Genomic DNA, 72,089 nt, shown 5'->3' on the forward strand with positions numbered 1-72,089 from the left:
CTTCAGGAAGCAATATTACCTAGACATAGAAATAGGAGGATTGATTGCCTTTAAGCTTCTATGCGAATGTAATGCATGATTAATTGCTAGGGACACAAGATATTGTGAACTAGTAATTAGGATTAGGCTTTCTTCATCGAGACATCGGGTTTAAGGTAAATTAGAAAGTGACATTAACATTAATGAAGAAGACGAATTCATATATGCATGAGAGTAAACTAGGTGAAATCTAAAGCCCAACAACAATATCATCAACTTCATTCATTCATTCTTGTGTTTAGCCTCAATTGATCAAATTGCACTCATGTTTATTTTTATTGCATTTACATTCAAGAACCCCAAAATTTGTTCTTTAGAGTCTTAATTAGTTGAGTAATCACATAATTGTTTAGTGTCGTGGTCTCTTAGGAAACGATACTTGATCTTACCATTTATTATTACTTAATACGATTCGGTACATTTGCCGAGGTGTTAACAAGTTTTTGACTCTATTTTCAGGGATTAAAAATTTGTTTGTCACTTGTGCATTGCATTCGCTTAGTTTGCAATTATGAAAACATGATTAGTCTTCGCTTAGTTGGTTAACTTGTGTTGGATTAGGGGTTAGAGTAGTGTTTATTGTTGCTAATCTATGATTGCAAGCATTGTAATTGAGCTAGTGACCAACTGTTTTTAATAACTGTTTATAATAACTGTTTAATCTGCATTTCTTGTTGAATTAATTTTATTTAGCTCAAATCTTTGCAACCCCCCCCCCCCCCCTCATTTTGTGTTTGAACCTTTGACAGAGTAAGTTGATCCTTGAAAGACGACCTAGGAGTCACTTCCTAGTATTATATTGCAGTTAATTACATATTAATTTGATTCGGGTACGACCTCAATCAGTATCTCACATCTCTTTAGCTCCTTGATAAGCATGAACCTTTCTATATTCTTCTTTAGAGGGGGCGCACATTAGAGAGTTGCGAGCTTTGGAATTTAATAGGTAGCGCTGCTTTTGTTCGTCGCTCCATTTTCCTTTTGAAAGTGACTCTCCTTCTTCATTGGTGGGTATAAAGTTGTCATTCTCCACGACTTTCCACATGTTGATATAACATGATTGAAAGAATGATATCATTCTTTACTTCGAGTAGTCGAACTTCTCACCCTTGAATAGGGGAGGGCAGTTGACAGTGTATCCTTCGTTTGGCATTCTTTAGGATCATTTCCTCGAGTCTTGCCAAGAACTAACCCCGCGAGGTTATCTCTGGTACCAACTGAAGTACTTTAAAAGCACTAGAAGGGGTTGGGGGAGGGGGGTTGAATAATGTTAATGAAAAAACTTTTTCGCAACCTTACTTATATAGCATTTTTGTCGAGTACAAGATTTTTCAAGTAGGTTTTAAATGCTCAACGTTGTAAATGGTTTTAATAAATGAATTATTTTCTCATGCTATATAGGATATCATTGCAGTATTTGTAAGAGCTTTCTTTTTAATAAACAATCGTTTAGAATGGAAAGCTCTTGTATTTAAACCTAAAATGAAACTACAAGTTTAATGAGAAAAGTGTTGAGACAAAGGTAAACAACAAATGCACATATACTTTTATATTGGTTTACTCTAACTGAGCTACATACAGTCTTCTCTATCCATAGAGGGTTCCACTATAATCTTCAATAAGATTATAACTGAGTATTCTCACCACTCTTAGTATCCCTAGGCATTCTTGGTATTCCCTGATACACTGCCTAATTGAGTTTCACCCACTCTTGTTTGTGTTATATTCTTCACCACTTCTAGTATCCCCAATCAAAGAATAAGCTCTAGTTACCCAAGACTAGTTGGGTATTCCCACCACTCCTGGTACTAGACAATCCCGGTATCCTATGATACATTGCCTAGATTTCCTTAACTCGTTAGAGTTTCACAACAAGTTTTTAAATTCTCTTTAGAATTGAAATCAATCGATTGCTTACAAGTCGTTTAGACTATTACTTCCACAGAGAAGATATGTGTTCAATACAATAAAGTTTACACACTCGTTGGGTGTTTCTCTTTTTTCTCTTCTTACAATACTAAGCAAATATTACAATGAGGCTTGAGAGTATTGCTTGACTTTTTTTTTTCTTTTCTCAGATATTCTCTTTTTACTTGAGCTTCTTTGTGCTTCTCTTCTAAACACTTTTCGTAGGATTGATATTCTCATTGTGAGATATCCTCTTGATTCTTCCTTTGAATGATATTATGTTTAAATTCTTTTTCAAAATGTATCTGTTAGATTGAGCTCTTGGCCTTGAATCTTGTGTCTTATCTGTCTTGCATGTGAAGCACTCATTGGTTAGAGTCATCTTGTCAGAGCAAGCTTGCTTTTTCAGTACTTTGCTTAAAGTAGGTTGTACTATCTTTCAAACATGTTTTCTTATGAAGACAACATTCCGTGAATTTCTTCTTTGTCTCTAACGTCCACTTCTGATATATTTCAAATAAAGCATGTGAGAGCGTGTAGTAGGTTATCTACATAAAATAGAGTAGATTGTACATGAACATATATGTCTTATCTCTTATCACTTTTGTTGTTTTTGAACGTTAAACATTTAATGACATTTAATGCTTGTTTAGAACAACAAAATGTTTTTTACATTTTCTACCGTTTAGGTAACATTTATCATTTAAGCTTTTCCTTAAGATACCATATGTTGAGTAAGAACTCCATTGTTGGACAAAGTAAAGATTTTAGCTCATGGTACTGTCTAGTGTATTATAAACGGTTTTTGGGATATTGTCTTTTTAGAGTTAGAGAGTTTAACATGTTTCTTCTTTTATAGATTTTTGGATCTATGTTTAAGGCTTTTAGAGTGTTTGGTCAAAGACATTGTCTCGACACCTTTTTGCTTCTTGAGAGTTCAATTGATTATCATTGGGTACAATATAGCTTACGGATTTAGCATAAATCTCTTAGACGCTTTGACTTGCAAGTCATTTAGCGTTGCGTTTGGAAGCTTTAACCGAGTTGTTTGTCTAAGTGTTTTTCTAAAGCTTTCCTATGTTGATGTATGATTGGAGATATTATTCTTGTCACTTAAGTTAATGCCTATCCTATTCTTCAGGTTAAGCATTTTCAGATTCTTGTCTCGTTTAATGTTATTTGATTAAACTTCAAAACATGAGAGCATTTAGACATAAGTCTTATAAACGATTTTGTCTTAACAAAAGAGGTTATCACTTCCACATTTTTCTTCTTCCTTTTGTTGCGTGAACTACTGCTCACGTACTATGAACCTATAAACGCCACCACCATTGCTTCGATGTCGTCACTGCTCCCCTACTCGCTATTGTCGTCACGCTACCTTCTTTCCTTGCTATCGTTGTCGTGCTGCGTTCGTCTCTACTACTGTGGTGAAGATGCTTGTGGTGTGTTTTCTGTGTTTCTTTTTTTACATTTTGGCTGAGGTTTTTTTGTACGATTTGGTAAAATTAATATGTTGTTAATGTTTGTGTTTAAGTACTTTAACATTGTAATGAGATTGTGTAGCACTCTGAAACTTGGATATTGTTGCATGCTTCTCCATTGTTACTCATCTTTCATGTTCCTAGATTCCTATTTTTATCTTGTACTTTAAAAAAAGAACATACATTATCAGGCTTCGGTCATGGCAAAACCTGAAATAGAAAGAGGTATTTGGCTCTAGTTCAGGCCATAACAAAAGTTAAATATCAATTAAAAACAAAATTAAAAAAATCACTTTCAACTTCGACTATTAAGAAAACTGAAGTAGAAAAATCCTATATGGTCTCGATTTTGGTTGCTATTATGGACAAATATCCTTGACATTAATTACTCATTTTAAATAGAAAGGATATGTGGCATCAATTATTTCATAATCGAACTAAAAACGCTTTTGGTCTCGATTATTAGAAGAATCGATGTCATAAACCCTATTTGATTTAAAATAATTATTTAGTTTTAAGGGTTTATGATATTGGTTCTTGTAACAACAAGGACTTAAGATTCATAAAATTGAATAAATAACTTTTTTAAATCAAATGAAGTCTATGACTTTAGTTATTAGAATAACCGAGACTGAAAACCTACTTTTTTTTAGGTTGAATCATTTGGTAGGTCCCATTTTTGGGTAGGAATCTCAAATTGATCCTCTTCTTTTTTGGCATCTTAATTGGATTCTTATTTTGTGAAAATTGCAACAATTAGACTCTTGCCGTTAAATTGGGTCCAACAACGTTAATGTATGGTTGACGTGACATGTTGATCTTCATTTTTAAATGACGTGGAGTTTCTTATTTGATTATGTGATTATGATGTGTCTTTTGATTTTTTTTAATAAAAGAAATTGGTAAAAATGAATTAAACATTAAACTACACACTTTGTTCGAATTAGGGATTGGGAAAAAGGAAGTTTGATTTTAGGGTTCATACAAATTGGGAATTAATTTCAGAAATTGTTGTCATTGATGCTTCTTCCTTCGACTCAGCTTCTGATGTTGGTTCAAATAAGATAATCTTTTCTTTTCTTCTTCAGAGGAAGATGATGCAAGATTATATATGAAATCATAATACAAGGTTAAAGGAATTAACATATACAACAAAATCGTAATAGCTGGAACTGCCTCTAAAATTATTTTCTTAAAGAAGATATAAGGAAAAACACTTTTTGCCCTGGCCACCATATGCACTGTCATAGTGTTACATTTCTCTATATCAGAAGGATATTTAATGGAGATATTTTTTATTTTATTTTGGGGTACCGAAATGGTTTCAGCTTGTAGAAAACTCTTTCAAAGTTTATTACTATACCTCACTTGTCTCCTCTTCTACCTTGCGACTGTTGCACAAACCCAATGAAACTCGCTGGCAATCACTATGTGACCCTCTGGATGTAACAATGTTGTTTACCATCGAGGAGTCCTAGAGGATGAAGAAATCGAAGATGCTGCAGAAGACTAGATTGGTCGAAATTACTAATTGTAAAGCCAACGTCCATTCTCGTCTTCTATTCACGATGCAAAAAACAAAATCGTAGATCAGTAGAAACCCTAAAATCTCAAATCATGCCATCATCGTGATTTAATTTGCGAAACCCTCGCGCATTCAAAACCCTAAAATTAAATCCACCAAATTTTCTGATTGATTCCCAAATTTCTGTTGTGATTGAACCCTAAAACCAAATTTCTAAATTCTCTGATTGATTCCGAATCAACTTTAAAACCAAATTTCTAATTTCTCTTTATTTCCAAATGTGTGTAATTAACATTTTCCAATTCTTTTAATTTTAAAAAAATAAAATTCCACATCAGACTTTCCTATTAATAAATAAATAAGCATCTCATTTAAAAATGAAGATCAGCGTGTCATGTCAATTATACATTAAAGTCATTAGGCCCAATTTAGCAAAGATTTAATTGTTGTAATTTTCACAAAATAAAGATCCAATTGAAACACAGAAAAAGAAGATGATCAATTTGAGATTTCCACCAATAAGACCTGTTGAATGATTGAACTTATTTATTTATTTATTTTTGGTTTACTACTTCGATTTTTTCTTCAAACCAAAACCAAATGTGGATTTTTTTTTTCGGTTCATAAACATTAACCTTTTTACACTTTTTACATTGTTTTAATCTGAACCAATTGTAATATCGATTATCGAAAACAACTGATGGATCCCTTCTTTACATTAGTGCTACAAGTTAATTTTGTTAGATTAGATTAAACTTGTATTCTTACCATACTATTTTACATGCTTAAATCATTATCATTTAAAGTTATATTGTAAAAGTCACACATTATTTTATATTTTAATTATATATTTAAATAGTTTGAAGTGTAAATAATATAAGTAAACTAAAAATCAAACAAAAGATATTACCCCATCAAAAAGTTCATTTAAAGAAAACATATTCAATATTTCTACAAAGAATTTATATTTAAATTAAAAATCTAACAAAAAAATTATAACTTAACTAAAGAGTTCATTCAAATAAAGTACATTAGGTATGTTTACCAATAACTTATTAGATAGAATAAAAAGCGACATTAGCACACTTAAAAACGTTGATCAACATTTTTATTTAAAATTTATTCGGGGTGACAATACTGATATGAATTAATTTAAACCATTTAAAATATTTTAACTAGGTCCTAATTTTTTTGAATTGAATATAGGAACTGTTATTTTTTTTAATTGAGTATACGTAATTAAATTTTCTTATAAAAAATTAGAAGGAAAAAAAAATTAAAAGAAGTTTGAGTTTAGAGACCTAATTTAAAATTTTAAAGTAATTTTTAGAATTACACATTAATTTAAGCCCTTATTTTATTTGCACAAGAGTTTATTTATTGACGTGTATAAACAAAATGCAAAGTGTAGTAATTACAGAAGGCGCCAAGTGAACTCATTATCTTGTGTTTGTGCAGTACCCTATGCCCCCATTCACCATCACACCACCACCCATCCATCCTTCTATCCATAACCATTTCCTTTCTCATTCAAACTCTCACTCACACTCACCACCACCTGCTCAATCCACTCATGAACTCCTTCAACCTTTACACTATAAGATACCCACCATAGTATAGGTTACCACTTTTCCCCAACTTTATCTGCAATTGCTTCTTCTTCTTAATGGCTGAACTTGCTTTCACGCACCCTCATCACGTTTTTCGTCCCAACACCCCCTTCATTATCCCACCCAGGAGGTATCTACTCGTCTATCTTTTCACATTTCCTCTATTTCCCAATTCCTTTATTCGTTATTTCCCCTTTATTCTCTATTGGGTATTCTGCCACCCACAAAGGTTGTTTGCACGAATGGATGAATCAGTGTGTACCCACTTGGCTTATGCTGTTATGTTATGTTGGCCGACGTGGTTAGAGGTTTTGGAATTCTCTTTTTGGGGAGGAAAGTTCTTCCTTTTCAATTTCAACCCCTTTGTTTGAATGGGTGGGAACGGAAATGGAGTTTAGATTAAAAAAAGTTTTGATTTTCACTAGTCTTTTTTTTTTTGGTAGGGAGTGGGGAATCAAACTAAAGTTTGGACTAGTGATGGGGGAAATTTGTTGGGTGGAATGTTCATGGCTTGTGCTTTTCTTTCACCCTTCTCACATTTTTTGTAGTAAGAAGCGCACGTGAGGTGATTTTGCACCTACTCAAACAAAGATGTCTTGGATATATTTTAGATGAGTGATGACCGAATGGCTAGCTTTGCTAGTTCCTTCACCTTGTGAACAAAGACTAGCCTGGCTGAAGCGTTTAGATGCTACACAATTATAGTTGGTTTCTCATCATTTGCTCAAGTACTTGAGTTATGTGTTAAAACAGAGCAGTGTTCTTGCTTAATGAGAAATTTTTTATTTTATTACTGTACTGTGCACTCATTTTTCCCGGCAAACATTAGCAAATGGTAATGGGTTGTCATACTGACTGGTACTTATTATGTCTTGCATCTAAAATTGTATTGGTAGGATGATTAAAGATCTCAATCAAGTCATTATTGTTTATGCCTTTATATTTGAAAGATAAGATAATGATGTACATAAAGAATGATGAATGATACAGCTAGAGTGGTTGGTGATAAATTATGTCTAGGCATTGATGGATACGCTTTCTTTAGTGCTAATTGCTTGCGCTTATGTATTCAAATGTTGGAACAGGCACATATGCCATCATGTACCACTCCACAGTGTATTTCGCTTCATCTACAGTATGAAGAACCATAAATCAGTCAGAACTTTAGCTGCATTGTCGACTGGTAAAGGTAATTAGAACATATTTTTGTAAGCTCTTGATAATTTGTGTATAACTTAACTTTTTAGTTTATGGTTATCCCCTTTCTCTTGGCTACTAATTTCTTCCTTTGATTTGCTTTTGAATTTTCGGATACTCATGACAACCGCATTGTTGAAGTCCAAATCATATAGTTGTTTGTAACATATTAGTAAAATATGATATTATGATTCTACCTTGGTTTTGTTGCAAGGTCGCACAATGCTAGTGTTGAGCTATAAACATGAAATATTGGCTGTACATATATATTAGAAGAATTTTGTTGTTCAAGATTTTGTGAATTTGTGTCTATTGCAGACCACACATTATTGTATTACACTTCCATGAGTAGGATACAGTAATAAAGTCCCCATGATATTTTATGTACGTTACATATGTTTATGTGCTGAAATTAATTAGGCATATGATACTTGTTACCTTTGCTATATTGGTGGAGCATATAAATCATAGGCATAAAGCTCGTTATAAATATTTTCAACTTTGGATCCTGATGTATTTGGTGAACATGTAGCAAGTTGTTCTCTGGAACTGACAAAGCAATTGTAATTTTGCTGGCAAGGACTTTTTTTTTTCCAAATAAAGTAACTATTTATCTTTATGGGCATGGTCCTTTCATGAAATAACAAGATTAAAAGCAATGTGGAGAGTGACTTCATCAGTGCAAATCAACTTCTTCTCCTTGATTTCTCTTAACTCTAATAGTTGATGTATTTGTCAGAGCCACATTATTTCACATGTTGATAGGTTTCCGATTAAGAAACCTAGTCAAGAACCCTCTAAACCACCTCTCAAAACAGAAAGATAACAAGAATGGGAACAAAACTGTGTATTATTCACAAAAGAATACTCTGGACACTTACAGAAACAAGGGCATAACCCCTTTCACAGGACTAAACCTGTTAACAAATCAACTACCCAAAAAACTACTCTTCTAACTATCCAAACAATCTATTTATACAATTCCTCTACCTTCTATCCTAATCCCATTTCCCATTGTTGAATATAGTGAAGAAGATTAGGAGAAATCTCCCTCATCACGTTTTGCATACACATAGGGTAGTTTATTTATAATGTAAGATAAGGGTTAAACCCTAAATACAGAATGGGCTAAGCCCAATTAACAGAAACACACAACTTAACATCTAACACCCATTATACCCTTATATCCTAACATTACACCCCTCTTCAGAACAACCTTGTCCTCAAGGTTGGAATGGGAAGGCTTGGTCTCATGGCTCTTCTTCCTCATCGGATTACCCACTGGCTTTGCCCTTCAATTCGAGTCAGGGGGCTTGGGCGGTGGCACATTTTCCTCTTCTTCTTCGGCCAAGATCAGCATTCGCAATCCCCGCTCTGGACATCGATGACCTGGGCTGAAAGGCCCTCCGCACCGGAAGCATCTTCCCTCTTCTCTCCTTTTCACGTACTTCGAATATGGTAGGTTGTGGGTATTCCTTTCGCTCCAGTCGTCAGTGGTTCTTGCGGCGCCGCCTCCGTGGGTTGCCTCTTTCTTCACGGAACCGACACTTTCCACGGCCCCTCCTTGACTTTGTGTATCGTTTTGGAACTCTACTCGCGCCACCACTCCTGCCGTTCGTCCCCACGAACTCTGGTTCTTGGGCGCCGATCTCCCTCCCGTCTTCGTATGCGCACCTAATTTCTCCACATCACGCGCGACTCGCATGGTTGTCATCAAGTCTTGGGGATCATGCGTCCTGACATGGTCGCCCAGCTCCTCCTGGAGTCCCGCCATGAAGTAGCCTAGAATCTGTTCCTCTGGGATTTTGGTGGTCTGCCCCACCAACACTTCGAACTCTCTTACGTATTCCTCCACCGTCCCGATCTGCATAATGGCCGATAGCCTCTCATACACTGTTCCCCGCGTTCCTCCCCCGAACCTAATCCTCAAAGCACTCTTCAACCCTTCCCAAGAATGGTTCTTGGTTTTCTCTCTCCAAAATCGAAACCAACTCCCAGCATACCCCTCCATACTAATGAAAGCCAGTTGTAATTTTTCGTCTTTGTCCACTCTCTGCACCTCGAAGAACTTTTTCGCCCTACTGATCCAGTTCCACGGTTCGCCACCTTCGAACACGGGTAACTCCACCCATTTTCTCCAATTAATCTGTCTGTCCTGTCGCCCTTCTCCTTGTCTTTCTCTATCTCCGTTGGGTCCGCCACCGTTGTCATTCACTGAAGATTCACTGCCCCCTTGGCGATGGCCGTTCGGGTCGCGATTGCGATCCCCTAGCATCTTCAGGATCGCCTGAATATCCTGACGCATTGCTTCGTAATTCTGCCTCAATGCCCCGATTTCATGCCGCAAGAACACCGTATCAACCTTCGTCTCGGCTATCGCAATCTCTACTGCCTCCATCTGCCCTTTTACTGCTACTACTCTTCCCTCCATCCCGCGCGCTCGTCACTCCTCTGATCGGGATGAATCCGGCAGGTCGGACCAATTGATAGGTTTCCGATTAAGAAACCTAGTCAAGAACCCTCTAAACCACCTCTCAGAACAGAAAGATAACAAGAATGGGAACAAAACTGTGTATTATTCACAAAAGAATACTCTGGACACTTACAGAAACAAGGGCATAACCCCTTTCACAGGACTAAACCTGTTAACAAATCAACTACCCAAAAAACTACTCTTCTAACTATCCAAACAATCTATTTATACAATTCCTCTACCTTCTATCCTAATCCCATTTCCCATTATACCCTTATGTCCTAACACATGTTGTGGTTCTGGAGTAGGTAGAAGTCTGTACTGATGACAGCTTTTCAGGATTCTTGGTGGATAGAAGATAAACATCTTGTTATTGAACCTTTCTTGGGAGAATTTGGTAACCTAGAGGAGCAAGAAATATAATGAATTTATTGTAGTGGCTAAAAATGACTGAAAATATAATGAATTTATTGTAGTGGCTAAAAAGGACTGAAAATGATAGAGGAGCAAGATGATCAGCAGAATCTGAATTTATTTCAATCTACCAAGGATAGAAGGACTGCGTGATCTATTGTGGCTAAAAATGATTTTTAATGCAATTAAGAGAAACTGAGAGAAAGGGCCGAGAGTTGAGAGAAAGGATATTAATCTCTCTTAATACAGAATGTACAAAGAAACCTGATATATATTTGTGCAATGTGACTAACTGCTGAGCCAGCAAGTAAATGATACATAACAGAATATAATTCTTATAATGAAATTGCAGTGAAATGAAATGAACATATGTGCATATCTTAATATTCCCCACTCAAACTCTGGGTGGGCGAGTGAGGGAGAACCTATTAACTAGCCTGAGTTTATCTCACAAGGCCAAAAATCTGAGAAGAAAGCAGCTTGATGAAATGTCTGCATTTTAGTGAGGAGTTGGAATGTGCTGCAGCATGAGACTTTTTCCAAGAATTTCTCCAAGAAAGAAAATCTCAAATTCCGTAATTTTTTTTGGCATGTGGAATAGGATTGAGACAGAAATTGTGCTAGATTGTCACATAGCAAAACAAGAGTGGTAGAAAGCCACCTTAACTCTGATGGAAGAGACTGAATTCAAAGTATTTTAGCTGCTTTATTGGTCAGACTTTTCTACTAGATCTGGCAACAAGTGTTTGTTTCTTGGACCACTGGGTCCTAATAATCGTCTGAGAACACTGAGAGAAAAGGGCTGGCTGTTAGGCGGGGCTGAGAAGATGCAATTGAAAGGTCAAGGAGTCTCTTGTGCAACAAGTCAGCTATCAGTTTTTCTTATACTTTGTGCAGTATGATAGGACACAACATATGGAAATTGATAATTTCATTAAAGATAAGTTGGAGGAAGGTATGGTGTGTATGTCCTATGTTATATTACAACAACAATTGGCTGATGTTCTTACAAGGGGGGTTGATCAGTTCAATTTTTCATAGCCAAGTTGGGAATGGAAGATATCTATTCATGAGTTTGAGGTAGAATATTAAGTAATAATTTACACATTTGCATTACATATAATTACTATAAAAGTATTTGATGTAACAAAATTAAGATCTTAGAATTTGAATTTGAAGGTTGACTCAACTCACAAGATAGGTCCTTCATGCTGCAATGATAGCATACCCATGGGTGACCACAATTAAGGTGGCTTTCAAACACTCCTTCTCAGTCCCTTCCATGCTATGCAATTAAGACAGGTCTGGTGGATTGCGATTAAGACAACTTCCCAACATAAGACAATCGACCTTCAATCCATTAAATAAAGGGATTTATTTCTTGCAAAATAGGCAATTACTTCTTAGATATTTGGACTGAACTGAATCCCATAAAATCAAGTTATAAGGTGATGACTATCCAAGCTATATAAACTCTATTCAAGTCATATTTTTAGTCAACGTGGAAAAAACCACCACCTTGAGGTTGCAAGTAAGGCAACCCCCACAGTGCTGCAACTAAGGTGGGCTAAGGGTTTCCATAATTAAGTCAGCTTTACAATTTTCTTTTTCGTTGATTATGTTTGCTTTTTATCTCCCTGAATCATATTCTAAATTTTCAATGTTGGGCGTTTGAATCAAGTCATTTCCTCACAGTTAGGACTTAAGAGTTAGAACATGTGCTTCATCCTTAAGTTTGTTAGAATTATATTTCTTGTGTCCTTGCCTTTTCTGATTAAGAAAAGTAAAGAATTAGCTTGATGGATTATTATGTTGATAAATACTACTTCCTCCTATCCACTTCTTATGACACATTAGAGATGTTGGAAGTCCCACATTGATTAGAGATAAGGCCAATTCATAGTTTATAAGTGGGTGCAAACCTCACTCCACAAAACTGGCTTGTAGGGTGAGGTTTGCACCCACTTATAAATTATGAATTGGCCTTATCTCTAGTCGATGTGGGACTTCCAACACCCCCCTCACACCGAGGTATATACATCTCGAGCGTGAGATTAGACATTTTTAATGGGTGGTCCGATAGCGGCCCGATAGCGGGTGGAACAATATGCCTAGTGTTAGATGTTAAGTTGTGTGTTTCTGTTAATTGGGCTTAGCCCATTCTGTATTTAGGGTTTAACCCTTATCTTACATTATAAATAAACTACCCTATGTGTATGCTAAACACATAAGGGAGATTTCTCCTAATCTTCTTCACTATATTTAACATGGTATCAGAGCCATGGTTAGAGCCTATCCTAGCGAGTTCTGAGTGGGCATTCTATTCTTCTATTCCACCCACTATCGGGCCGTTATCGGACCACCCAATTTCTACTATCACGTACGAGATGTCTATACCTCGGCGTGAAGGGGGTGTGTTGGAAGTCCCACATCGACTAGAGATAAGGTCAATTCTTAGTTTATAAGTGGATGCAAACCTCACCCTACAAGCCGGTTTTGTGGGGTTGAGTTAGGCTTAAAACCCACTACTAACTTGGTATCTAGAGCACAGGAATAGTTCCAGTCAACTCCACGGTCTCCGCCACCCATCACTGCCGCTGTTGTCGCAGTCGCCACCACCGCCGTCGTCGTCGCCGGAGTTCCAGAATCGACTGGTGACCACACCATCGGAAGCGTCTCGGCCGGGCGACCACCGTCGTACAAAGATCGCGGCGAACGGACCTCTCACGCGCCTTCACGCACCGCCGCAAGAGTCGCCGCTGCCGCCGCGCGTGCCGGCGCGTCGCCGGAGCTTTCCGCCGCCGATCAGCACCGCCGTGATCGCCTCCTCGCCCTCTTTCTGGATCTGTGGTCGTTGCGTCAATCGGAGCATTTTGAATTTTTAAGGTTTCTCCCTCTCCATGGCTGCCCAACTTGATGATCGGAGTCGGTCTCGCCAACCAGGTAACGGACGTCCAAAATGTGACCACTGTGGCAAGCTAGGCCACAAAATTGATAGATGTTATGCACTTCATGGATGTCCTCTTTGACCTATAGCAATGGCTAATTCTGATCCACCTCCCCGATCACCGTCTGTAGACCATCCTACTTCATCAAATACCATAAATAACCCTTTACTCTTTCAGGAATTTCTCAGATGGTATGAGGACCGTCAGCACTCTAGTTCCACTACATCTGCTTCTGTTACACGCACAGGTACTCCTTTTGTCGGTCTGACTCACTCTCTCGGATCTTGGGTCCTTGACTCAGGTGCCACCGATCATATCACTGGTAACAAGTCCTTGTTTTCTTCCTTGTCATGTCCGGTTAATTTACCCTCGGTAACGATGGCTGATGGGTCTTAGGTCTCATCTCATGGTATTGGTACTGTTCATATTTTTCCGTCCATATCCATTGATAATGTACTTTATGTCCCTGGGTCTCCTTTTAACTTATTGTCCGTAAGTCGTCTAACTCGTTCCCTTAATTGTATTATTTCATTTACCAAAGATTCTGTTTGGTTGCAGGACCGGAGTTCGAAACACATGATTGACACAGGATGTGAGTCTCATGGCCTATATCATCTCAGCCCTTCTCCACATGCTGGCGTAATCATGGAGTCACCATCCCTTCTTCATGCTCAGTTAGGTCATCCCAGTCTTGCCAAACTACAGCAACTTGTTCCGAGTCTGTCGAAATTATCAAGTTTGTCGTGTGCGTCTTGTCAGTTAGGTAAACATACTCGTAGTTCCTTTCCTCGTAGTGTTTCACAACGAGCGTCATCCCCCTTTTCATTGGTTCATTCTGATATTTGGGGACCTAGTCGTGTTAAGTCAACTTTAGGATTTCAGTATTTTGTTACCTTTATTGATGACTATTCCAGATGTACTTGGTTGTTTCTCATGAAGAATCGTTCTGAGTTGTTTTCTATTTTTCAAACTTTTTTCAATGAAATAAAAACTCAGTTTGGGGTTTCTATTCGCACTTTACGTAGTGATAATGGCCGTGAATACCTTTCTCAACAGTTTAAACATTTTATGGCTTCTCATGGCATTCTTCACCAAACCTCATGTGCTTATACCCCTCAACAAAATGGGGTGGCTGAGCGCAAGAATAGACACCTTATTGAAACAACTCGTACCCTTCTCATTCATGGTCAAGTACCCTCACGTTTTTGGGGTGATGCTGTTCTCACGGCATGTTATCTTATCAACCGCATGCCATCTTCCGTCCTAGCAAACAAAATCCCTCATTCTATCTTATTTCCTCAAGACCCTCTACATCCATTACCTCTTAGAGTTTTTGGGTCTACATGTTTTGTTCATGATTTTAGTCCTGGTCTTGATAAGTTATCTCCTAGGTCTCACAAATGTGTCTTCTTAGGATTTCCACGGTCACAAAAGGGCTATAAGTGTTTTTCCCCTTCCCTCAATCGTCATTTTATCTCTGCTGATGTCACTTTTGATGAATCTTCTTTTTACTTTACACATTTATCTTCTAGTTCTGTACCTCTCCCTGTTACTGTTGATATTCCTCTTATCTGTGATCCTCCTGGTGATGCTCCACCCATTTTGTCTCCTTCTTTAGACTCTCATTCACCACAGGATCGTCCTTCACCACCACCCCTTCAGGTTTATAGTCGCCGCAATTGTCTCCCTCATGACTCACTTCCAGTGCCGCCTCTTGTGTCTCCTCCGGCTCCAGCAACTGAGTCTGACTTGCCTATTGCCCTCCGTAAAGGTATACGCTCTACCCGTAACCCTTCCCCCCATTATACTGTTCTTAGTTACCACAGATTATCTCCATCTTTTTACACTTGTCTCTCATCCATTTCTTCTGTGTCAATTCCTAAATCTGTGGGTGATGCCTTAAGTCATCCTGGTTGGCGTCAAGCTATGCTGGATGAATTAAGTGCTTTACAGAAAAGTGGAACTTGGGAGCTTGTCCAATTACCATCTGGAAAGTCTGTTGTTGGTTGCAGGTGGGTGTATGCTATCAAGGTTGGCCCTGATGGCACAATTGATCGTCTGAAAGCTTGACTGGTTGCCAAAGGCTACACACCGATTTTTGGTTTGGATTATGGTGATACTTTTTCTCCAGTGGCAAAAATGACCTCTGTTCGCCTATTCATTGCCATGGCCGCTCTTCGACAATGGCCTCTTTACCAACTTGATGTCAAAAATGTTTTCCTAAATGGTGATTTGCATGAAGAAATTTATATGGAGCAACCGCCTGGCTTTGTTGCTCAGGGGGAGTCATCTGGATTGGTATGACGTCTTCGCAAATCCTTATATGGCCTAAAACAATCTCCTCGAGCTTGGTTTGGTAAATTCAGCTGTGTTGTTCAACAATTTGGTATGTCTCGCAGTGAAGCGGATCATTCAGTGTTCTATCGCCACTCAAGTGCTGGATGTATTTACTTAATAATGTATGTTGATGATATTGTTCTAACAGGAAGTGACTATCTCGGCATCTCTCAGATGAAACAACACCTTTGTCATCATTTTCAAACCAAAGATCTTGGCAAACTCCGGTACTTTTTGGGTATTGAAGTAGCACAATCCAATGATGGTATTGTCATATCTCAGAGGAAGTATGCGTTAGACATCTTGGAGGAAACAGGATTAATGAACTGTAAATCTGTTGAGACACCTATGGACCCTAACATCAAACTCTTACCAAATCTGGGGGAGCCTTTCTCAGATCCTGAACGGTACAGAAGATTAGTTGGTAAATTAAACTATCTTACTGTTACGCGTCTTGACATTTCCTTCGCAGTTAGTGTGGTGAGTCAATTTCTGAACTCCCCATGTGAAGACCATTGGGATGCAGTTGTTCGCATACTGAAGTATATTAAAAGATCACCTGGAAAAGGTTTGCTATATGGCCCTAACAACGATACAAAAATCGTTTGCTATTCAGATGCTGATTGGGCTGGTTCCCCTTCTGATAGGAGGTCTACTTCTGGATATTGTGTCTCTATTGGTGGCAACCTGATATCTTGGAAAAGTAAGAAGCAAAGTGTTGTGGCAAGGTCCAGCGCAGAAGCAGAATATAGAGCTATGGCATCTGCTACTTGCAAGCTTGTGTGGCTTAAACAATTACTTAATGAATTGAAATTTGGAGATGCCACTCACATGACACTTATATGTGATAATCAAGCTGCTCTTCATATTAGCTCTAACCCTGTCTTCCATGAGAGAACCAAGCACATTGAAGTTGATTGTCATTTTATTAGAGAAAAAATCATATCCGGAGATATCAAGACTGAGTTTGTTAACTCAAGCAACCAGTTGGCAGACATATTCACCAAGTCCTTACGAGGGCCTAGAATTGACTATCTTTGTAACAAGCTTGGAACATATGATTTATATGCTCCAGCTTGAGGGGGAGTGTTAGATGTTAAGTTGTGTGTTTCTGTTAATTGGGCTTAGCCCATTCTGTATTTAGGGTTTAACCCTTATCTTACATTATAAATAAACTACCCTATGTGTATGCTAAACACATAAGGGAGATTTCTCCTAATCTTCTTCACTATATTTAACACCTAGCAAACAACAAATATCGCTAGGATAGACTCTAACCATGGCTCTGATACCATGTTAAAATTAGGAGAGAAACTGAATATTTTTATTATTACTGCACTCCTTTCCTAATACACATATTACCCTATTTAAGGGATAGTAGATCAACATAAAAAAGGAAAAACAGAAAGCTCCTGAAAAGCCCACTCTAAAAATACATTATATTGCAACACTCCGCCTCAAGCTGGAGCATATAGATCATATGTTTTGGAGAATTAAGAGAAAGAAACTCTCTTTTTTCATATTATTATCTTCACACTAAACACATACTTATACAATAATGAAAAACAGTAATCAACAATAAACAGTAAACAGTAGGCTCCTACAGAGCCTATATCTAAAAACATATTACATTTCAACACTCCCCCTCAAGCTGGAGCATATAAGTCATATGCCCCAAGCTTGGAACATATGAATTGAATTCTAGGCCCCCTTAGAGATTTGGTCAACATGTCTCCGAGTTGTTCATTAGAATTGACAAATTCAGTAACCAGTTCCTTTGACAACAACTTCTCTCTAATAAAATGACAGTCAATTTCTATGTGTTTCGTCCTCTCATGAAACACAGGATTGGAGGAAATGTGTAGAGCTGCTTGATTGTCACAGTACAGTTTCATTTGCTCATTTTCACAAAACTTCAATTCTTGAAGAAGTTGTTTAATCCACACAAGTTCACATGTAGTCAGAGCCATAGATCGGTATTCAGCTTCAGCACTAGATCGAGCAACAACGTTTTGTTTCTTACTTTTCCAAGATACAAGGTTCCCACCAAGTAAAACACAATATCCTGTAGTAGATCTTCGATCAATTGGACTACCAGCCCAATCTGCATCGCAATATCCTTCGATCCGAGTGTTTCCCTTGTTCTCATACAATAGTCCCTGTCCTGGACTTCCTTTTATGTATCTGAGAATGCGAAGTACTGCATTCCAATGATCAACATGTGGATTTTGCATAAATTGACTCACAACTCCAACTGGATAAGAAAGATCAGGTCTTGTTATGGTAAGATAAATGAGTTTTCCAACTAGTCTTCTATATCTCTCTGGGTCTGAGAAAGGTTCACCCTGATCTGTCATTAACTTTTGATTTGGGTCCATGGGATTGTCAATGGGCTTGCAATTTGTCAGACCTGTTTCCTCTAAAATGTCAAGAGCATATTTCCTTTGTGAAATGATGACACCTTCTTTTGACTGTGCCACTTCAATACCAAGAAAATATTTTAGACGACCCAGATCTTTAGTTTGAAAGTGATTGAACAGATGATTCTTTAACTGATTAATTCTAGTGATGTCATTCCCTGTAATAACAATATCATGAAAATACACCATGAGATAAACACATTTGTCAGGAGAATAGTGACCATAAAACACTGAATGATCCGCCTCACAACGTTTCAGTCCAAATTTTTGCACCACCTGACTAAATTTACCAAACCAAGCTCGAGGTGATTGCTTTAAGCCATAAAGGGAACGACGCAACTTACAAACTAATCCAGACTCCCCCTGAGCAACAAATCCAGGAGGTTGCTCCATGTATATCTCCTCTTCCAGATCACCATGAAGGAAGGCATTTTTAATGTCTAACTGATAAAGAGGCCAATGACGAATGGCAGCCATAGCAAGAAAAATACGAACGGTACTGGTTTTAGCCACAGGAGAAAAAGTATCACAATAGTCTTGGCCATAAACTTGAGTATAGCCCTTAGCTACCAGTCGAGCTTTAAGGCGATCAATTTTACCAGTAGGACCAACTTTAACAGTATAAATCCATCTACAACCAACAGGCTTCTTATCAGGAGGAAGAGGGACAAGATCCCAAGTGCCATTGTGTTCAAGTGCCTTCATCTCATCAACCATGACTTGTCGCCATCCAGAATGAACAAGTGCCTCATGAATATTATTAGGAACCTTAGTCGATGATAATGAGGAAACAAAGGAGAAATATGTAGGAGACAAGTTATGATAACTCACAAAATTATAAATAGGATATGGATTGCGAGTAGAACGAATACCTTTACGAAGGGCAATGGGCCAGTTATCATCTGAATCAGTAGAAGGTGAGGATGATGAAGGATCCATGGTCTGAGGATCTGATGCAGAAGGATCTGAGTCTCGAGGATCGTTAGTGTTAGGAGTTCGAGATTGGGTTCGACGTTGATATGTGATAAGAGGTGGAGGAACAATGTTATTTGGATTTTGATTTTGAGGTACAGAATCAGGAATAATTAGAGGATCACATGTTGGTAAAGGAAACATTTGTTGAACAGAGGAACGATCCTCCATGGAGGAAGAAAAAAAAGGTGTATCCTCAAAGAATGTGACATCAGCTGACATATAATATCTCTTTGTGGAGGGAGAATAACATCTATACCCTTTCTGAAGACGAGAGTATCCTAAGAAAACACACTTGATAGCTTTTGCTGAGAGCTTATCAAGACCTGGAGAAACATTATGAACAAAACACATACACCCAAATACACGTGGGGAAACATGGTATAAAGTGTCGTTGGGAAAAATGACAGAGTGAGGAATTTTATTATTAAGAGAGGAAGAAGGCATCCTATTGAATTCTTGGCCCCCTTAGAGATTTGGTCAGAATGTCTCCGAGTTGTTCATTAGAGTTGACCCAGAAGTATTGCAGAGGTGCTGCATACAACCATAACAACCCCTCTTGATGTTTGCTACATTATTTTAAATTTAAAGAAAAAACAAAGATACTTGGAACTGTGTTCGTGCTTCTCTTCATCCTTTTATATAATCTAAAGATAGTTTCTCATTCTGCATTTTTACCATCAAATAACCCCTCTCAGTAATATACATTTTGGATGGGTACAAAATCTACCTTTAGGTAAATATGTTCAAAATCATGCTGTGTTTCTTAATATATTTCACTCCATTTTAGAAGGAATAACAGACCTAGGCTGTCTGATTTTGCAGGAAAGTCAGCTACTAATGTTGATGAGTTATGCAAGATCATTTGGACTGTGGAAGCAGATTTAGAAGATGGTCACCTCCTGTATCTAACTGGTGATCTTGCTGTATTAGGCTGCTGGAAACCAAACATGGCTGTACTATTGTCTCGTACAGAGCATGCTAACATATGGAAAGCTGAATTTCCGGTAATTTTGATGGACTGTTTAATCTAAACTTATATGTTTCTTTTGTTGTAAAGAAAAAATAAGAACAAGTTTAAATCAGATGTTTCTACATTAACATTGAGTTTTTTTTTTTCATCTTGCTCTAGACCTGAGCCCAGTTACGCATTTCTCATGCACAAATAAAAATATAAAGCAAATTCAGTGTATTGCGAATATTAGAAAGACACTACTTCAATAGGGATGAATTATATCTCTAAACCTTTCCTTTGTCTCTGGAAATCCTTAACCCAACTACCCTTGAAAAACTAATCCTGTCTGTTGAAGATTCTGCAGTTCCTGTTAATACAACCAGTTTATATTCTCATAGTAAATGATAGGAGAACCATTGCAACTAAATTTTTCATCCTCCCCATAAAAAAATTCTTCCATTAAAATTTTGTTAGATTATCATATGAAGCTTTGATAGCTTGTAGTGTCATAAAAAATGGCTTGACACCTTTCACTATTGTTATTCCCACTATAAATAATGCTAGGAACATTTACAATAATTATTACTAATAATTACAAAATACCCTATAATTTGAAAATAGGGAGAAGAAATCAATCTATGATTTTCCTAGCTTATTCTTAGGAAGTCGTATCAAAATATTTAAGGAGACAAATTAATTCCTGAATGACACAAATCAATCTATGAATTACCTAGCTTATTCTTAGGAAATCGTATCATAATATTTAAGGAGACAAATTAATTCTTGATTGATATCCCTCCTCAAATTGATGGGGTTGGTCAAGCAACATCAATTTGCTATCAAGAAACTAATGTCGTGGGTGAGGAACAACCTTGGTAAGAATATCCCCAACTTGAAGTTGAGTAGTGACATGAGGGAGTGAAATAACATGATCATCATAAGCTTCTTGAATAGAATGCCAGTCTAATTTAATATGCTTGATGCGCTCATGGAAAATTGGATTTGTAGCAATCTGAATGACACTTGTATTATCAGCATAGAGAGAGGCATTGGATTGTGTTGAGGAAACCACGTTCAGCCAAAAGACCACGAAACCAAATTATTTCAGAACAAGCAATAGACATGAAAAAATACTCTTAGTAAAGGATTTAGATATGCGTTGTTGCTTCTTACTTTTCCATGAGATCAATGAAGAACCGAGAAACATGCACCAACCAGTGATTCATCAGTGAGTGTCAGGACAACCAGCCCAATTGGCATCACTATAATCAATTAATTTAGGTGTGCCAATGGGAAAAAATAAATCTCGCTGAGAGGTACCTTTCAAATACCGAATTATGCGATGAACTGCTGCCAAGTGGAGATGGCGAGGAGAGTGCATGAATTGATTCACTGGCTGAATAGCAAATGAGATGTCAGGTCTTGTAATGGTCAAGTAATTAAAACTACCCACTAGCGGTTGGTATAATAAAGGTTAAGGAAAACGGTCACCCTCATCACAGTGATATTTAACAATAACTTCAAGAGGAGTATCCACCGGAGTAGTTGATTGCTGATTGAAGGCCAACCATAGAAATGAGATCCGTGGTATACTTATGTTGATGGAGAAATGTACCATTGAAGGAGGATTGAACTTCAAGGCCAAGGAAATAGTGTAAGTGTCCAAGATCTTTCATATGAAATGAAGCTTGTAATTGTGGTTTAAGTTCTTGGATAAATGCTTGATTAGAGCCAGTAATAACCATATCATCAACATAAGAAGTAGAAGAACAATGCTTGTAGGTGTGCGGTGAATGAAAAAAGAGGAATCATATTTACTCTGTGTAAGGAGAACCCAAGGAGAGGAACAAAACCTGTCATACCATGCTTGGGGAGCCTGCTTTAGACCATATAAAGAATGGTTGAGCTTGCACAAGCCTGTTGATGAATAGAAGAGGCCTTGAGGGGGAAGCATGTAAATATCTTTAGTCAACTCACCATGAAGAAACACATTCTTCACATTTATTTGATGAAGGGACCAACCCTTAGAGGTGGCTATAGAAAGGACAATTTTAACAGTTGTCATTTTGGCAATGTGTGCAAATGTCTCATCATAATCAATCCCATATTCCTATTTGTTTCCTAAGGCAAAAGTAGTCTTGCATTGTAACAGTCGAGAGAACCATCAAAGTTTAGTTTCACAGAATACACCCATTTGCAACCTATGGGTTTGTATCAGGAGGGCAAGGAACAATATCCCATGTGAAGTTCTCTTGTAGAGCCTGAAGTTCATCATTCATTGCCTTTAAACAATGTATAATATCTTTAATAGCTTGTGAGTAACAAGTAGGAATAGATGTGCCATAAAGAGAAGCTGTTAGAGAAGTATGAGAAGAAGCATACCTATCTGCTGAATACGTATTAGGAGCTTGAGATATTTGACCAGATCATCGTGGTTCAACTGGTACAAACACAGGTGGTGGATCAGAGTCAGAAGGGGAAGTGGAAACTTGTTGATGACGTTGTCCTATATGTAATGTCAGGTTGGAAACGTTCTACAGAAAAAATGGGAAGAATAGCAACATCATTTAAAGTAGGAGAAAGACAAGGAAACATAAATTGACTATCAAAAAATGTCACATTCTTGGAAACACAATAGTGGATAAAGCTTTCGCCCAAAATCAATAACTGTAGAAGGAAGGTAATTAATTAAAAACACAATAGTGGATAAAGCTTTCGCCCAAAATTTGGATGGAACAGAAACTTGAAGAAGCATTGTGCGGGTTACTTGGTGGGTTACATCAAGCAAGTGACGATTTTTGCGTTCAACAATGCTATTTTGCTGAGGAGTATTGGGACAAGAATGTTGAGATACAATACCATTTTGTTGAAGGTATTCTTGAAACTCACGAGACATGTATTCACCGCTAGACTCATAATGGAAATTTTGAATTTTGGTTTGGAATTGAGTCTTAACATAATGAATTTCTTCAACATGGGCAACACTTAAAACTTATAGCGAAGAAAATATATCCAAATAAAACAACTATAATCATCAATAAATGTGACAAAATATTTATAACAAGCTTGAGAAGCAACATGACTCATACCCCAAACATCACTATGAATTATTTCAAAGCAAGCCAAAGCACGATGAACACTAGTTGGAAAAGGAAGCACTTTACTTTTAGCCAATTTGCAAACATAACAAGAAAGAGGTGTATCAGGAAGAACATTTTTATTTCCCAACAAACCAATTTTAAATAAGTAAAGACAAAACAATAGAATTTGAATGACCCAAATTTTTATGCTAAACCTTAGAGATTCAGATCATTATTACACGCAAAAGACACATGATTAGAAATAAATTGGAGCAGAAATAATTGTCCCACTTTAGGCCCCTTTGCGATCATCTTCCCTAATACCTGCTCCTGCACAAGACAACTAGACCGAGAAAATTTAACAGCATAGTTATTGTCCACTAATTGACCAACTAATAATAAATTGGAAGCAAGTCCAGGTGAGACAAGCACATTTTGAAAATTAGGGTTTAGGTCACCAATATCAATGATAACAACCATTTGTATTTTCTTAGTATCATTATAAGAATGTACATTATGCAAATTTTCAAAAGCACCCGTCATGTGAATGGATGCACCAAAATCAAGAAACCATGGGTAAGAAACACTAGAGGACTTACCTTGAATACCTAAGGTTGAGAGAGCAGAAAGTACCATTTATTGAATCATTTTAGGTTGGAGAGCACCACTATGAGATGGACATTAGGTAGGAGGACAAGTGGGTGCATTGGTTGTGGCATGGAATGCTTGTATAGGATGTTGTGTTGATTGTGGAGGACGTGTGGGACAGTCAACTATGATATGATCCTGTTTCTTGTAATAATTGCAAAACTTATGACCATTACAAGCGATATGACCAAATTGTTTGCAAGAAAAGCATTGGACTTGTTGCATAGCACGACCTTTACTTTTATTATGGGCAGCATATGCAACCGGATAAGGTTCAGAAAGAGAAACATCATGAGTCATGGATCCTTGGGTAAGTCAATGTTGTTCTTCCTTAAGAAGTTGACCAATACATGTATCCAAAAATGGAACAATACTCCTATTCAGCAAAACACTTTAGACAGCCTCAAACTCAGAATGAAGTTTTACGAGGAGCTGATCGCGCTTACTAGTGTTGTAGACTTCTCAACCAGTCGAGAGTGAAGTTTGGGGAACAACAACTTATAAAATGGGAGAATGTTATTCCATAAATTCAAAAAACCGGAATAATACTCTTGAATAGACAAATTGCCTTGGTTGTAATTGGCTATTTCATGTTCCTACTGAAAACGCTTGGTTTGTATTGTCTTGGTTGTAAATGGACTTCAAATAATCTCATATTTGTTTTGTAGTTGTTAAAGAGCGCAAATTATTGATCATTTGGGGATCAATAGTGCTAAGGATCCAAGAAATCATTTGAGCATCTTTTACCTCCCATGTAGCGAAGGCAACTTCCTCCTTGGTTGGCAGTGTTATCCCATCCAAGTGACCCCATAATCCTTTCCCTTTGACATACATCATGAATTGAAATTCCCAAGCTAAATAATTCTTGCTAGTGAAGCAAACATAAGAATTGTCTTTCTTTGGGGTAGTCATGGTGATCGTCAAAAGAACGAGCAACACTGCAGTTGGAGTTCAAAGCAAGAAGCCCGAAACCATGAATAGAATTGCAAGAAACAATAGGGCACGAAAACACAAACAAAATGACAAACGGGAACCATGAACAAGGACCACAAACTGGGATCGCGAACAAGAACATGGGCGAGGCCATGGAAGCCACGAAACCAGGAACAATAACTACGAAACTAGGAAAGCCTCAAGTAAGAAAGAGAGAAAAGGTGGATTGTGCATAGGTTGATACCATGTTGATGCCTTTCACTATTGTTATTCCCACTATAAATAATGCTAGGCATATTTACGATAATTATTACTTGTAATTACAAAATATCCTATAATCTGAAATTAAGAAAAGAAATCAATCTATGATTTGTCTAACTTATTCCTAGGAAATCAAATCAAAATATTTAAGGAGACAAATTAATTCCTGATTGACACAAATCAATCTGTGAACTGCCTAGCTTATTCTTAGGTAATCATATCAAAATATTTAAGGAGTCAAATTAATTCTTGATTAACATGTAGTACTATATGAAGATCAAAATGCACATTTTTATTAATTGACTCGGTTCTAATTTGTGATTGCAGATTGCTTTTGGCTTGAACTTTAAATATAACTATTTCATAAAGGGTAAAGTGAAGTCCTCAAATGACATTATTTGGAGGCCTGGACCAGCCTTTTCTCTGTCAGTACCTCTAAAAGTCATTGAAGACAATAAAATAGTGGTCAGGGATTCATGGATCAGGTCGTATTCCCAAATGTCTTCTACTCATTCACGGAGCCCCTTCACAGAGGAAACATATCTTCTTGAGCAACCCTCTATTTCTTTCCTGAGCAAAGGTATAACTTAGTGTTTTTACACTATTATTGAAATATTTGTTTTCCTAATATGTTTCTGAACACTCAAATGCTTCCAGTGGTTTGACAGATGATGGAAGGATTGAGAGTCTCCTTGAAAATGACATCCTAAATTTTGAGACACTTGGTTTGGAAGATCAATTACTTTACGTCAATGATGATGACTTGGTGATTGCAAATGACAAGGATTTCCAGTCTACTAATATTCTTTCTGAGAATTACCAGCCTGTTGAGGAACCCTGGCTACACCCTTCCATTCCCTCTAAGGATAAAATAGAATCAAACAAATCTGAAACTGGTGAAACTGTAGAAGAGAAGGTGAAGCTGGTAGATAGAGAAAAGTTGTTACTTGAAGAAAGTAGTAATATAATGTCAAAAGAATCAATTTCAACCATTATTCTTATTAACTCATCAATATGTACGATGCAAAGAATTGCAGTACTGGAGGATGAAAAATTGGTTGAATTATTGTTGCAACCAGTCAAGAGTAACGTGCAATGTGATAATGTATATGTCGGGGTGGTCACAAAGCTTGTTCCTCATATGGGTGGGGCTTTTGTTAATATTGGGAATTCTAGATTTGCTTTTATGGATATTAAACAAAATAAGAAGCCATTTATATTCCCTCCATTTCGTCAAAGGACAAAGAAACAAGAGATTGATCTTGAGGAAAAAAATGATCATATGTCTCATGAAGGAGAGGATGGTTATTTAAAATCTGTGCACAATGACTGTGATGAGCATGACGGAGAGGATGAGTTTTATATTTCTGAAGTTCTTAAGGAAAATGGGAATGGGAGCATGGTTGACGATGAAGTAGAAGCTGACTTTGAGGATGATATAGAGGGAAGTGATGTTCAAGTAGAAGGAGAAGCAAATAACAGTCCTCTTGCTGTTGGTATGAATGGGTCTGTCAACCCTCTTATGTTGCAAACAAAAGATACAAAGAGAGCTACCCACAAAGCTTCTGGAGAAAACAAATGGAGCCAAGTTCGCAAGGGAACCAAAATAATTGTCCAAGTTGTCAAAGAGGACCTTGGTACAAAGGGTCCCACTCTGACTGCTTATCCTAAACTAAGAAGTAGATTCTGGGTATGTGCTATGATTGCATCTTACATGAAGTTTGATTGTATATCATTGCTATTTTATGTAAATGATCTATACTGTGTTTCTTCTGAATTCGACTCTGAATTGCAGGTTTTGCTTGCATGCTGCGATAAAGTTGGAGTCTCCAAAAAGATTTCTGGTGTTGAGCGCACGAGGTTGAAGGTTATAGCAAAGACATTGCAGCCTGAGGGTTTTGGCCTCACTGTAAGAACTGTTGCCGCTTGTCAATCTTTTGAGGAACTTCAGAAAGACTTGGAAGGGTTGCTTTCAACCTGGAAAAATATAACGGAACATGCAAAGTCTGCTGCTCTTGCTGCCGATGAAGGGGTGGATGGAGCTGTTCCTGTAATTTTGCACAGGGCAATGGGTCAAACTCTCTCAGTGGTCCAGGATTATTTCAATGAAAATGTTTGTTCTGTTACTAGTTTAGAGTCATTATTGGTTTAAGTGTTTAAGTTAATGATATCTATCTATAAAAAGAAAACCCAGTTTACATTCTGTTTCTCCTGATTTGATTTTATCATGATATACTTCAGGTTAAGAAAATGGTGGTCGATTCTCCAAGAACATTCCATGAGGTAAGGCATTAACTAATTACAGAGGGCCAAGTTGCAATATTAGGACTGGAGGATGTCTGTTTTTAATGTGAACAATATTGCCCTTTTTTCCCCATTAATGATTTTAATCAAAAAGTGTAACTCACTGCGAGAATTGGTTTGTGAACCCAACTGTAGCATTGCAGGCTGTCACATGGCAGTTTACCATTTTCTAGTAGCAAAGCATGTCAAACTTACATATTACATATTGCATGTGTTCAAAACTTTATTTAAATATATGGTGCTAGGTTAGCATGCTGATCCAGTTGTTTGTAGTCAAATAGTACAACTTGAATGGTTAATTGTTTTCCGTAATCGAAAAACTAGCTTCATGGATTAATTTAAGGTTCAACAAACTTATACTTCTCATTTAGGTGATTTCGACCTTTTTATATGATCTTCAGGTGACCAGTTACCTTCAAGAAATTGCCCCTGATCTTTGTGATCGAGTTGAATTATATGATAAAAAAATTCCGTTGTTTGATGAATTCAACATTGAAGGAGAGATAGGCAATATACTCAGCAAAAGGTGATATGTTGTTACTTTTGTTGATAACTTTTAGTATTTATTATCCTTTTCTTTATTGTTACTTTTTTAGATTGTGTTATAATATCCTTATCTTTCCGTGTTTGAGAATATCTTAAAAGATCTTAGAGCATTTCATGGAATCGGTTAGTGTTCTAATTGAGGAGGCAATATTAGTCATCACTTTTTGTTCCAGAATTTATTTAGGGTTTTTAGTCCTAATGTATTGGTAGATTTGTGATATGATAGTAATAGTAATACTAGTACTTAAATTATTATTTATTTCAGTATAAATAGGAATGTTGGAATAGTACTTTTGTTTCATGATGCAACACTACAACGTAATATCAATCTCAGATTATTCGATGGCTTGTCTCTGTTTTATTACTTGCTTCCCTAAACTCTAATTCCAATAGACTGCTTAAATGTAAACCACCGTAGCATGATGTAAAATTTTGTAGGAAGGTAGATAATGGCAGAAATCATTTATTTTTTTAATCATGTAGTTCTTGGTTATTTGGGATAAATCATAATTGAGTTTTTCAATGCAAATACTTTATTAAATTAAGCAAACTCTTAATCATATTTTCCTCTCCTGAAATCAAATAGTTAAGTTTTCGTAAGATACCTAATTGTTTAGTGTGATTAAAAATCAGAATATTGTTAAAAATTGTAGAAAAAAGGCAAACTGTAAATAGTAGTCTCCTGTCCCCCTGATATTTTTGTTTAAAATGTCAATTGATCTGTCCTTCCTGGACACGGTATTAAAATTCTTAAGTTGATAGCTTTCTTTGTGTTGATCACTTTATAGGGTTCCTCTTTCCAACGGAGGCTCTCTAATCATTGAACAAACTGAGGCATTAGTTTCTATTGATGTAAATGGAGGACATGGGATGCTTGGTCATGGAAATTCACAACAACAAGCTATTCTAGATGTCAATCTTGCCGCTGCCAAACAAGTATATTATCATTTATTTGTGTCACATAAGCTTTAGTCTCTAGTTTCCTTTTTTCCCTGACAAATTCTGCTTGTTAGAGGTATGATTTGATTATTATAGATATGATATGATATGATTTGATTATTATAGATATGATATGATATGATTTGATTATTATAGATATGATATGATATGATTTGATTATTATAGATATGATATGATATGATTTGATTGGGAAATATCTTATCAAATATTTCGTTTTATTAGATATTTTGTTCCTTATAGTTATCTTTTTTTTTATTATGAATAAGAATATTATTGTGTACCCAACACTCCTAATTCATTACATTCTTAGTTTCTCTCTTCTCAACCAAGTACACCACCAGAGCAGTACCATCCTTCGGAACCTGTTTTGTTGCTGATCCTTTCAACATTTCTATTTGTTTGTTACCCTACAGAACTGTTTATTCTTCAATCTACATTAGTTTCTTGCTATCTTATAATATATATTCGGAACATCCATTAAAGTGGAATAATTCCTGGTATATTTCCGAATAGTCCATGAATTCCTTTTCACAATAAATTCTAAAAATTTAATATTTAATTTGGAGTTAAACTTTGAGTTGTTATTAATATAAATTTTTGCACTCAAGTATCAAGTAAAAAGTATACTGTTTTTATTTATTTATTTTAATAGAATTGAATGCTAAGGCATCACTATGTTGCTTGTCATACGAACTATGTTGGCACCACAAGCAATATCAATCCTATGAAACATCTCAAAATATCATAAAAAAGAGGAAAAGGTGGAAATGAGTGAGGAGACCACATCTGACCCACAACTAATCCCTAACCCTGTATAAAGGTAAATAAAATCTTTTAAAAAGTAGACTTTAAGTCTAACTCAACTCCACAAAACCAGTTTGTAAAGTGAGATTTGCACCTACTTATATACTTTAAACTGGTCTTATCATTCATCAATGTGAGACTTCCAATACACCCCTTCATGCCAAGGTATATACATATCATGCATGGGACTAGACATTAATGGGTAGTTCGATAGCGGGTGGAATAATATGTTCAACAAACAACAAATTTTTCTAGGATAGGCTCTAAACCATGACTCTGATACTATGTTAAGAAGTGGATTTTAAGCTTAACTCAACCCTACAAAATCAACTTGTAAGGTGAGGTTTGCACCCACTTATATATTCTAAATTAGCTTTATCACTAGTTATTGTTAGACTAACAACAAAATCTATTCCTGAAAACTTTGAACTAATGAAACTAGGAACATTCTCCTACGAAGTAACACCCTGAGATCTAGTTTGAAACTCAACATGTTTATCAACACATTGATTATCCTCCCTAAAATGTGTGAAACATGAATACACATAATATTACTATTTACTAAACAGTTCAACTATCTACTATGGATACCCCAAAGAATAATAGAATTATTGGAACATATTTTGAATCACTAGTTGAGAATCACACTCAATAAAAAATTTAGTTCAGCCTTTGGAGTGGCAACTTCCATAGCCAAAATCACACCCATCACCATTGCAAATAAGGCATTATGAACATACATAGGATGCTATATGTTTATCGAAGCAGAACTTGTTTCTGGTTATCCATATAGCTTTCATCACACCAACGAAAGAGGCCTGCATTACAGTCTTGACTCGAGCACTCAAGCATCTTTGAAAGAAACAAAGAACAGAAGAGATGAAATCAGTAGCAAAGTGACAGTGGAAAGAGCTGGTAAGCCAGGCCCATAGAGGTGAAGCAAATGTGCACTCAAAGAACACGTGTCGATCAGTTTCAGCAGCACCACCACAAAAATGACAACAAGAAACACTGTCCATACCACGCTTGATTAAGTTATCATCTATAGGCAGTCTATTATGTTAAATATGCCAAGCAAGAAGAGATAGAAGGAGGATTAAATTTGCTCCAAACCTGTGTTGAAACATTTAGAGAGTTGGCTGATTCACAAGGAAATTATATTCAGTTTTGAGGCTGAGAATACCATCTGAAGAGCCATTTCATCTAAGATGGTCCTCGATATCAAACTGATGTCAAATTAAAAGGGAGATTGCAACAGTGAGAGCGGGATCTTTAGAACTAATAGCATCAGTTATAGACCAGGATATATTTGATATTAAAGGGTGCATCCTCCAAATTGTTGTGTAAATGCTTACGAATCCCAAGTCAATCAACTATTGGAATAGTTAACCCTTTGACCATTACCAATCTGCCAAGTGGAGTTATGAATAATCAAAGCAACACTGTGCTTAATACCATGCCAAACAGATGATTGACGGTAAAAATCACGACTCTCAACTTAAGAATTCTGGCCAATTCGAAGTCAAAATCAAGAAAATCCATGCTAAGTTTCATCAAAGGAGCTTGATTAAGAGCATACAAGGGTTTACGGCCCAAACCTCCTTGATAGACCGACAAGATTGCTTCCAATAAACAGTGACCAACTTCACATTGTAACATTGCTAGTCCACATAAAGTTTCTCATCCAGAATTCCATGGTTTTAATCAACCCTTGGGCCACGAGTAAACTCTAAAGTAGTGCAAAAAGTTGTTGATAACGGAAGATATGAGAATTATCCTGCCCCTATATGACAGCAAAAAGCCTTTCCAAGCATGAAGCTTTTCCTTAATTCTATAAGCCAAACCTTGCAAATGAATTCTAGGAGAGGTTTACCAACAAAAATAGTAATACCCAAATTATTAAAAGCCAATGAATTTTCTGAGAAACCAAGAGTATCAACCACAACTTTCTTCCTAGAATGTGTCCAACCAGAAATATAAAGTAATATTGACTTCCTGATCAGCATTATCTTTATAAGATTGGAAAAGGTGCATGATACAATCCTATCTAGGAAAAATTACGATAATTTTTGACTTTGAATTTCTTCAGAAATATAAACATGAATGATATAACCCACAATCTAGTAGATTGGTAAGTAAAGATTTGCCACAAAAAGTTACTCTTTGATGAGAACCAATAATAGAGACACCTCAATCAATAAAACTGATAAGTCAAGGAAGATTAATCACAAAGATATCAACCTTTGATTAGAATATGAGGTCTAAGTCAAGAACAAAGAGAATCTCTCTTTAATGAAATAAAATTTAATATATGATTAAAAGTGTTTACATCAATTTTTGGTACCTCTATATATAGGCACATAAGTTTAAGAAAACCTAGAAACCCTAAAAGAAAGCCCAAGCCCAAAAACATAAAATAAAAACTGAAAAAAATAAAAGAAATTTACAAATACTTTTATTTGTCTAAAACTATTCTATAATCGTGCTCCAGGGCATGATCTTTATGCCTTCATGTCCTTTTAATGCCAAAGGCTCCTCCTCAAGTTCTTGTATGGACTCAATGGATAGTCCTCTATCATTGCACAACTGCTGCAAGTTTGACTTGGTTAACCTATGAAAAATGGTAGCATCATTAGCATATAATGTGAGCTGGAAAACACATACCATAAGGTCTTATCATAGGGAGAAGAATTTTCTGTGGAGACAAAAGAGTAATGGCACGACTTAAAACTTCTTTTGCAAGACAAGAGAATTGGGGATAATATATACCCTTGTCCAACTTCTTCAGAACTGGAAAGAAACCAACAGCTTTGTGATTGACAGAAATAAAAATCTTGGCAGATTGCAGCACCAACTTGACCCATAGACATAGCTGAGGACAGAAGCCAAACTGATGCAAAACTTGAAGAGTGAAATCCCACTTAAAGAGTATCAAAAGCTTTTTTGATATCCATTATTACCGGCATAATGTCTTTTCCTAAGCAAATTAATCCCTTGGGAAAGTACTCTACAATAAGAAATGTTCCTATCCTTGAGAAAGCCTCTTTGCTGACTAGAAATAAGTTTATCAGCTATGAATTGATTCTGTCAGCAAGGATCATTGTCATAATTTTAAACATAAAATTGGACAAAGAAACAGGTCTATAATTGGAGTACTCTTTTATTTTAAGTACAAGTATACATGCTTTTGTTTTTGTTTTGCAACATAATTTCATGTCAAGCAGTTCAATTTTTTTATTGGAAGCATGCATTACAGATTGCAAGGGAGTTGCGACTACGGGATATTGGTGGTATCATTGTAGTAGATTTCATTGATATGACAGATGAAGGTGAGTGGGAATCTCTCACTTGTTTGTGCATTTGAAGTATTTAGTTACTTAAAGAAGGCATCTCTCTGATATACTTTTAAAATATTTTCGTAGTACTGATTGCAGTTTCAAAATCACTGACTAAAATTTTAAATAATCCTACTTGGTAGTTTTCGTTGTAATTTGAGATAATATCTTTAGAATCTTCTTAATTAGAGGAAATAGATATATAATCTTTATTTTATTTTACTTTCCTAGTTTCCCTATTTCCCTTTATTTCCCTATTTTCCTTTTTAGGAGAATTAGATTATTACAAATAGAAAGTATCAGAATGTATTTTTTATGATTGAGAATAATAAATTAGTCTTATTTTCCACATGGTATTAGAGCTTGTCTGATCCGCTTCCGCTGTTGTCTGTCGGCGGCCGGCAGCCCCCTAAAAGTCTCTTCTTTAACATATGGTTTTAATGGGCTCCAATTGCCCTAGTCAAGTTCTACCTTAGAATTCTAGCTTTTTCCCCAGCATTACCAACACGTTTGTCCTTCTGATAACAGCTACACAAAACTGTGCTTCCAGAATCTGGCCTAGCTATAAGCTATACTTCCAGAGTTCAATCTGACCTAGCTATAAGCTATACTTCCAGAGTTCAATCTGACCTAGCTATAAGCTATACTTCCAGAGTTCAATCTGACCTAGCTATAAGCTATACTTCCAGAATTTGTCTCAGAATGGGATTCGAACCCATTCCCTTTCGGACCAGTAATTGAAACTGGTGCTTTAGATATGTTGATGCCCAATCAATTTTTGCACCTTTTAACATTCTTATTGGCTGCTAGTTGAATCAAAGAGACCGAAAGTCTCTTCTTTGAAGAATCCAAGAAAGGCCACTGCCTTCGCTGCTTACTCCGTTGTGCAACGCCGCTATCCGTCGCCGGTCATCGTCCGCCACCGTCCGCCGCTGGCCACCGTCGCAGTTCCGACCGGTGACCACCGGATCTGGATCGTCTCTTCGAGCGCAACCTAACACTGGTGGTCGCCGTCTCATACTCCTCCGCATGCGTCGTCACGCGCCTCCTCTCTTCGTCAGATCTCGTGTGTGTTTTTGTCACGCGCCGCTGTCCCGGTGTCGGAATCACACCGTGCCGCTTCCGGTCGACTCGCCGGACCTCCTCCTCTCTGTTCTGACCCTCCATAGCAGCCATTGTTGTCATCTTCGTTGTCTCCACTACTACCTCCTTCAAAAACGCAAACCTCGAACCTAATCTTTCTCTCGGGTTCGGTTTTTATTTCTCTTTGTTCCGCTAAACCCTAGGTCGTATTTTAGATCTATTTTCGTCTCTCCTTTCTGATCCTCTTAATTCGTCTTCGATTAGCGATTAAGGATGGTGTCGGACGCTAGCAAGAAGAAGGCTACTCAGAAGAAGGCCGCTGCCTCTGTCGTTGCTCGCTACACACTTTTGCATCGCCGGACCTCCCTCTCGTTTCTGTGTTCTGGTTTGGTGCGTGCGTTCTGGTTTATGCCTCCACCAAATGACCAGGACCTTTCCTCCTCCTATCACCAATGGGTTCTCACTTCGTTTCTGTTTCTCAAGCAATAGTGCTTCGTTCCGCTACTACCACAGTCGGCATAGGGGCAGTCAGCCGTCGGCGCAGTCAGTCGCTGTCACCGCAGTCAGTATTTGCAACCTTTGCAGTTTGTCGTTGCCGCCTCAATAAGCTTCCGCATTTTCTTTGATCAAGAGTTTTCGCTGTTTGCGGTGGGGGGAAATATTTTTCAGCCCCTGCCGAGAACTTTCTTCTTGGGCTAGAGTTTAGCCCGTACTTTTGTGATACAGTGTAAGTATCACCATTTGGGAGTAGTCCAGTAGAGAACTTAGGACCTCCAAAGTGTCTTCGATATTTGGTGTTTTTTGGTTTCTACCATCACTAATGTGAAAGGCTCTCTTCACTGTCAATGCTTTGTTATAACAGCTCACTTAGACTTGTTCTTTGAGACCGCCCGCTGAATTGACTCTTTCGAAGTTATGGGATTCAGATTTGTCCCTCGTATGGATCGGTTCTCACCAGTTCTTCCACCTTCACGTTCTGTCATTGACATGCATATGTCGTTCAGTCGTGAGGGGAAGAAAAGTTTCAGCCACCGCAGGGTAGTTAGTCCCTGAAGGTTTGTTGCTGTTTCAGCCGCTGTAGGGTGGTTGAGTCCCTATATATTTGTTGTTGTTAGCCACTGCAGACAGTTCAATTCCTGCAAGTTTGTTGCTGTTTAGGGCAGTTAAGTCCCTAAAGGTTCGTTGTTGTTAGGGTAGTTAAGTCCCTTAAGGTTTGTTGTTGTTCAGGGTGGTTAAAGTCCCTACAGGTTTTTGGCTGTTAGCCTTTTAGTGCCGCTGCAGGGTAGTATAATCCCTGCAGGTCTGTTGCTGTTTAGGGCAGTTAAGTCCCTGAAGGTTTGTTGCTGTTTAGGGTAGTTAAGTCCCTACAGGTTTGTGGTTGTTAGCCTTTGAAGGCCTCCCATATGTTACTCATGGAAATCATGTTCTTGAAGTTTTGTTGTTGTTCGCCACTATTGATGGCAATCCAGTCCCTACAGTTTGTTACTGTTCGCCACTGGAGGCCCTTCATCTGTTCTTGTAGTTTGTTGTTGTTTGCCGCTGCAAGTCATCATCCATTTTTGATGGAAATCTCCCTCGTCCATTGCTGTCCAAGTTGAAGTTTCATGGTGCTAGTTCGCCCTCGTCCATTGCTGTCCAAGTTGAAGTTTCATGGTGCTAGTTCGCTCTCGTTCATTGCTGTCCAAGTTGAAGTTTCATGGTGCTAGTTCGCCCTCGTCCATTGCTGTCCAAGTTGAAGTTTCATGGTGCTAGTTCGCTCTCGTTCATTGCTGTCCAAGTTGAAGTTTCATGGTGCTAGTTCGCCCTCGTCCATTGCTGTCCAATTTGGTTTATTGACGTTCTCTACAATTGAGTTTGACTATTTCAAGCTTGGTTCATACAATCTTGTATGATCCAGCTTGAGGGGGCGTGTTGTAATTTTTAGATAATATCTTTAGAATCTTCTTAATTAGAGGAAATCGATATATAATCTTTATTTTATTTTACTTTCCTAGTTTCCTTATTTTCCTTTTTAGGAGAATTAGATTATTACAAATAGAAAGTATCAGAATGTATTTTTTATGATTGAGAATAATAAATTAGTCTTATTTTCCACAGGATGTTGGGTACAAACAAAGTCCCACATCGGATAAAATATGAAATACACATGGGTTTATATACACATAAGATACATCCCTTAGTAAGAGGCCTTTTGGAGTGGTACCAAAAGCAAATCCATGAGAGCTTAGCCCAAAGCAGACAATATCTTACTAATGGGAAGATATATGGATATGTGTGCATATTAAACCCACACAACATCAGTTTTCATGGGAACTTTTTTTTGTTATTTTTAACCGTGGCATATTTAAGAATGCATAGCTTTTAATCTTCCCCTTATAAGCTCACTAGTCATGAACATGCAGAATTTTTCTACCTGAATTGTATGCATGCATGGTATTATGTGTATTGTTGCAAATTAGTTATCAATGGCAACAAAATTTTATTATTGATGGATTATTTAGCTTGAATTTGGCACATTAAAATTAAGCATGACTATTAATTTTAGTGTCCCTCTTGCTCTCAAACAGTATTCTCACTGATTAAAATGTTATTTTCCTGTGAACTATTCTCCATCTGACTGATTGAGGCTATGCCTCAAGGGCTCAGTGGAAACAATCTCTCTCGTTTAAGTGTATAAAGTTCTCTAGTTTAAGTTTGATGATGATATTTAAGTATGAAATATATAAGTTTAACATCTTTCTTGGTGTTGTTATTCTTGAAGTCCTTATCAATTCATGTATTTATTAAATTTGGATTCTTCTTGATCAGCAAATAAAAGATTGGTCTATGAAGAAGTCAAGAAAGCCATTGAGAGAGATAAATCAATGGTGAAGGTCTCTGAATTGTCCAGACATGGACTTATGGAAATAACTCGGAAGAGGGTAGGTTGCTTGTCTATGGTGAATATTAGCTATTTGTTATCCCATGTATCAAACACAAGTGTTCAAATAGGAAGATGTGTGTCATTCAAAACATTATGTGATCTTCCCCATTTTTCTTTTGTATATAGTTTTCTTTTGGTTTTATTTAAGTATAACTTAGTAGTACCAAACTTACAGATCACCATACTTCATGCTTGTTTCAACTCTTCAAATGTCTATAGATTGAAAATAATAATGCTTGAAATGCATTTTTCATTTTTATTAAAATGAATTGCCAATGCTTTTTACCATTGTTTGACAGGTGCGGCCAAGCGTGACATTCATGATTAGTGAACCATGTGCTTGTTGCCATGCCACAGGCAGGGTGGAAGCTTTAGAGACATCCTTCTCAAAGATTGAACAGCAAATCTGTCGGCTTCTTGTAAGTAGAAACTTTCAATCCCAGAGTTTTGTTTCAGCTAGAATCATCAAGAGAAAACAAAAAGAGAAAAACCTCAGACCTAGGAGTGGGACAGTTGAAGAGTTCTATTTGACATTTCTAAGCAACTGGAACCAATAATTTCTTTCTAGCGTGTCCTAGTTGTTGGTGCAATATATTTTTATTCTTTCTTAGTTATTGGTAATTTGTCTCCCAAGATCATAATGTTCTGTCCATTGGCATAGTGTTGATACTTGTTAGATATATTAAATTATTAGATATCGTAGATAGATATAGTATCTTTATTTTTTATCTTCAGTTATTTTGTTATTATTCTTTATTTGTATTTTGGGTTGTGCTCATATTTCATTTATTATAAATACAATACCCTATGTGTATTTTCTACACAAGGGAGATTAATCCCATACATAGTTTTTTCACTATATTCAATATGATATCTAGAGCCTGGTTCTTTTGAAAAATTTTCATCGTCCTTGTCCTTTGCAACTGTCGTTGCTGTCACTGGAGCTTCAGTTTCGATCGGCGACCACATGGTTCTGCTTGTCTTGGCTAGGCAACCCCAACACTGTCGAGATTGTCGCTATTAGAGTCTAGACCACACACACCTGTTGAAGTTTGCAGACACCGTCATTTCCAGCCACATGTGGCGGAGCATGCATCATCTTCTTCGACACCAATCACCACCGCTGGACTCGCCGCGACCTCTCCTCTCCAGATCTGGCCTAGTTGCCTTGATTGGAGAAACTTGGATTTTTAGGGTTTCTCTCTCCTATTCATCTATGGCTTCATGGTGAGTTTGAGATAGGTGATTGGCACCGGATGTAAGTTTCATGGTCTTTATCATCTCTGCCCTTCTACACATAATGGTGCACTTATAGAGTCTTCATCTCTTTTGCATGCTCAATTAAGTTATCCCAATCTTGTCAAATTGCAACATTTTGTTTTCAACTTATCCAAGTTATTTAGTTTGGTGTGAGTCGTGTCAATTAGACAATCACAATCTTAGTTCCTTTCCTCATACTGTCTCCCAACGTGTTTGTCCCCTTTTGCCTTAGTTAATTCTGACATTTGGAGACCTAGTCGTGTTAAGTCTAATTTAAGTTTCCAATATTTTGTTACTTTTATTGATGATTATTCTAGATGTACTTGTTTGTTTTTAACAAAAAATCGTTTTGAATTATGTCATATATTCCAATCTTTTTTTAATGAAATTAAAACTCAATTTGGTGTTTTTATTCAAACTTTGCAAAGTGATAATGGCCACAAATATCTTTCTCATTCTTTTAGACAATTTATGGCTTCTCATGGCATTCTCCATCAAACTCCATGTTCTTATACACCTTAACAAAATAGGGTGGCTAAGCGCAAGAATAGACGTTTTATTGAAACAACTCGCACTCTTTTAATTCATGGTGCAGTTCCTCAATATTTTTGTGGTGATGTTTTTCTTACTGCTTGTTATGTCATTAATGGCATGCCCTTTTCGCTTTTAGATAATAAAATACCCCATTCTATTTTATTTTCTTATGAACCTCTTCATCCTTCTAAAAGTTTTGGAGTTTACATGTTTTGTTCATAATTTTAGTCCTGGTCTTGATAAGTTATATCCTTGATCACACAAATGTGTTCTTTTAGGATTTATTATATCACAAAAAGGATACATGTGTTTTTTTCCTTCTCTTAATCGCTATTTGTTTTTTGCAGATGTCACTTTCAATGAGTCTTCTTTTTATTTTAAAGGTCACTCTTCTTTTGATATGTCTCCATTTAATAGTCAATATTCCTAGTACAATCAATATTCCTTTTATTTGTGGTCTCCAATAGTGCCTTGTCCACCACCACCACCATCAATTCTTCTCCACCACCACTTTAGGTTTATAGTCACAGACATTGTTCTCAACAACCACTAAGTGACTCAATTCAAGGGCCAACTACTTTGTCTCCTCTGGCTTTGACAATTGAGTCCGATCTTCCAATTGCCCTCCAAAAAGATATCTGTTCTACCTGTAATCCCTCTCCACATTATATTGCTTTGAGTTATCTTAGATTATGTTCACCTTTTTATACTTGTCTTTCATCTATTTATTTTGTAGCCATTCCAAAATTTATCAATGATGCCTTAGCCCATCTTGGTTAGTGCCATGCCATGCTAGATTAACTAAGTGTTTCTCAGAATAGTGCAACTGGGGAGCTTGTCCTATTATTGTTCAGGAAATCTGTTGTTGGTTGTGTGAAATAGTAGAGAAGATTAGGAGAAATCTCCCTTATGTGTTTAGCATACACATAGGATAGTTTATTTATAATGTAAGATAAGGGTTAAACCCTAAATACAGAATGGGCTAAGCCCAATTAACGTAAACACACAACTTAACATCTAACACTCCCCCTCAAGCTGGAGCATATAAATCATATGTTCCAAGCTTGTTACAAAGATAGTCAATTCTAGGTCCTCGTAAGGACTTGGTGAATATATCTGCCAACTGGTTGCTTGAGTTAACGAACTCAGTCTTGATATCTCCGGATATGATTTTTTCTCTAATAAAATGACAATCAACTTCAATGTGCTTGGTTCTCTCATGGAAGACAGGGTTAGGGCTAATATGAAGAGCAGCTTGATTATCACATATAAGTGTCATGTGAGTGACATCTCCAGATTTCAATTCACTAAGTAATTGTTTAAGCCACACAAGCTCGCAAGTAGTAGATGCCATAGCTCTATATTCTGCTTCTGCGCTGGACCTTGCTACAACACTTTGCTTCTTACTTTTCCAAGATATCAGGTTGCCACCAATAGAGACACAATATCCAGAAGGAGACCTCCTATTAGAAGGGGAACCAGCCCAATCAGCATCTGAATAGCAAACGATTTTTGTATCATTGTTAGGGCCATATGGCAAACCTTTTCCAGGTGATCCTTTAATATACTTCAGTATGCGAACAACTGCATCCCAATGGTCTTCACATGGGGAGTTTAGAAATTGACTCACCACACTAACTGCGAAGGAAATGTCAGGATGCGTAACAGTAAGATAGTTTAATTTGCCAACTAATCTTTTGTACCGTTCAGGATCTGAGAAAGGCTCCCCCTGATTTGGTTGGATTTTGATGTTAGGGTCCATAGGTGTCTCAACAGATTTACAGTTCATTAACCCTGTTTCCTCCAAGATGTCTAACGCATACTTCCTCTGAGATATGACAATACCATCATTGGATTGTGCTACTTCAATACCCAAAAAGTACCAGAGTTTGCCAAGATCTTTGGTTTGAAAATGATGACAAAGGTGTTGTTTCATCTGAGAGATGCTGAGATAGTCACTTCCTGTGAGAACAATATCATCCACATATACTATTAAGTAAATACATCCAGTACTTGAGTGGCGATAGAACACTGAATGATCTGCTTCACTGCGAGACATACCAAATTGTTGAACAACACAGCTGAATTTACCAAACCAGGCTCGAGGAGATTGTTTTAGGCCATATAAGGATTTGCGAAGACGACATACCAATCCAGATGACTCTCCCTGAGCAACAAAGCCATGCGGTTGCTCCATATAAATTTCTTCATGCAAATCACCATTTAAGAAAGCATTTTTGACATCAAGTTGGTAAAGAGGCCATTGTCGAAGAGCGGCCATGGCAATGAATAGGCGAACAAAGGTCATTTTTGCCACTGGAGAAAAAGTATCACCATAATCCAAACCAAAAATCTTTGTGTAGCCTTTGGCAATCAGTCGAGCTTTCAGACGATCAATTGTGCCATCAGGGCCAACCTTGACAGCATACACCCACCTGCAACCAACAACAGACTTTCCACATGGTAATTGGACAAGCTCCCAAGTTCCACTTTTCTGTAAAGCACTTAATTCATCCAGCATAGCTTGACGCCAGCCAGGATGAGTTAAGGCATCACCCACAGATTTAGGAATTGACACAGAAGAAATGGATGAGAGACAAGTGTAAAAAGATGGAGATAATCTATGGTAACTAAGAACAATATAATGGGGGGAAGGGTTACGGGTAGAGCGTATACCTTTACGGAGGGCAATAGGCAAGTCAGACTCATTTGCTGGAGAGCCGGAGGAGACACAGGAGGTGGCACTGGAAGTGAGTCATGAGGGAGACAATTGCGGCGACTATAAATCTGAAGGGGTGGTGGTGAAGGACGATCCTGTGGTGAATGAGAGTCTAAAGAAGGAGGAGACAAAATGGGTGGAGCATCACCAGGAGGATCATAGATAAGAGGAATATCAATAGTAACAGGGAGAGGTACAAAACTAGAAGATAGATGTGTAAAGTAAAAAGAAGATTCATCAAAAGTGACATTAGGAGAGGTAAAATGACGATTGAGGGAAGGGGAAAAACACTTATAGGCCTTTTGTGACCGTGGAAATCCTAAGAAGACACATTTGTGAGACCTAGGAGATAACTTATCAAGACCAGGACTAAAATCATGAACAAAACATGTAGACCCAAAAACTCTAAAAGGTAATGGATGTAGAGGGTCTTGAGGAAATAAGATAGAATGAGGGATTTTGTTATCTAGGATGGAAGATGGCATGCGGTTGATAAGATAACATGCCGTGAGAACAGCATCACCCCAAAAACGTGAGGGTACTTGACCATGAATGAGAAGGCTACGAGTTGTTTCAATAAGGTGTCTATTCTTGCGCTCAGCCACCCTCATGTTGTTGAGGGGTATAGGCACATGAGGTTTGGTGAAGAATGCCATGAGAAGCCATGAAATGTTTAAACGGTTGAGAAAGGTATTCACGGCCATTATCACTGCGTAAAGTGCGAATAGAAACCCCAAACTGAGTTTTTATTTCATTGAAAAAAGATTGAAAAATAGAAAACAACTCAGAACGATTCTTCATGAGAAACAACCAAGTACATCTGGAATAGTCATCAATAAAGGTAACAAAATACTGAAATCCTAAAGTTGACTTAACACGACTAGGTCCCCAAATATCAGAATGAACCAATGAAAAGGGGGATGACGCTCGTTGTGAAACACTACGAGGAAAGGAACTACGAGTATGTTTACCTAACTGACAAGACTCACACGACAAACTTGATAATTTCGACAGACTCGGAACAAATTGCTGCAGTTTGGCAAGACTGGGATGACCTAACTGAGCATGAAGAAGGGATGGTGACTCCATGATTACGCCAGCATGTGGAGAAGGGCTGAGATGATATAGGCCATGAGACTCACATCCTGTGCTAATCATGTGTTTCGAACTCCGGTCCTGCAACCAAACAGAATCTTTGGTAAATGAAATAACACAATTAAGGGAACGAGTTAGACGACTTACGGACAATAAGTTAAAAGGAGACCCAGGGCATAAAGTACATTATCAATGGATATGGACGGAAAAATATGAACAGTACCAATACCATGAGATGAGACTCTAGACCCATCAGCCATCGTTACCGAGGGTAAATTATCCGGACATGACAAGGAAGAAAACAAGGACTTGTTACCAGTGATATGATCGGTGGCGCCTGAGTCAAGGACCCAAGATCCGAGAGAGTGAGTCAGACCAACAAAAGGAGTACCTGTGCGTATAACAGAAGCAGATGTAGTGGAACTAGAGTGCTGACGGTCCTCATACCATCTGAGAAATTCCTGAAAGAGTACAGCAGACGGTGATCGGGGAGGTGGATCAGAATTAGCCATTGCTATAGGTCGAGGAGGACGTCCATGAAGCGCATAACATCTATCAATTTTGTGGCCTAGCTTGCCACAGTGGTCACATTTTGGACGTCCTTTACCTGGCTGGTGAGACCGACTCCGATCATCAAGTTGGACAGCCATGGAGAGGGAGAAACCCTAAAAAAGTCCAAAGTGCTCCGATTGACGCAACGACAACAAATCCAGAAAGAGGACGAGGTGGCGAGCATGACGATCCTGGTCGGCGGCGGATCTCGCCGGCGACGCACCAGCACGCGCGACGGGAAGCGGCGGATCTGGTGACCTTTCCGGCGGCGTGTGCAGGCGCGTGGGTGGTCCGTTCGCCGCGATCTTTGTACCACGGTGGTCGCCCGGCCGAGACGATTCCGATGGTGTGGTCGTCGATCGATTCTGGAACTCCGGTGACGGTGGCGGCGGTGGCGGTGGCGGCGGCGACGGCAGCAGCGGCAACGGCGGCGGCGATGTGTACCGGAGACTGTGGAACTGGCTGGAATAAAACCTAAGCTCTAGATACCATGTGAAATAGTAGAGAAGATTAGGAGAAATCTCCCTTATGTGTTTAGCATACACATAGGGTAGTTTATTTATAATGTAAGACAAGGGTTAAACCCTAAATACAGAATGGGCTAAGCCCAATTAACATAAACACACAACTTAACATCTAACAGGTTGCAAGTAGGTTTTTGCTATCAAAGTTGGCCCTAATGGTATTATTAATCGCCTCAAAGTCTGTCTTATAGTCAAAGGTTACACAAATTTTTGAGTTGGATTATGGTGATACATTTTCTCCAATGGCAAAGATATCTTGTGTTTGTTTATTTATATAGTCATGATTGTTCTTCAATAATGACTTCTTTATCAATTGGATGTCAAAAATGTGTTACTCAATGGAGCTTTGCAAGAAGAGATTTATATGGAGCAACTTCTAGGATTTATTGCTCATGGGAAGCCTTATGTCGTCTTCGCAAATCCTTATATAGCCTAATACAGTCTCCTAGGGCCTGGTTTGGAAAATTTAGCAATGTTGTTCAACAATTTGATATGACTCGGTGTGAGGCAGATCATTCAGTATTTTATCATTACTCGAGTGCTGGATGTGTCTTCTTGATAGTATATGTTGATGACATCGTTCTTACATACAATGACAACCATGACATCTCCCAAACGAACCAACATCTTTGCCACCATTTTCAGACCAAAGATCTTGGCAAACTCAGATATTTCTTAGGTATTGAGGTAGCACAATCCAACAATGATATTGTTATATTTCAAAGGAAGTATGAATTTGAGATTTTGGAGGAAACTGGGTTGATGAACTCAAAATCTATTGACACACCCATGGATCCTAATACTAAACTTTTACCAAATCATGGGAAGCTGTCAGATCCCGAGCATTATAGAATTAGTTGGAAATTAAATTATCTTACAGCAACTTGTCTTGACATTTTTTTGGAAGTCAATGTGGTAAGCCCATTTCTTAATTCCCCATGTGAAGATCATTGGAATGCAGTCTACTTATATTAAAGTACATTAAAGGAGCTTCCAAAAAAGGGTTGTTATATAGATCCAATAACCATACAAAAGTTGTTTGTTATTCTGATTGGGCATGATCTCCTTCTGATAGAAGGTTTACATCCGGATATCGTGTTTCCATTGGTGGTAACTTGATCTCTTGGAAAAGCAAGAAATAAAGTGTTGTGACAAGATCTAGTGCTGAAGTAGAATATAGAATTTTGGTCTCAGCCACTTGTGAGTTTGTTTAGCTTAAGCAATTGCTTAGAGAGTTACAAGTGGAGGATGTCATTCAAATGACACTTATATGTGACAATCAGGCAGGTTGCTCTTCATATTTGTTCTAATCTAGTCTTTCATAAGAGAACTGTTAGGATATTTATCCTATTTTATCATCATTATAGTGTGTCAAGGGTTACCCTATTTATCATGATTATATTATGTCTAGGATTACCCTATTTATCATGATTATATTGTGTCTAGGGTTACCCTATTTATCATGTACTTGTGTATCAATTTATTCTTATAAATAGAAGATTGTGAGAGGGATCAATCAAGCCCTCTAGAATTATTTTACAGTTTCAATCTTAAGTTGGTATCAGAGCGGGTCGATCCCGCTCTGGTTTCTGTCTCGTAATATATATCTGTCTGGCGCCACAGTTCTTTGTCGCCCGCCGCTGCCCGCCGCTGCCTGCCGCTGCCCGCCGCTGCCCGCCGCTGCCCGCCGCCGGCCACCATCAACCGTCGGCCACCGTCGTCCGTCGCCGGCCACCGTCCGGCCACCGTCGCTGGCCACTGTCGCCGGCCACCGTCCGGCCACCGTCACCGCCGGCCACCGCCCGCCGTTGCCGGCCACCGTCGTCCATCACTGTCACAGTTTCCTTCGTCTAAACCCTTAGGTTTTTCTTGTTCTTCGTTAGTACTATTCGTCTTCTTCAGAAATGGCGTCTGGCAGTACTCTTTCCTTCTCTGGAAGTCCATCAATTACCTCCGAGAAGCTAAATGGAAAAAATTATCTATCATGGTCTGCTGTCGTTGAAATGTGGTTCCTTGGCCAAGGGCATTATGACCACCTTGAGCGAGATGGAAGCCATGTGCCTACTGAAAAAGCTGATCAGTGGAAACAAGCAGATTTCCAGTTGTGTGCCCTGTTATGGCAATCAGTGGAACCCAAACTTTTTGTATCTTTGAGGGCTTTCAAAACCTGTCACTCCTTTTGGAAGAAAGCCCAAAGCATTTATGCCAACGATATTCAACGTCTCTATGACACTACGAATAAACTTGCATCTCTTAAAATGGCAGACCATGATATGATGTCCTTCATGGCTGAAGCCCAATCTGCTGTCGAAGAACTTAGGATGTTTTTGGAAGTAGATCCATTAGAGGATATAAAAAAGAAACTAGACAAATTCTACATGGTGTTGATCCTTCGTGCCCTACATCCCGATTTTGATTATCTCAGAGATCAACTTCTAACTAGTCATGAGGTCCCCTCTATGGAAACATTGACCACTCGCCTTCTGCGTGTCCCGGTATCTCAAACTCAAGAAGCGCATGAACTAGTGGAACCATCTGTCATGGTTGCCACACGAGGAAGAGGAGGACGTGGCACTAGAGGAGGAGGACGAGGAGGTCGGGGACGTACTCAATGCACATATTGTAAAAGGATGGGTCATACTCAAGAGAATTGCTACTCCTTACATGGTTTCCCTTCCAAAACCGCCAATATTTCGAAGACTGAAACTTCCACTTCGAAAACTGAAACCTCCACTTCTATGTTTTCTGAGGATGAATATCAAGAGTATTTAAGGTTAAAGTCTAACAGCTTGGCACAACCATCTCAATCTCCCAATACATCAACAGCCTGCGTTTCTCAATCTATGGAATGTCAAAATTCATGGGTAATTGACTCAGGTGCTTCTGATCACATTTCTGGTAATACCTCTTTGTTCTCATCTATTTCCTTTCGAGAAAAACCTCATTTCATAACCTTTGCAAATGGATCTAAAACTTCTTCCAAAGGAGTCGGTCATGTTTCTTTGTCTCCCTCCCTCAATCTCAACTCAGTCCTTTTTGTCCCTAATTGTCCTTTTAATTTAATTTCCTTAAGCCAGTTGACTAAAATGTTAAATTGTTCAATAACCTTTGATCATAAATCTTTTGTTATACAGGAGCGTGGTTCGGGGAGACAGATTGGAGAAGGATATGAAGCTGGCGGATTATACCATTTTGGATCTCGTCCAAGGGTGTCTTGTGCTGCTCCTAATCCTAAAGTGCTACATGATCGACTTGGCCATCCTCATTTGTCCAAATTAAAAAAGATGTGTCCTGAACTTAGTGGTCTCCAAACCTTGGAATGTGAGTCATGTCAATTAGGAAAACATGTTAGATCTTCCTTTCCTAAAAGGTCTCAATCAATATGTAATTCTAGTTTTTCCATCATCCATTCTGATATATGGGGACCTAGTCGTATCTCCTCCTTTGGTTTTAGATATTTTGTTACCTTTATTGATGAATATTCAAGATGTACTTGGGTTTATCTTATGAAAAATCGTTCTGAATTGTTAGCTATCTTTACATCCTTTTTGAATGAAATCAAGAATCAATTTGGTCAAGTAATCAAAATATTAAGAAGTGATAATGCAAAAGAGTATTTCTCATCCTCCTTTTCTGCCATCTTGAGTTCCCATGGTATCTTACATCAGTCTACTTGTCCTCATACACCACAGCAAAATGGTATAGCAGAACGAAAAAATAGACACTTGGTTGAAACTGCTCGTACCCTTTTGCTTAGTGCCCATATTCCTGTCCATCACTGTGGGATGCCATCTTAACTGCATGTTATCTTATTAATAGGATGCCCTCCTCCTCTCTTGATAATAAAGTCCCTTTCTCCATTTTGTTTCCTAATGATCCTCTCTTTCATACATCTCCCCGAGTGTTTGGCTGTGTATGTTTTGTTCATGACATGTCTCCAGGTCTAGACAAATTCTCCGCTCGCGCTCTCAAATGTGTCTTCTTAGGCTATTCTCGACTTCAAAAAGGATATCGGTGTTACTCTCCTGAAACTAAGAAGTATTACATGTCTGCCAATGTCACATTCTTTGAACAGACTCCTTACTTCTCTCCATCTGTTCAGGATGTTTCTATCCTCCAGCAGGTCCTTCCTATTCCAATGGCTGAGTCAAATAGCTCCACTATCTCTGTCATTCCCAGTCATGATCACAATCCTTCTACACCTGTTTCTCCACATACTGAGATCATCCCACACAGGGCCCCAATGGATAGTCCACCTCCCCAAGACAATGGTGAATCTCCTACTTCAGATTCTTCTCCCTCGTCACCTCCTCCCACGCCTCCTGGTGCAAATGATTCAGCATGGCCTATTGTCCTCAGAAAAGGTACTCGTTCCACTCGGAACCCTCATCCCATTTATAATTTTCTAAGCTATCATCGATTGTCGCCCTCCTATTTTTCTCTTTTATCCTCAGTGTCCTCTGTTGTTATACCCAAGAATGTGAAAGAAGCACTTGATCATCCTGGATGGCGACAAGCTATGATTGCAAAAATGCAGGCTCTTGACCACAGTAATACTTGGGAGCTGGTGCCCCTTCCCCCAGGAAAAAAGGCGGTTGGTTGTCGATGGGTGTATGCAGTTAAAGTTGGCCCTGATGGTGAAATTGATCGGCTCAAAGCTCGGCTTGTTGCAAAAGGTTACACTCAGGTTTATGGTCTTGATTATTGTGACACTTTCTCTCCTGTAGCCAAGATGACTACTATTCGTCTCTTCTTTGCCATGGCAGCCATTCGTCACTGGCCACTTCATCAATTGGATATCAAGAATGCCTTCCTACATGGTGATCTTGAGGAAGAAGTTTATATGGAGCAACCTCCAGGGTTTGTTGCTCAGGGGGAGTCTGGTATGGTATGCAAATTGCATCGATCTCTATATGGCCTCAAGCAATCCCCACGTGCTTGGTTTGGAAAGTTTAGCTCCATTGTTCAAAAATTTGGGAAGCAGACCATTCAGTTTTTTATTGTCATTCTTCTCTCGGGAAATGTGTTTACTTAATAGTATATGTTGATGATATTGTCATTACAGGAAATGATGCTGTTGGAATATCTCAACTAAAAGAGTACTTGTGTAGACATTTTCAAACCAAGGATCTTGGAAGTCTCAAATATTTCTTAGGCATTGAAGTAGCGCAATCAAAAGATGGAGTTGTAATCTCCCAAAGGAAGTATGCTCTTGATATATTACAAGAAACAGGCATGATTGATTGTAGACCGGTAGACAGTCCCATGGACCCAAACCAAAAATTAAGGACAGAAGAAGGTGAATTATTCTCCGATCCAGAGAGGTATAGGAGGCTGGTTGGCAAACTGATTTATCTCACTATTACAAGGCCAGATCTATCCTTTGCAGTTGGAGTGGTTAGTCAGTTCATGCAGGCTCCATGTATTGACCATTGGAATGCTCTCATTCGCATTCTAAGGTATGTAAAGAAGGCTCCCGGGCAAGGATTGTTATATGAAGATAAATGAAGCATTCATGTCTCTGGGTATTGTGATGCAGATTGGGCAGGTTCACCTATTGATAGACGGTCTACAACAGGACATTGTGTTTTTCTGGGAGGAAACATTATTTCATGGAAAAGTAAGAAACAGAATGTAGTAGCTCGATCAACCGCGGAAGCCGAGTATAAGGCAATGGCATCACTAACATGTGAACTTATATGGGTGAAACAATTCCCTCAAGAGGTTAAATTTTGTAACATCCATACTATGAAGATGTATTGCGACAATCAAGTTGCTCTCCACATTGCATCAAATCCAGTGTTTCACGAGAGGACTAAACATATAGAAATTGATTGTCATTTTGTTCGTGAAAAGTTGTTGACCAAAGAAATATGTACTGAGTTTATTGGGTCAAACGATCAACTCGCAGATGTATTGACCAAGTCATTAAGGGGTCCTTGGATTGAGTTTATTTGTTCCAAGCTTGGTACATACAATTTGTATGCTCCAGCTTGAGGGGGAGTGTTAGGATATTTATCCTATTTTATCATCATTATAGTGTGTCAAGGGTTACCCTATTTATCATGATTATATTATGTCTAGGATTACCCTATTTATCATGATTATATTGTGTCTAGGGTTACCCTATTTATCATGTACTTGTGTATCAATTTATTCTTATAAATAGAAGATTGTGAGAGGGATCAATCAAGCCCTCTAGAATTATTTTACAGTTTCAATCTTAAGTAGAACCAAACATATTAAGATTGATTGTCATTAGATTGTATATGGAGACATCAAGATTGAATTTGTTAACTTAAGTGATTAGTTAGATGATATTTTCACTAAGTCTTTACATGAATTGAGAATTAATTATATTTATAACAAGTTTGATAGATACGATTTGTATGTACCAACTTTGAGAGAGAGTGTTAGATATATTAGATTATAAGATAACTTAAATAGATATTTTTCTTTACCTTTTATTTTTTGTTACTTTGTTATTATTCTTTAATTATATTTTGGGTTTAGTCTATATTAGTCCCTATGTTTATTTTCTACACAGGAGAGAGTAATTTCATACATAGTTTTGCCAATATATTCAATAATACTCATTGGACCGACTAGTGAGTGTGATTTCTTATTTGTTATCATGCACATCCCAGGCAACGATGGACCATAAGCCAGACCCTGAAAAACCCAAGTCGTGGCCAAAATTTATTCTGAGGGTTGATCATCGTATGTGTGAGTACTTGACTTCAGGGAAAAAGACAAGACTTGCGACATTGAGCAGTTATCTCAAAGTCTGGATTCTCCTGAAGGTATAACTGATCAATAAATAAAATTTAATGATTGTTGCTATGCTTGTACACGTTTACCAAGCTTTATATTTATTGATTCAAGTTACTTTCAGAATAAAATACCTTCCATTGCTTAAGGGAAGTATTGGAAATGTTGGTTTTACATTGCGAAGTGTGGGATAAATTATCATTGCCATGGTTATTCATTTTAATCCTAATATTTTGAATCCTCTATTTTAGGAATGCTTCCTAGATTTTATCTTTTTTTCACTGCATACCACACCCGCCTAGTAAATGGCACCTAGTGCCATTGAGCTTGTTAGAAGCTAGGTTGGAATTTATTTAATGGCCTAATTTTTTGTCTTACCTAGATTTTAGTGTCAGCCTATATTAAATTTGAATTTGGATTCATAAAGTATGCTACGAAATAATTGTTTTTCAATTAATTTTCAAACGCTTCCAATTAAGTCCTGCATTGCTTAGCAGTGATTAGCTGTTTGTAATTCTTCAGGTTGCTAGAGGGTTGACTAGAGGATCGTTTGAGGTCAAACCATTTACGGATGACAAGGTGGAAAAAAACCAGCATCAAGTTGCCATTTCAATGTTAAGATCCTCGGAGGCCAGAACCAAAAAGCCTGGCCAGAATGTAACTCTTGTTCAAGTGAAAAAATCAAAGGCTAGGGGAAAATGAACAGTTCTTCCTTGAAATGTTATATGATATTGTTCCACATGAATTTTGTTTTTGCCATACTCAGGGAGTAAAACTTTGGTCAAAGCTTGGGAGGGCAAAAATAATGAGTTCACTTTTGGGAGTAAGTTAAAATGGCTCTAATAGGTACAGCTTTTAGGAAAGTAAATGCCACCCCCAAACTTATCTCAACGAGCAATTTTGTTCATAATTTTTTCAAGTGATTACAGGTAGCAGCACTCTTCACATCATTTGACATACCAATCAACTCTGCCATGGAAGGATAAGAAAGAGAAACCCGGGCACTCCAGCAATCATTTAGCATGATCTACAGAAATAAAATTCACAATGATTGAAAATTTTACTTCCTGTCCAAGCGAGAGAAAACAGTTCAAGAGTAGTGCTAGTGTCGTCATAAAAAACAATAGCATGAGTATAGTTATGAATGTTGCAGTGCTACCCCCATGAATTTTATTTTTGTACATCATTTTTTGATATTATTCTTATAATTTCTCAATATTTTATGTTTACTCACATTTGGGTGAAAATGAGTTAAATTGAGGTAGATTGTGATGTTCAAGGCAGAGCATGACTTGTTTTTTAAAATTAAATGCTCAAGAACATATCTTGGAATAGACTAATGAGTTTATATTTATACGCAAGTCAGGTCCAAAAGCCTTTAAAAATAGACTATAATTAGTATATAACTTTATAATAGTTAAATTTCAATATTATACTATTACTGCTGTTACTTATAATTGTTACTATTTCCAGAATCTAGCCTTAGTCCTTTAACTAATTGTTACTTTTTTGAAAAACATTTGTTTGATGTGAGTTAAGTATACAGTTTTGTCTATTTTCATCCCTATGGACACTCCACCACTCGCTATAATTAGCACTCTAATTGCATTATTCAAACAGTATAACAAATTATGATACCTGAACCACATTAAAGCATTATAATTGATGCTGATGGAATTTATGTCTAAATTAGTTGTGTGGTATTTATGTCATTCCAAAATGTGCTTAGTTTATTTTATTTTAATAAAAGAATAATTTATCTTATCAATTTCAGAAGGAAATTCTATGAAAAGAAGTACTATTCCTATAAATAATCAATTATTAAAACATGGATTAGATTGAAAGGAGACAAGAAAAAAAATTGTTTTCATATGCAATGCTTTTAAAATCAGAAAGGTGATTGAACTTTAAAAATCATCAGTTTATGATTCATCAAGCTGATAATTACCACCTCTCATTCCAGAATGAATTTTTCAGGCGTAAAATATATTTCGGAAAATCACGAGATGTGGCTAAAAATTTACCAGGTAGAGAAAGATAATAGTTCATTAGTCCAATTAGTTGAACAGACCAGTCCAAATATAAAAGCTATGAATAAAAGAATCTGTAACGCCATAACAAATTTTAAGGAAAATGAATGAATTTGTAACATCACAATCCCAAGTGTCATCCCAGTTGCCGAAACTGATAAAAAGAAAATGTGTTCTTTTTATGGCAATGAAAAACACTTCAATCTTTGGAAATATCTTCCCTGTCTTATTCTTTGTGGAAATACTTTTCTCCTCTCTTTACAAGAATGTCATCATGTCTTAAAACAGAAACAAAATCAAGCACCAAATGACATGGCCACCTCCCCTAACAACTGACAATTGAAAAATCTATTATTATATCTTCGAATTTTCCACTAAAGTAGTAAAGTGGGTGAAAATGCAACAGAGAAAAATAGTGTAAGTAATGGTAATGTAAATGATTTTTACTGGTCATCAATAATCTTTAAGTTTATTAATTTTTACAATGCTAAAGAAACCGTTATTTCTGGTTATTTCATAATTATACTAATAATGCATAGAAATTACGCTCAATGCAAAAAGGAAAAGCACAAATAAAAAAAGATCAACTTTGTGCTACAGTCATCCACATGGCTAATGGATATAAGGGGTTTAAGAACGAAACAAATTTAAATTAAGAACTTCAAAACTTCAAAGTAGTCACTACTCTTACAATACAAAAACTATAACGATTTTACTCCTCACTGCTAAGGCTAAAGGATACAAATTCTCAAATGCAACACATATAACAGCTAAAAGTACATTTGAGTATATTTCAATATATCAGCCATTGGAATTTCAATTCTCACATTAGTTTGCTGCAACATTACAGGTATTAATGCCATCCTTGCAATCACTGGTCAAATCATTGAAAGTTTCAAGCTGCTTTTTACCTCTCAAGAATACTTCTGTATCAACGGACACTCTCATGTAACCATCGAATTCAACTCCAACTCCGTTATTGAGTTTTGTTGTCTCAGAGTACCACTCACTGGTTTCATCCCAAAGTTCTTTATACTCGTCAAGAAAATGAGTGGTATACTTGTCTTTAAGAGGGTCGAAGAAAGATGTATCAGGTTCATTTGTTGCTATGTAGAGCTTCCTTCCTTCCTCAATCTTGTCACCCAAGGTTGAAAGAAGTGCATCAGGAGAAGTATGTGCATCAAGATTAGGCCACAGCTCCTTGTTCCTTGCCTTTTCCCCTCTCACAACATGAACAGAATCGTAGTCCCAATTCATCTTTGAAGCTATTGCAGACACTATATCCATCAACCTCCTTGATTTCCATAACAAATGCCACGGCCTTTGAACTACGGATTCTGTCTCTCCTTCACACACTCTATACCAGTAGTTATCTGGCTCCACAGATCCAAACTTCCTCATGATCAAGGTATCCTTCACATCCCTAAGCTTCATGGGTGTAACCCTAAAATCTTCCACAAGATGAAGACTCATCCCATCTTTATGTTGCCACTTGTTCCAGTCTTCCCAAAACTGCTTCTTGTCCAACACAGATGCCGCCTCCTTTAAATGCTCAAAATCAAAGTAGAACCTGAAATCTTTGCCCTCCTCATCCAGCCTTGATGATGTGTAAATCGAAGACAGACATATGCTCAAATCCATTATCAACGTTCGGTTCAGGTACTGAGCTTCCCCAAGAGCACACAAGAAACTCCACAAGTAATGATTCATGCTCTTACACCTGTCTCCACCACCTTCATAAATCAAATATTTACCATGACTAAATGAACTTTCAGATTCTACCACAGGGAGACTGTCATTAACAAACTCTCCAACAACTGGTAATGCGCTGGCCAGCTCCAGATTCGCTGGCGTCTTCTCCAGTCCTCCTTTCAGATGCTTCTTCCTCTTCCTGGCATTTACACCCGTATGGTACTCCCCAATGCTAACAATACTAAGTGTACAATTCTGAAACCTATCAATCACAAACCTCCTATAATCCTTATAAAATGCAGCAGCTTTACCTTCCTTAGGCCTAAATCGCCAAGCCATATCGCAAGTGCTGTCATTGGAACCGGAAACTGGCTTTCCAAATCGGTAAAAATGGATATCCTGAAACTTGTCAATGGTTGCCCTCATCATCAAATGAAACACCTCAGGGTCCTTACAATCAATAGGGCCACTCACATCACACTGAGAAGCTGACGCAGCATCGCCGCCATCAACAGTATCGGCACTAACCAAGTTATCAACATCAGTTGAGTTGATAATGGAGCCAAAAACTGTTTCATTAGCGGCCATGAAATCCTCCCCTGTTCTAACAACAGAGTTATCAGACTTAAAAGTGGCATTGGATTTGGAAGTGAGGAATGTGGTGATCTTGGTTGAAGGGTGAAACAGGGGATCCTCAGGTTCATAAGTGGCAGCCATAATCGTGAAAACCAAAACCCCAATAACAAAAAATGAGAAGCAAACGTTCCCAATCATGGCCATGGCATTCTGACCTAAATTCTCAGGCCGGAAAGTCCCGGTTCTAGAAAATGCAGACCGACCCAGCATTCTTATTGTGTATCAAATCACCCCCGAGATATGTATCCTACAAGAACATCAAAAAACAATGATACCCAGTAAAGTTATAGGGATTATGACAGCGAAAAGGGTTTAAAGTTGTCATTTTTATTAGAGAGAAGAAAATATGAAATGAACAATCAAAGTAATTTGAAGATCTGAAAATGAATGAAGCAGAAGAAACTAAATCTCATGAGAGTGAACATGTTCAGATACAGATACCCATTTATCGAAATTGCAAGATCTGAATTCAGAATTCAATTGATAACTAACCTTTTATCTTGAAAAAAGATAGATCAAGCAAAAGGGCAACACTGACACCCTCCTCTCTCACTCACTCACCGAATCTTTCGGTGCTGTTCACATATGAAACTTGTCAACACAAAATCGAATTATGATTATTCAAATATTAAAAGATAAAAAAAATTATGATATGATAGTACAAAATATGAGCGGAATGTGCACCTACTTGATGAAAAGATGAAATAGTTAATTAATACACAAATTTAAAATTAGTAATTTACTTTTTCAAATAAAGTAAATTTTAGGAAGATAATTATTTGTTCGATACTTTCACAATTAATTATAATGGTTTTATTAATTATGATAATGGGTTTTTGGTGACAAAAGAAGATGGTAAGAGCAAAACCTGGTCACCGACAATGGCAAAAGGGTAATTGTGACACGCCACTCTACGCTGTCACGTAATTCCATACCTTTTCTTTTTGGACACTTCAATTTCTGATATAGTTTCCGGTAATATAAAAGAAAAACCAAATCTTACATATTAAAATTAGTAAGTAATATTTAACTGTATTAATTTTACTTTTTGCAAAAGAATTTAATCATTTTATTTAAGATAATATTTTATCAAACTATATTTTATTTGATGTTAAAATAAAGAATCGAAAATAAAACTACAATACAATGAATGAATGCCAGATAATAGTCATATTAAATAGGTTAAATTCTTTTAGTATCCTATTTATATTGGATTTTCTCAATTAGATTTCTATTTTATTATATTTCCTAATTTAGTCGTAAAAAATAAAATTAGATTCAATTGAGCTTTTGTCATTAAATTGGCTTAACAAGTTAAATTTTTGTTAAGCTTGAACGTTGACGTGACCAGTTTTCGAAAGCATTGCCACATCACTCCTCCACATCACTCCTGCCACATCAGTGTCATTTTCGCCAACAGTAGAAACCCTAATAGGGATTTCGAAATGGGATTTAGGGTGGCTGCGCAATTTGGTGATAGTGGCATTGGAGCACTGTGTGGAGGAATCTCACGATGGAAGAGAAACTTGCGTCTTAGGGTGGCTGCGCGATTTGGTGATAGCGGCACTAGAGTGCTTCTGCGTCGCGACGGAGGGGTGGCAAGAGTGATGTGGCAATGGTTTCAAAAACTGGCCACGTCAACATCCCAGCTCATAAAAAACTTAACCTCGTTAAACAAATTTAAATGTAGAGGGGCTCAATTAACTCAAATTTTCATTTTTTAGAACTAAATTGGGGAATTCAATAAAATGGGAATCTAACTGGGAAAACCCAACATAAATAGGATCTACTAAAGGGGTTTAACCTATTAAATAAAGCAAAATTATTTGAATAATTTTGTATTCAATATTAATATTCAAGATTTGGAAGTATTTATACCAGTCTTTAATTATTTCTAGTAATTTCTTTTTCACCAAGACAGAGTTTGGCTTTTAATCTTTTAAAAAATGTGCATCTGTTTCTAAATTTGAAATGTACCATCTAATTTTCTTTTCTGTAAAAAAATATCGTTTATAGTGCGATGTATTCCAAAATTAGAAAAATTAAAATTAGAGAATGAACTTTAAATATATATATATATATATATATATATATATATATATATATATATATATATATATATATATGATCGAGGTTATAAATTCATAAGTCTTGAGTGTTTGAGTGTTTGTTTCCACCATAATTTGTTTTTCATTTCGTATAGACAAACTATAAGGTTATATACATAAGGTTTTCTGATACCAAAATCAGCAAAAATTTAGCCAGTTTAATAATGAATGCGTAATAAATTGAATCATCTATCTCAAATCTGTAAATATAGATTTTGAAATGAGTTTAAGATTACCAATAATTCGTGGAAGAGCTTGACTTCTCTCAATGATCGGTCGGTTGGGAGAGTGTAATCATCTTCCACAATTCGTGGAGATGTGTCAGTTGGGAGAAGTTACAACTGATGGGAGTAGGACACGTGACATGTTGGAATTCGCACACCATAGGAAACGAATGGTCGTGAGACATAAGCCGTCATATATTCCTTAATCTGATGGTCTGGATTTGTCCGTTGGAGTCCCCCATTTTGACTATAAATAGAGGTGGTGTTCAACGTCATTTTCATCACTACTTTCCTCTTTCTTTGTAGTACCGAGTGTTTCTTACTTCTTTCTTAAAGGTAATAATGTCTATCGTTCTATTGTCTTATTTTGAGGAGTCTGAAAGGAAGGGAGACTGTGGGTATGTCAATGGTGCATCATCATCATTAGTGTCGTCGGTCGGGTGATCCATCTTTGGATCAATCAAGCGAGACATAGAGTCAAGCGACGTGGAGACAAATGTAAATATTAATAATGTCGTCGCTTAAGACAACCCAAGCGAGGTAGTTGCGATAGAAGTGGACGTCACAGGGAGTGACATGGGTCGTGCATGCTTGTCTCACTCGTTCCAGGGTACGGTTGGGTTCCTCATGAGGTTGGGGAGTATGTATCCTCTTTCAACACAAGATACTCTTTGAAGGAGTTTGGTGGTAGAGAGACCCTGGTTAGAGTAGTGGAGGACGCTAATCACTTCAACCTTGTTATGTGCAAGAAGAATGAACGAGTCTTCTACAAGAAGGAAAGTCTTGTGTACAAATTTTTCTATGCATACTCTTGTGTCTTTAAGGATCTACTTGTTCGACTACCCTTCAACAACTTTCATATAGGCGTTCTAAGAGAGTTAAATTTGGCTGCTACCCAACTACACATGAATGGGCATTCATGCAGGCCTTTGAGGTAGTTTGCAAAGCCTTGGATTTTACTCTCAATCCTCCTTGCTCCTATACTTCTTTAGGACTCGACCCCACGTGAGAAAATCTTGGGTGTCATTGATCTCCAAAAAGGTAGTAATAAAGAGAACCTATCGGTAGAAGTTTTATATGGGTAACGACCGACCAAAAATTTTATTTTATTAAACAGAGAACCCGAGGAAATTGATGTCCTGCACGAAGTCCATGATGACATCGGAAGAGTTAGAGATGGTCAGTCTAATTGACAAGTTACCTCGTTGTCTCCCTCCCGAAGCCTCATTTGTCTGATTGAGTATGTCAAGCTTTGTAATAGAGTGTTTGATACAGTTTCAATTGTATTATATTCTTTAACCCGTTATTTTTAACTTGGCTAAATTTTGTGTTTTATTTTAGATAATGACATCTCTTAACCCCGAAAACGATGCCTTCGCTAAAATTGTCGCACGGGTAAAGGCCGTAAAAAAGGTTTCTAAAGAGGGTACATCTAATGCTCGACTGCTCCTTATAGAGGCCCCTACTCCTATATGTCCTTTAGGGAAGAGGGCCACTGCTCAAGACTAACGAGTCGTCCGACCAACTCTTGTTATCCCCTAGCTAACCCCGTCAAGACAAGGGGAACAGGAAATCTTATAAAGAGAGATCTGCTTCCTCTGAGAAGAGAAGTAAAAAGGAGGTCGTTCGGGTCCACTTCCTACTAGGTCGTTTGACTCAGAGGTTTGTTTAGTCGTGCAGGCTAACATCAACCTGTCCAACGAGGAACAAGGATGAGTGAAGAAAATGACTCAAAAGAATTCCCTGGAGGCAACCTTCAAGTTAACCGTTTGAGTAGGCCTCTACATAGCCTAGGCCTCTCAATTTGATTTTAAGGAAATTGTCTCATTAGAGGAGTTGAAAGCTGCTCAAGCGGATCTGGAGGCCTCTCGAAAGGTCAATGAGGATTTGACCAAGCAACTTCATGAGGCTAGGAAGGCTCATTGCAGTTGTGATAAAATAAGAGAGGCTATTGCAACGAAGATAGATTTTGCCCGGACTACCATCCGCTAGTTCCACAAGAGAAATGACGACTGAAATTGTATCTTCAAAAGTTGAATGACCAATATGGGGAGCATGCTAACGAACGTGATGGTTTGTTGAAGCAAAAGGTCGACCTGAGTAGTGAGGTCGAGGAGCTAAGTGAAGCAATATTCAACCAACATACTGCCATCTTCAGCAAGGTGATTGCTTAAGTCACCTTTTTCGTTGAAAATTCTCGTCGATCACAAAGGATTTGATGTGATGAAGCAGATGGTGGATGGGTAGTTGGTGAGCATCTAGCCCGTTGAGCAAGACGATGACCAGCATGTTGAGGTCGTACATGATGAAGTTGAAGTTGCTGGTAGGGAGTGTTGAGATTGTTGATAGGGGGAGCACAAGATTAGCTTAACCCACAATCTTAGTGATATTTGTGTTTTTGATGATGACAACACATAATGAATATTAACACATGTTATACTGTGTTATACTGTATTACACATGTTATGTCAAACATTTAACCAGTTTTCAAAACAATAACCAACTTAATCAAATACAAGTGGCATACAATCGATTAAGTAGAAGCACTTAGAATATTTTTGAAAACTTTTCTTCTTGAAATACATCACAACACTTTTGAAAAATAATTGTGCAAACACACGAGTTTTGATTGATTTAACCAATAATGTAATCGACTTTAAACTTGTAGTTTTGCCATACTTTAAAACTCAAATAGTCGAAGCTAGTTGCTTGTGTTTTTTCATTTCTAAAACTTCATATTTTGCATACACAGATAAAATCACATATTATATACAGTGGTATGAAATTATCAACACAACACAATATGCTTGTACAAATATAACACAGTAAGCATAAGCATAAGCATATAACATGTATCACATAGTATAACATAGTATAACACAGCATAACATGTGTAACACAGTATAACACAGTATAACACAATATAACACAATGTAACACAATATAAAATTGTCGCTCGGGTAAAGGTCGCGGAAAAGGTTGCTAAAGAGGGTACATCTTATGCCCGACTACCCCTTAGAGAGGCCCCTTAGAGAGGCCACTGCTCCTATATGTCCTTTAGGGAAGAGGGCCACTACTTAAGACCAACGGGTCGTCCTACCAACTCTTGTTATCCCCTAGCCAACCCCGTCAAGACAAGGGGAACAAGAAATCATATAAAGAGAGATCTGCTTCCTCTGAGAAGAGAAGTAAAAAGGAGGTCGTTCGGGTCCACTTCCTACCAGGTCGTTCGACTCAGAGGTTTGCTTACCCCTGTAGGCTAACATCAACCTATCCAACGAGGAACAACGATGAGTGAAGAAAATGACTCAAAAGAATGCCCTGGAGGAAGCCTTCGAGTTAACTGTTTGAGTGGGCCTCTACATAGCCTAGGTCTCTTAATTCGATTCTAAGGAAATTGTCTCATTAGAGGAGTTGAAGGTTGCTCAAACGAATCTGGAGGCCTCTCGAAAGGTCAATGAGGATTTGACCAAGCAGCTGCATGAGGCTAGGAAGGCTCATTGCAGTTGTGATAGAGTAAGAGAGGCTATTGCGTCGGAGATAGATTATGCCTAGACGACCATCCGCTAGTTCCACAAGAGAAATGACTCCTCAAACAGTATCTTCAAAAGCTGAATGACAATTATGGGGTGCTTGCTAACGAGCGGGATGGTTTGTTGAAGCAAAAGGTCGACTTGACTTGTGAGGTCGAGGAGCTAAGTGAAGCAATCTTCAACCAACATACTGCCATCTTCAACAAGGTGATTGCTTAAGTCACCTTTTTCGTTGAAAATTCCCGTCGATCACAAAGGATTTGATATGATGAAGCGGGTGGTTGATGGGTAGTTGGTGAGCATCTAGCCCGCTGAGCAAGACGATGAACAACATACATGATGAAGTTGAAGTTGCTGGTGGGGAGTGTTGAGATTGTTGATAGGGGGAGCACAAGATTAGTTTAACCCACAATCGCAGTGATATTTGTGTTCTTGATGATGACAACACATAATGAATATTAACACATGTTATATTGTGTTATACTGTGTTACACATGTTATGTTGTGTTATACTATGTTATACATGTTATATGCTTATGCTTATGCTTACTGTGTTATATTTGTACAAGCATATTGTGTTGTGTTAATCATTGCATACCACTATATTTGATATGTGATTTTATTTGGGTATGCAAAATATGAAGTTTTGGAAATGAAAAAAATACAAGCACCTAGCTTTGGCTATTTGAGTTTTAAACTATAACAAAACAACAAGTTTTAAGTCGATTACATTATTGGTTAAATCGATTAAAACTCGTGTGTTTGCACAATTATTTTTCAAGAGTGTTGTGATGTATTTCAAGAAGAAAAGTTTTCAAAAATATTTTAAGTGCTTCTACTTAATCGATGTATGCCACTTGTATTCGATTAAGTTGGTTATTGTTTTGATAACTGGTTAAATGCTTGACATAACTGTCACAACGGTTATATTTTTAAATATGTTTACCAAGCATTTATTACAAGTCGATTACATTAATTGTACATTCAATTAATTGTTTGATTGTTATTAATCTGTTATAACTGCTAAATGTATTCTATTAGATTAATAGCGTAATCGATTAAAACACGTCCAATTCGAGTTATATTATATATAGAGGCATGATTTGAATTCAAGAAGAGAATAATAATTTTACACTTTCATATATGCTTTCAGTGATTGATTGAACATCTTATAGAAGAGAGAAAAGCTCCAAGAATCAAGAACTACCGTGGTGATTAAGTCTTGAAGATTTCTTGAGGAGCAAGGTTGATGTACAAAGTCTGATCGTTCAACACAGGAAGGTGCATTCTGTTTGATGAGGAAATGCTTTGTCAAACGCTGAGTGTTGCTAGTTTCCCTGTGGTGTTACAAGAAGAAGAATGTGGTTCTTGACTTTGAGGGTGTCTCAAAGTGGTTGACAGCAGAAGAGGATTGTTCTTGCTGCTTGTCTGTTTGTTGTATTGCCTATAGTTAGATTAGTGAGTTAGAGAGGTGATTTACATTTTAACGTGAGGTCGTTGTAAAGCCCTTGGTGTAAAAACTCATATCTATATAGTGCATTGGCTTCCAACTCAGGTTGATTGGAAGGACTTTGGATGTAGGCTTAGCCGAACCAGTATAAAAATCACTGTTTGAATTTTCTTATCCTTTCTCTCTACATTAAATCGATTATACTCTCATTACATTCGATTAAGTGAACTGCTGCATTGCACATATTCTTACTTACGATTCAAGAAAAGTTTAAAGACTTTCTGTTTTGCGAAAAAGATTTTAAAAAAACTATCATTTTTATACAACACTAATTCACCCCCCCTCCCCCCTATTGGTGTGAGAAACGAAGCACTTCTTTTTTAACAGGGAGGATGAAGAGGTTCACGTGGATGATCAAGACTAGGCCAATGATTTGGTTTACAAGTGTAATTCTGATGGTTGTTGGCCAAATAAAGTTATTTTGAATGTGATCACCCTGTTTGGAAGACAGTCCTATCTTGTATACCCTTTTATTATTGAATGGAAATCTGATCTTTACTTCTTTACCTCTCGTTCCTTCCTTTATTACTTGCATTGATTTTTTATTACAAATTCTTAGTTAAAAGCGAAGACGTTCAGTAATAACTTAATGTGAATGGTTGCATTTGATTGAACTTGTCGTAGTAAGCATTGTTCGGTTGATGTTAGAGTGTTTGGTAATGCATTAAGTTATCGTCCATTTTTGGATAATTATTCATTTATGCTCGGCACTGTTTGGTACACGTTGAGGCTTAGGAAGAACGCTTCCAAACTTGTTTTGCAAGAGTTCACGGAGAACGCTCATTGTTGATCGATTTAGCATTGGGAGTTCACTAAGAATGTTCCCCCGACTTGTTTGACGATGCGATAAGAGTTCATGGAGAACGTTCCTTACCAATTGTTTGAGTGTTGAGAATTCACTAAGAATGTTTTTCAAACTAGTTTGACGATGAAACAAGAATTCACGAAAAACGTTCTTTGTCGATCGATTGAGTGTTAGGAGTTCGCTAAGAATGTTCCCTAAACTCATTTGACAATGCGACAAGAGTTCACGAAAAACCTTTCTTCCTGATCTGTTGAGTGTTGCAAGTTCACTAAAATTGTTTTCCAAACTCGTATGACAATGTGACAAGAGTTCACGAAGAACCTTCCTTGCCGATTGGTTTAAGGTTTGTTGGGAATTCACTAAGAATGTTTCCTAAGCAACCTATTCTAGACGGACTTGACTCAATCATTTGCACGTGATTAAGTAGTTGAAAACCTTTATTTTATTATCATCTGTAAAGGATGATTACTTTGAATTTCAACTAAAATAAAATTTGAGGTGGGAAATGTTCCATGTGTTAGCTCTGATGGAGTCGTCCGAGTATCGTAATCGATAAACTCTGAATGGTCCTTCCTAATTTGTTGTTAGCTTTTCATGGACGAGCCTCTTTTGGGCTTCACACGTCTCTTTCATGACAGTTACTCGACTTCACCTTTGTGTTATATCTTCTAGTGATTACCCACTTCAACGATTAAACACGCATGACTACCACTTTCCTTCTTTCTTGTAGGGTGTCTAGCTCTGCTCTGAGTTGAGCTTCCTTGACCTCCATATCTTCTAATTGTCGCCAAGGAGAAGGTTTTCTCACCTCAACATGAAGCATGACATCAGTACCATACGTGAGGTTGAAGGGCGTTTCACCAATAGTATTGTTCGATGAGCAATGATATCCTTAGAGAACCTTTGGTATCTCATCCACCCAATCTATTTTTACATCCCCAAATGGTGCTTGAGTTCAGCCATTATGGTTTTGTTGACCACTTCAACTTGATCATTCGTTTAGGAATGCTCCACCGACTAGCTTCTTGTCGACAAACTATTGTCCATTATCAATAATGATCGTGCGAAGAAGACCGAAGCGTCAAATGAGCTTCTAGACATACTTGTGCACTTGTTGTGTTGTGATGATCGTCAGGGGTTTAGCCTCCACCCACTTGGTGCAGTAGTTTATCACCACGAGAAAGAACTGACCGACCAGAAAAGGACCTACAATGTCCATTACTAGCCAAGGGCTAACTATGTTGTTTACCTTTGTCGGGGGAACTTTTACATTGTTGCCATGCTCTTAGAAGCTCTTGCACTTTTGGACAACGGTTTTGCAATCTTTCTCCATCCTTAGTTAGTAGCGTCGAGCTCGTAAGGCGTGAGTCCTCAACATGTGTCGCCTGGTATGTAGACCGCATACTTCATTGTGGAGGTCATTTAGCAAGTACTCAACTTTCTCGCACTACACACACTTTAGTAAGGTGTAGAGACACCCCCTTCTTGCTTCATTTTCCCGTTTAATTTTCGTTGTAGTTTACTTTCGTTTGCCTATATTGCATTTCTATTTTGATTCCACTTTCATTTTCCAGTTTTAATTGCAATTGCGTTTTCATTTCAGCTTCATTTTACTGATTTCGTTTTCCCTCTCTTCTTTCGTTTTTCTTGTTTCTATCACTTCATTTTAATGTTTCGAATTCCTTTCTCTGTGTTCTTCATTTTCTATTTAATGAAAGCTTGAATCTGGTTGGTTGGTAACAATGGAGATTGCATTGCTTCCTTGAGATTACTACTCTATCATTGTGATTTTGTTCTTCTACCTTGCATCATATTAAATATGTTATGTGCTTGTAACTAGGTACATGCTTAGTTGCCTAATTTGTGTTTAATCTTGACTTAGTTGATTAGAGCCGCAATTGCTTAATCTGTGGTGGCGCAAAATTGATTAAATGTGTGCATTGTGTTTGCTTAATTTGCTTTTATGAAAAATGTTTTAGTCTTCACTTAGTTGGTTAATTCGTGTTGGATTAGGGATGAGAGGAGCGAATAATTATTGTTAATATGGGATTGGAATCATTGCAGTTGAACAAGTAACCAACATGTCCTTAATTAGTGTTTTAATTTGTGTTTTGGTTAGCTAATTTAGTTTGCACATTCTGTTCAAAACCCCCTACTATGTGTTTGATCGAACCAAAAATTGGTCCTTGGAAAATGACCTAGGAGTCATTCCCTAGTATACTGCATTTTAATTACAACATTAATTTGAGTTGAGCACGACATCGATGATCAGTCATCTTGCACAAAAACATATCAAGCGATCTTCTTGGGTTCGACTAGGGCGACAACCTCCCCATTGTCTTGTTTCTTCATAAGCAACCTGATCTTCACCTTCCCAGTCCTTTCGCTCGATCAACGAAGTGGATAGGCATTCTATGCTGGTTTTGGTCAATACTTGACTAATTATTGTAGACAATCGCTCGCTATTTTAAAGGGCATGTTTGCTCGAGCGTTTTCCTCGCGTGGGATGTTTAAGATGTCCATCATTTCAAAACCTTTAATCAACGTTGTAACTTTATGGAAGTATTGGAGGACTGGATCATCTTTGATCTAAAACTCATTATTCATATTCTCGACGATGAGATGCGAGTTCGTTCAACATTCCACCAGTTGAGCACCTAGGCCCCTTGCAAAGAAAGGCCTGCCACTAAGGCTTCGTACTCGGCCTGATTATTCGAGACTTTGAACTTGAACACCAAGGAGTTCTCCATTTTTGCGTCATGCGATCCTTTGAGCGCAATCCTTGATCCTCTATCCTTCTTATCAGACGACCCATCAACGTATAGCTTCCATACTTGAGTAGGGATCTCTTCTTGATGGGGAAGCTCTACGACAAAGTTTGTTAGGTGTTGTCTACACGTGGAACCCTGAAGCTTGTACTGAACGCCAAATTGAGAAAGCTATACCTACTAGATAACCATCTTCCCAACGAGATCCAGCTTCTTCAGAATATTAGCGACCGGATGGTCGGTTCTAACGACCACTTGGTGACTCTGGAATTAAGGTTTCAGTCAATGACCTATATTGAGCAACACCAAGGCCACCTTCTCTATTTTTTGATAGTTTGTCTCCAGATTCCACAAAACCTAACTTATAAAATAAATTAGTTTAAGGTCTTTAGCCTCTTAGATGAGAGTCTACTAATCGCCTCATCTGACATGGCCAGGTAGATTTATATCTCATTCCTCTGGACTGGTCAGACCATGACAAGCGGACTGGCCAAGATTGTCTTCACATCTGCAAAAGCAACTTCACACTACTCATCTTGCTAGATGGTGGTGATCTTCTTAATAATCATCAGAATTGGTCACATCCTCTCGACCTATTTGAGAATAAACCGGGATAAGGAAATTAGTTAGCCTAGGAATCGTGGCATTTCCTTCAGGTTTCGGGGGCTTCTCATCTCCAAGATGACCCCACACTTTTCAAGGTTGGATTTGTTAGCATAAAGCTGAAGAGATAAAGTTTTGATGATGTCTCAAAGTCAAGTCTCAAGTGTTCTTGTTACAAAATGATCTTCATGAAGACTTGTTTTTATGTTAAAGTTTTTGTAATTCAGTAGATTAATGTATATGTTGTGCTTTATCTTTGATTTTATATATTGTTTGCTTAGGTTGCATTAAAATGGGTTTTGAATAAGAAAACCTCATTTATACTCAAGATAATCGATTACCAACTAATGATAATTGATTATGATTTGCCATAATCGATTATCACGAGTAATTATGAGATTTTTAAGCAAGTTTTTGACATTGTACATTCATTAATGCATAATCGATGAACGGATGATGTTTATGTTGATGTTTAAGCAAGTTTTTTGATCAATTGAAGAGTAGCACAACGATGAACGGATGATGTTTATGTTATGAGATGAATATGTTGTTGGGGTTAGATTTCACCAAGTTTACTCTCATGTATATAAGAATTCTTCTTCTTTCATTAAAGTCAACGTCACTCACTAAATTATTTAAAACCCGATCCCTCGGTGAAGAAAGCTTATCCTTAATTACTAGTTCATACGATTCCTAGCATTCCTAATAATTAATTCTTAAGATCAAGAGCTTAAGACAACCAAGACTCATACCCCCATCCCTGAGAAATACTGCTCTTGGGAATAATTCTACAAGAATCTGAATTGTAAGGAACCTCTCGGCATTCATGCAATTCATACATCATGCTATGAATGAGTTAAACAAAGCAAGCATTGATCACAGAAGAATTACCTTAACAGTTAATGAAAAGAAGCATATATTATTAAGAATCAATTCAAATACGTGAGAGTTCAAAATGTTACATAATCCCCCAACAACAAATAGAAGTTAGTTCCCCATTGTCATGGTGAAACTAGATGTACAATGGAGAAGAATGAGATAGAAAAACCCTAAAAGTTGAAGATGGAGGCTCCCTCATCCAAATCTTCCTTTAGAGAGTGGAAGAGTGGGTTGTTGTTGTTGTTGAGTTGAAAGACTGTCATCCTTTGTGAAGATTCAAAGGAGATGTTCATCCTTTGTGAAGATTCAAACGAGGTGGTCATCATTGTAAAGCATTCGGAGGAGGTGTTCGTTCCTTGTGGGTTTCAGAGGGAGTGATTTTCATCTCTTTTGGTAACAGTTTGTTGGTTTGTGATAGTGAAACGTTAATTATCGGTTGAGATTAACAACTAAACATAGGATATGTGTGATCCGAAGCAGTATAAAAATCACCTTTGCAATTTTCTCTCTTCCTTACTCTTTTATTTGTTTAAATTCTTATTAAAGAATTTATATTTTTAAGAGAAAATTATTAAAGTTTTTAAAAGAACGATTTGCGATAAGAAACCAATTCAACCCCCTCTTGATTTGTTGTACACACTAACCATTCCGCTACACCACATTGACATGCTTCAATGCCTCGTCAATGAGCATAAAATCCAGGAACTTACCTACTTCCACGTTGAAAGTGCACTTTGCGGGGTTCAGACGCATCCTTTATCATCTAATATGGCCAAAGACTTCCTAGAATTCCTTGATGTGGTCCTCAAATGACCAATTTCGCACCACCATATCATACATTTACACACTTATGCACCTGCCTATCTAGTGGTGTAAGACCTTTTCCAACAGTCGCTGCTAAGTGGCTCCAGCGTTCTTCAAGTCAAACGACATCACGTCATAGCAATTATTCACTTGCTCAATGATGTAGGTTTTCTTCTCGTAGTCAGGTAGGTACATGCGTATCTATTTATAGCTAGAATACACATGCATAAAACTTAGAATTTGGTGGCTTGAAGAACCATCCACCAAGCTATCGATGCTTGGGAGAGGATACACATTCTTCGGACATGCCTTGTTGAGGTCAGTGAAATTCATACACATCGTGCACTAACCGTTCGCCTTATTGACCATTAGCATGTTAGTTAGCCACATGGTATACACGACCTCCTAATTGAAGCTCGCTTTCTATAGCTTCTTTATCTTGGCCTCCACGGCCTCTTCTCCTCCCTAAGCCCACTCTTCTTTTGCGTCACAAGATGCGCTTCTTTCAACAACGCCAGCTTGTGGGACATAATGCTCAAGTGAATGCTCGCCATGTTAGTTGTCGTCCAAGCGAATATGTCATTGTTGGCCTTTAGTGTCTTTCTAGGGCCCTTTAATTGCTTAAGGAACTGCCCACATTCTTGACCTAACTCTACTTTCTTTTGAGACCCAATGGTTTGATATCTCCTTACGACTCCATCCTATCTTCTGGGTTTTTTTGTGGGTCAAGATCAGCCATCGCCACTTTCGAACATTTTATCTTCCTAGGCGGTACGTAGGGTTCAACTTTCAGCTTTGTTGTGTAACACTCTTGGGCGGTCTTCTGGTTCTCGTGGACCGTACATATTATACTTAGTGTTATCAAAACGGGTCACCCGGCCCAATCCAACCCAACCCAACATGGGTTGGGTGAGCCAACCCAACCCTTCTCATTTATTAGCAATTCGTAAAAATTTGAACCTGACCCAACCCACCACGGGTTGATGGGTTAAACGGATTGGCTCACTGGATCACTTAACTTTTTTCCAACTCTTCTTCCAAGATTCTTATAATAGGTTACTTTGATCGATCAAATTGAAGTAGTAATAACTGGACCAATTGATATAAAAAAGGGTTTTGCATAGGCCGAATAAGGGTTTGAGTTGCAATGTTTTTTGTTTCATTAAATAATTAATTCATTTCATTTCATTAAAAAAATAGGTGGGTTGGTGACCCAACACCGCTCACCACGGGTTCAACCCAAGTGACTTGGGTTCTTAGTGAGCCATGTCAAAATTGGCTCACGTCAAAATTTCACATTTTTATCAACCCAACCCAACCTGAACCCGTGGTGGGCTAGGTTGGCTGACGAATTTCAACCTATTTTGACGACACTAATCGTACCCCTGTTGGAAGGGAACTTTATCATGAGATGAAGTATGGAGATGATAACATCGAAAGCGTTTAAGCATGGTCGTTCAATCAACACATTGTATGAGGTGTTTGCTTCCACCTACAGGTACCTTACCCTTAACTTCTTTTGGTCTCGCTTGGTCCCCACTTGGGTCCTAAGATCCATATACCTGCGAGTTTCCTCTCGCTCACCTGCGAAGCCAAGGATATGCTCGTTGTAAGGAATGATCAAATCTCTGACTAGTCCATCTTTTGGAAAGTTTTCCAATAGAGAATGTTAACAAAGTTGTCTTGGTCAATGAGGACCTTGCTCACAACATACCGAGCAATGTCAATTATGATAATCATAGGGTCATTCTGGTTGGGGTCTCGTGCTTCGAAGTCCTCATCTATAAAAGTGATGGGCGACACGAAGTTGGGTTTGAGGTCCACCATGTGGAAGGTTTTGAGGCTTCTCAAGTACCTCTTTCACACATATGAGGTGGATCTTCAACTTTCAATCGTCTTGATATTGTGTTTATGTGTCCGCAAAAGGGGCAGTCACAATATGGGCGCCACTCAGGACTCCGCCTTTGAGGGGGCTTCCTCCCGGGGCAGTCAGTTTTTACATACCGTTGGAGATGACCAGCTAGGATCAACTCCTCTATTTTGTCATGAAGGATAGTGCATTCCTCCATTTTATGCCCTAGGTTATGATGATACTGATAATGCTTCTTACCGTTGGCATTCCTAGGGGTCAACTTCTTCTTCACGAGAGGAAGAAGGTCCGCACTCAACGCCTCCTCCAAAATTCTTACCCTCGACACGTTCAAGGGTGTGTATTGGTGAAACTTTGGCTCCCGAGGAAGATCCTTCGGTTGGGAGTTGTTCCCCTTATCTCCTCTATCAATCAACGTCTTCTCCTCCTTCTTTTCGTCACTCGTCATCACAACCTCCTGTTGTTGTTTCTTACGAAACTCACACATGTCTTCCATGCGCATTAAATTTGTTGCTCGCTCTTACAACTCATTCATCTTCTTCGGTGGCTTCACGCACAAGTTATCAGTGAACGATCCTGCTCTCAAGGCCATTAAGAAATGATTTAGGACAATTTCCTACTAACATCCTTTATTTGTCACACAGTCTTCTTGTAGTGATCCATGAAAGCTCTTAAGGACTCATCATTCTCTTACTTGATGCTCACCAAAGTAAGGTATGTCAAGTTTTGAACTTGTTGGCCACATACTACCGATTAAACAGGGTGCTCGTCGAGATCAGTTGACCCATCATACTTCTTGAAGGCTAGAGGAATGCACCGCTCGGGTAAAGGTGCCTCCATGAACGTTGGCGTAAATAGTAGCATACCAGCCATTTAAACCGTCTCTATCGTGAAAGCTCCCTTGTTCACTCCCCTTCTTCCCTCTTAGACCGTCTTGGATGGTCCCTCCATCTGCCCGATCAAGTTTGATGGACTAGTACCACCCGACACAGAATGTTGGGCGATCTGCTCCTGATACGCGGCCAGGTTCTTGTTTGTTAACATCGCTAACTCAACCGCATACCTCCTCTCCATCTCTTGCATTTGTGCTGCATCTCCCTCATAAGCTCCATGAGATCTTGTGGATCACCCATCTCTTTTGGTGTAGTGGTGTCCATTTTCTTGGTGGTCACCACTGAGTTTTCTTCTTCCTGGAGCTCCACGGTGGATGCCAAAATATTTCAACTATGGGATCGAGGTTATAAATCCACTAAGTCCTAAGTGTTTGAATGCTTGTCTCCACCACCGTTCATCCCTCACTCCGTTCAATCAAACTAAGAGATTAATTGCAGAAGGTACTCTAATGCAAAAATCAACAAAGATTCGGTCAATTTAGCAATAAATGCATAAAAATATTAATCACCTACTTCATTATCTCAAACTTATAAATTTCAAAATACGTTTTACATTACCAATCGCCTAATCACGACCTAAGTGGTTATGATTATAAACTAATCACCATCAAGCTTAATTCTTCTTTAAGAATGATCGTTCGGTCTATACAGTTCAATCGCTCGACCTCTATGTATTTTAATGGACATTCTTGACTTTATGAACTGTCTTAAATTCGACTGACCACACAATTATATGGTATATATTATTATATATATAAATATATATATATATATATATGTATACATATACATACATATGTATATGTATATGTATATATACATATACATATGTATGTATACATATACATATACATATGTATGTATACATATACATATACATATGTATGTATATGTATACATATATATGTATATATGTATACATATATATGTATACATATACATATGTATGTATATATATATGTATATGTATATATATATATATATATATATATATATATATATGTATATGTATATATATATATATATGTATATGTATATATATATATGTATATGTATATATGTATATATATATATATATATGTATATGTATATATATATATATATATGTATATGTATATAT

At 37.7% G+C, this 72,089-nt stretch overlaps 2 protein-coding genes across 5 annotated transcripts; one reads left to right on the top strand and one right to left on the bottom strand.

Moving 5' to 3' along the window:
• The first annotated feature begins 6,384 nt into the window (after positions 1-6,384).
• Positions 6,385-51,897, top strand: LOC108320010 (ribonuclease E/G-like protein, chloroplastic). 4 transcript variants are annotated; one of them, XR_008250317.1, is made up of 15 exons: positions 6,385-6,696; positions 7,652-7,755; positions 20,153-20,334; positions 25,532-25,784; positions 25,873-26,894; positions 27,000-27,317; positions 27,446-27,487; positions 27,910-28,034; positions 28,843-28,990; positions 33,075-33,147; positions 37,045-37,157; positions 37,459-37,578; positions 50,491-50,646; positions 51,137-51,460; positions 51,544-51,897. XR_008250317.1 is itself a non-coding variant. In XM_017551349.2 (14 exons), the coding sequence occupies exons 1-14, from the start codon at positions 6,623-6,625 to the stop codon at positions 51,314-51,316; spliced, it is 2,910 nt and encodes a 969-aa protein (XP_017406838.1). In that variant the 5' UTR covers positions 6,385-6,622; the 3' UTR covers positions 51,317-51,897. The 4 variants fall into 4 exon arrangements, 2 of the variants coding, with proteins under 2 accessions (XP_017406838.1, XP_052735911.1); XR_008250318.1 differs by having other exon boundaries at positions 51,137-51,437; XM_017551349.2 differs by having other exon boundaries at positions 51,137-51,897.
• A 1,376-nt stretch (positions 51,898-53,273) lies between these two features.
• Positions 53,274-55,642, bottom strand: LOC108320015 (uncharacterized). The gene is made up of 2 exons (XM_017551357.2): positions 55,465-55,642; positions 53,274-55,219 (listed from the first exon to the last, which is right to left on the bottom strand). Exon 2 carries the CDS (start codon positions 55,180-55,182, stop codon positions 53,473-53,475), a length of 1,710 nt encoding a protein of 569 aa, XP_017406846.1. The 5' UTR covers positions 55,183-55,219; positions 55,465-55,642; the 3' UTR covers positions 53,274-53,472.
• Between the last annotated feature and the right edge of the window lie 16,447 nt (positions 55,643-72,089).

Source organism: Vigna angularis, chromosome 7 (assembly GCF_016808095.1).
Source record: "Vigna angularis cultivar LongXiaoDou No.4 chromosome 7, ASM1680809v1, whole genome shotgun sequence".
NCBI lineage: Eukaryota > Viridiplantae > Streptophyta > Magnoliopsida > Fabales > Fabaceae > Vigna > Vigna angularis.

Coding starts and splice junctions, on each gene's coding strand:
- LOC108320010 (XM_017551349.2), top strand. CDS start 6,623: ATGGCTGAACTTGCTTTCACGCACCCTCATCACGTTTTTCGTCCCAAC. Junction 20,335..25,531: donor TATGGAAAGCTGAATTTCCG/GTAATTTTGATG, acceptor TTGTGATTGCAG/ATTGCTTTTGGCTTGAACTT. Junction 26,895..26,999: donor AACTAAGAAGTAGATTCTGG/GTATGTGCTATG, acceptor TCTGAATTGCAG/GTTTTGCTTGCATGCTGCGA.
- LOC108320015 (XM_017551357.2), bottom strand. CDS start 55,182: ATGCTGGGTCGGTCTGCATTTTCTAGAACCGGGACTTTCCGGCCTGAG.